The sequence below is a fragment of the Gouania willdenowi genome, chromosome 15 (assembly GCF_900634775.1).
Source record: "Gouania willdenowi chromosome 15, fGouWil2.1, whole genome shotgun sequence".
NCBI classification, from domain to species: Eukaryota; Metazoa; Chordata; class Actinopteri; order Blenniiformes; family Gobiesocidae; genus Gouania; species Gouania willdenowi.
The window spans coordinates 35,628,419-35,693,574 of NC_041058.1; the positions used below are offsets into that span (position 1 = coordinate 35,628,419).

The following is a 65,156-nucleotide window of genomic DNA, read 5'->3' on the forward strand; positions in this document are numbered from 1 at the left end:
TATAAACCCAGTATAAATCCAATATGAACCCAGTGTGAATCCAGTATGAATTCAGTACAAACCCAGTTTGAACCCAGTATGAAACCAGTATGAATCCAGTATAAACCCAGTATGAATCCAGTATGAACCCAGTATAAACCCAGTATAAACCCAGTAAAAACCCAGTATAAACCCAGTATGAATCCAGTATAAACCCAGTATAAACCCAGTATGAATCCAGTATAAACCCAGTATGAACCCAGTATAAACCCAGTATGAATCCAGTATAAACCCAGTATAAACCCAGTATGAATCCAGTATAAACCCAGTGTGAACCCAGTATAAACCCAGTATGAACCCAGTATAAACCCAGTATAAACCCAGTATAAACCCAGTATGAATCCAGTATGAACCCAGTATAAACCCAGTACAAACCCAGTATAAACCCAGTATGAACCCAGTATAAACCCAGTATGAACCCAGTATAAACCCAGTATAAATCCAGTATAAACCCAGTATGAATCCAGTATAAACCCAGTGTGAATCCAGTACGAACCCAGTATGAACCCAGTCTGATACCAGTATGAACCCAGTATGAATCTAGTACAAACCCAGTATGAACCCAGTATGAATCCAGTATAAACCCAGTGTTAATCCAGTATAAACCCAGTATGAACCCAGTGTGAATCCAGTATGAAACCATTATAAACCCAGTATGAATCCAGTATGAAACCAGTATAAACCCAGTATGAACCCAGTATGAAACCAGTATAAACCCAGTATAAACCCAATATGAACCCAGTAAGAACCCAGTCTGAAACCAGTATGAACCCAGTATGAATCTAGTACAAACCCAGTATGAATCCAGTTTAAACCCAGTATGAACCCAGTATGAAACCAGTATAAACCCACTATGAATCCAGTATAAACCCAGTGTGAACCCAGTTTAAACCCAGTGTGAACCGATTATAAACCCAGTATAAACCCATTATAAACCCAGTATAAACCCAGTATGAACCCAGTATAAACCCAGTATGAACCCAGTATGAATCCAGTATGAATCCAGTATAAACCCAGTATAAACCCAGTATGAACACCGTATAAATCCAGTATGAAACCAGTATAAACCCAGTGTGAAATCAGTATAAACCCAGTGTTAACCCAGTATAAACCCAGTATGAATCCAGTATAAACCCAGTATAAACTCAGTATGAAACCAGTATAAACCCAGTATGAATCCAGTATCAACCCAGTATAAACTCAGTATGAAACCAGTATAAACCCAGTATGAATCCAGTATAAACCCAGTATGGACCCAGTATGAAACCAGTATAAACCCACTATGAATCCAGTATAAACCCAGTGTGAACCCAGTATAAACCCAGTATGAACCCAGTATGAATCCAGTATGAATCCAGTATAAACCCAGTATAAACCCAGTATGAACCCCGTATAAATCCAGTATGAACCCAGTATGAACCCAGTATGAAACCAGTATGAAACCAGTATAAACCCACTATGAATCCAGTATAAACCCAGTATAAACCCAGTGTGAATCCAGTATGAATCCAGTATAAACCCAGTATAATCCCAGTATGAAACCAGTTTTAACCCAGTGTTAATCCAGTATAAACCCAGTATGAAACCAGTATAAACCCAGTGTTTATCCAGTATAAACCCAGTTTGAATCCAGTATAAACCCGGTATGAATCCAGTACAAACCCATTTGAAACCAGTATAAACCCAGTATTAATCCAGTATAAACCCAGCATGAAACCAGTTTAAACCCAGTATAAACCCAGTGTGAATCCAGTATGAATCCAGTATCAACCCAGTATAAACCCAGTATGAATCCAGTATGAAACCAGTATAAACCCAGTGTGAATCCATTATAAACCCAGTATGAATCCAGTATGAATCCAGTATGAATCTAATATAAACCCATTTGAACCCAGTATAAACCCAGTATTAATCCAGTATAAACCCAGCATGAAACCAGTATAAACCCAGTATTACTCCAGTATAAACCCAGCATGAAACCAGTTTAAACCCAGCATGAAACCAGTATGAATACAGTATAAACCCAGTATGAAACCAGTATCAACCCAGTATAAACCCAGTATGAATCTAGTATAAACCCATTTGAAACCAGTATAAACCCAGTATTAATCCAGTATAAACCCAGCATGAAACCAGTATAAACCCAGTGTGAATCCATTATAAACCCAGTATGAATCCAGTATGAATCCAGTATGAATCTAATATAAACCCATTTGAACCCAGTATAAACCCAGTATTAATCCAGTATAAACCCAGCATGAAACCAGTATAAACCCAGTATTACTCCAGTATAAACCCAGCATGAAACCAGTTTAAACCCAGCATGAAACCAGTATGAATACAGTATAAACCCAGTATGAAACCAGTATCAACCCAGTATAAACCCAGTATGAATCTAGTATAAACCCATTTGAAACCAGTATAAACCCAGTATTAATCCAGTATAAACCCAGCATGAAACCAGTATAAACCCAGTATGAATCCAGTATGAATCCTGTATGAAACCAGTATAAACCCAGTGTGAATCCAGTATAAACCCAGTATGAATCCAGTATGAATCCAGTATGAATCCAGTATAAACCCAGTGTGAATCCAGTATAAACCCAGTATCAATCCAGTATCAACCCAGTATGAATCCAGTATAAACCCAGTATGAATCTAGTATAAACCCAGTATGAATCCAGTATGAATCCAGTATGAATCTAGTATAAACCCATTTGAAACCAGTATAAACCCAGTATTAATCCAGTATAAACCCGGCATGAAACCAGTATAAACCCAGTATTATTACAGTATAAACCCAGCATGAAACCAGTTTAAACCCAGCATGAAACCAGTATAAACCCAGTATGAACCCAGTATGAATCCAGTATAAACCCAGTATCAATCCAGTATGAACCCAGTATGAACCCAGTATGAATCCATTATAAACCCAGCATGAATCTAGTATAAACCCAGTATGAATCCAGTATGAATCCAGTATGAATCTAGTATAAACCCATTTGAAACCAGTATAAACCCAGTATTAATCCAGTATAAACCCAGCATGAAACCAGTATAAACCCAGTATTATTACAGTATAAACCCAGCATGAAACCAGTTTAAACCCAGCATGAAACCAGTATAAACCCAGTATGAATCCAGTATAAACACAGTATGAATCCAGTATCAACCCAGTATAAACCCAGTATGAATCTAGTATAAACCCATTTGAAACCAGTATAAACCCAGTATTAATCCAGTATAAACCCAGTATTAATCCAGTATAAACCCAGCATGAAACCAGTATAAACCCAGTACTAATCCAGTATAAACCCAGCATGAAACCAGTTTAAACCCAGCATGAAACCAGTATAAAGCCAGTTTGAATCCAGTATAAACCCAGAATGAAACCAGTATAAACCCAGAATGAAACCAGTATGAACCCAGTACTAATCCAATATAAACCCAGCATGAAACCAGTTTAAACCCAGCATGAAACCAGTATAAACCCAGTATGAATCCAGTATAAACCCAGAATGAAACCAGTATAAACCCAGTATGAATCCAGTATAAACCCAGTATGAATCCAATATAAACCCAGCATGAATCCAGTATAAACCCAGTATGAATCCAGTATAAACCCAGAATGAAACCAGTATAAACCCAGTATGAATCTAGTATAAACCCATTTGAAACCAGTATAAACCCAGTATGAACCCAGTATAAACCCAGTATGAATCCAGTATAAACCCAGTATAAACCCAGTATGAATCAAGTATAAACCCAGTATGAACCCAGTATAAACCCAGTATGAACCCAGTATAAACCCAGTATAAACCCAGTATGAATCCAGTATGAACCCAGTATAAACCCAGTATAAACCCAGTATAAACCCAGTATGAACCCAGTATAAACCCAGTATGAACCCAGTATAAACCCAGTATAAATCCAGTATAAACCCAGTATGAATCCAGTATGAACCCAGTATAAACCAAGTATAAACCCAGTATGAATCCAGTATGAATCGAGAATGAATATAGTATGAACCAAGGATAAACCCATTATGAATCCAGTATAAACCCAGTGTGAATCCAGTACGAACCCAGTATGAACCCAGTCTGAAACCAGTATGAACCCAGTATGAATCTAGTACAAACCCAGTATGAACCCAGTATGAATCCAGTATAAACCCAGTGTTAATCCAGTATAAACCCAGTATGAACCCAGTGTGAATCCAGTATGAAACCATTATAAACCCAGTATGAATCCAGTATGAAACCAGTATAAACCCAGTATGAACCCAGTATGAAACCAGTATAAACCCAGTATAAACCCAATATGAACCCAGTATGAACCCAGTCTGAAACCAGTATGAACCCAGTATGAATCTAGTATAAACCCAGTATGAACCCAGTATGAATCCAGTATAAACCCAGTATGAACCCAGTATAAACCCAGTATGAATCCAGTATAAACCCAGTATAAACCCAGTATGAATCCAGTATAAACCCAGTATGAACCCAGTATAAACCCAGTATGAACCCAGTATAAACCCAGCATAAACCCAGTATGAATCCAGTATGAACCCAGTATAAACCCAGTATAAACCCAGTATAAACCCAGTATGAACCCAGTATAAACCCAGTATGAACCCAGTATAAACCCAGTATAAATCCAGTATAAACCCAATATGAATCCAATATGAACCCAGTATAAACCAAGTATAAACCCAGTATGAATCCAGTATGAATCGAGAATGAATATAGTATGAACCAAGGATAAACCCATTATGAATCCAGTATAAACCCAGTGTGAATCCAGTACGAACCCAGTATGAACCCAGTCTGAAACCAGTATGAACCCAGTATGAATCTAGTACAAACCCAGTATGAACCCAGTATGAATCCAGTATAAACCCAGTGTTAATCCAGTATAAACCCAGTATGAACCCAGTGTGAATCCAGTATGAAACCATTATAAACCCAGTATGAATCCAGTATGAAACCAGTATAAACCCAGTATGAACCCAATATGAAACCACTATAAACCCAGTATAAACCCAATATGAACCCAGTATGAACCCAGTCTGAAACCAGTATGAACCCAGTATGAATCTAGTACAAACCCAGTATGAACCCAGTATGAATCCAGTTTAAACCCAGTATGAACCCACTATGAATCCAGTATGAACCCAGTGTGAACCCAGTTTAAACCCAGTGTAAACCGATTATAAACCCAGTATAAACCCATTAGAAACCCAGTATAAACCCAGTATGAACCCAGTATAAACCCAGTATGAACCCAGTATGAATCCAGTATGAATCCAGTATAAACCCAGTATAAACCCAGTATGAACACCGTATAAATCCAGTATGAAACCAGTATAAACCCAGTGTGAAATCAGTATAAACCCAGTGTGAACCCAGTATAAACCCAGTATGAATCCAGTATAAACCCAGTATAAACTCAGTATGAAACCAGTATAAACCCAGTATGAATCCAGTATAAACCCAGTATGAACCCAGTATGAAACCAGTATAAACCCACTATAAATCCAGTATAAACCCAGTGTGAACCCAGTATAAACCCAGTATGAACCCAGTATGAATCCAGTATGAATCCAGTATAAACCCAGTATAAACCCAGTATGAACCTCGTATAAATCCAGTATGAACCCAGTTTAAACCCAGTATGAAACCAGTATGAAACCAGTATAAACCCAGTATGAACCTCGTATAAATCCAGTATGAACCCAGTTTAAACCCAGTATGAAACCAGTATGAAACCAGTATAAACCCACTATGAATCCAGTATAAACCCAGTATAAACCCAGTGTGAATCCAGTATGAATCCAGTATAAACCCAGTATAATCCCAGTATGAAACCAGTTTTAACCCAGTGTTAATCCAGTATAAACCCAGTATGAAACCAGTATAAACCCAATGTTTATCCAGTATAAACCCAGTTTGAATCCAGTATAAACCCGGTATGAATCCAGTACAAACCCATTTGAAACCAGTATAAACCCAGTATTAATCCAGTATAAACCCAGCATGAAACCAGTTTAAACCCAGTATAAACCCAGTGTGAATCCAGTATCAACCCAGTATAAACCCAGTATGAATCTAGTATAAACCCAGTATGAATCCAGTATGAAACCAGTATAAACCCAGTGTGAATCCATTATAAACCCAGTATGAATCCAGTATGAATCCAGTATGAATCTAGTATAAACCCATTTGAAACCAGTATAAACCCAGTATTAATCCAGTATAAACCCAGCATGAAACCAGTATAAACCCAGTATTACTCCAGTATAAACCCAGCATGAAACCAGTTTAAACCCAGCATGAAACCAGTATGAATCCAGTATCAACCCAGTATAAACCCAGTATGAATCTAGTACAAACCCATTTGAAACCAGTATAAACCCAGTATTAATCCAGTATAAACCCAGCATGAAACCAGTATAAACCCAGTATGAATCCAGTATGAATCCTGTATGAAACCAGTATAAACCCAGTGTGAATCCAGTATAAACCCAGTATGAATCCAGTATGAATCCAGTATGAATCCAGTATAAACCCAGCATGAAACCAGTTTAAACCCAGCATGAAACCAGTATAAACCCAGTATGAATCCAGTATAAACCCAGAATGAAACCAGTATAAACCCAGTATGAATCCAGTATAAACCCAGTATGAATCCAATATAAACCCAGCATGAATCCAGTATAAACCCAGTATGAATCCAGTATAAACCCAGAATGAAACCAGTATAAACCCAGTATGAATCTAGTATAAACCCATTTGAAACCAGTATAAACCCAGTACTAATCCAGTATAAACCCAGTATGAATCCAATATAAACCCAGCATGAATCCAGTATAAACACAGTATGAATCCAGTATCAACCCAGTATAAACCCAGTATGAATCTAGTATAAACCCATTTGAAACCAGTATAAACCCAGTATTAATCCAGTATAAACCCAGTATTAATCCAGTATAAACCCAGCATGAATCTAGTATAAACCCATTTGAAACCAGTATAAACCCAGTATTAATCCAGTATAAACCCAGCATGAAACCAGTTTAAACCCAGCATGAAACCAGTATAAACCCAGTATGAATCCAGTATAAACACAGTATGAATCCAGTATCAACCCAGTATAAACCCAGTATGAATCTAGTATAAACCCATTTGAAACCAGTATAAACCCAGTATTAATCCAGTATAAACCCAGTATTAATCCAGTATAAACCCAGCATGAAACCAGTATAAACCCAGAATGAAACCAGTATAAACCCAGTACTAATCCAATATAAACCCAGCATGAAACCAGTTTAAACCCAGCATGAAACCAGTATAAACCCAGTATGAATCCAGTATAAACCCAGAATGAAACCAGTATAAACCCAGTATCAATCCAGTATAAACCCAGTATTAATCCAGTATAAACCCAGCATGAAACCAGTATAAACCCAGTACTAATCCAGTATAAACCCAGTATGAATCCAATATAAACCCAGCATGAATCCAGTATAAATCCAGTATGAATCCAGTATAAACCCAGAATGAAACCAGTATAAACCCAGTATGAACCCAGTATAAACCCAGTATGAATCCAGTATGAACCATAGTCCTCCTGGTCCAGTTTGAAAACACAAGCAGGGGTTTAATTAGACACAATTAGAGATGGAGACCATGCAGAGCGTAGGGTGTGTGCCTCCGCCCGATCCCCCCCCCCCACCCTAAACAGAAGCAAGCTTGTTAATTAACCTTTTTTCCATCTGACCTTTAGAACCTTCTACAGGCTGTTTAACATCACCAAAGCACCAATTAACACTGGAACTCATTGGAATGAGCCACACACACACACACACGCACACACACACACACACACACACACCACACACACACACACAACACACACACCACACACACACACCCACAACACACACACACACACAACACACAACAACAACAGGTGATCACTATGTGTTTATTAAAGATGATATTTCTCATATATTCAAATGAACCACAGCTGATGTTTTCATTAAATAAAGTGATGTTGGAACTATGGAACATTCCAGAAATCCATTCAGTGATTCTACACACAGAGGCAGCATCGCTTCACACACATTCACCATGTGTCTGTGGACCAATCAGATTCTTCTTCTTCTTCTTCTTCTTCTTCTTCTTCTTCTTCTTCGTCTATATAATATAATAGAGATAAGTAGAAGAGAATACAAGAGAATAAAGATAAGATAGAGAATATAATATAATATAATATAATATAAGAGATAATATAATATAATATAATATAATATAATACAATATAATATAATATAATATCATGTAATGTAATATAATATAATATAATATAATATAATATCATGTAATGTAATATAATATAATATAATATGATATAATATCATGTAATGTAATATAATATAATATAATATACTATAATATAATATAATATAATATAATAATAGACACAGATGAATAATGACATTTTTTGTATTTCACTTCCCCTAAAGTCTGTTTTTAATGAACATTTGTAACTAATAAACTCTTTTAATTTGTGTGCTGTGCCAACAGACACACGTGCAAAGGGACGGACCGGAATCTGCGCACGGCGCGCGCACGGTGTCGCTCCGGTCCCTGAGTGCATGTGCTGCGAGCGGCTACGGCTCATAATAATAATAATTATTATGAATAATTATTATTATTCATAATAAATTGTTGTATTATTATCTGCTGATCGTGCTTGTTTTACATTAAATAATCTAAAATCAATCAGACTTCTAATAAAACAGAGATAGGCCTCATTATGAAACGGAATCCGTTGTGATTCATGGTAAGTGAAGAATGCACTATTTATTATTATTATTATTATTATTATTATTATTATTATTATTATTATTATTATTATTATTATTATTATTATTATTATTATATTCAAAGGTTTAAAACTCTCAAACTCATGTTTTTTTTTTAGAAAGAGAAACGTGGATTGGTTTAAATAATAAATATATATTTAGGATGTTATTCTCTGAATGTTCATCCATCCGCTGGTCGTCCAACCACTTTAATCACCCGTGTAATCAAATCGAATCAGCCTATCTACTGTTAATCTTGATTTGTTTTCACTTATTATTATATTATTAATAGCTGTATTTTTTATGGATATGTATCAGTGAAATAAAGGCTCGCGGGCTGTTTTTGGGTCTCCGTGAGAAATAAATGATTCCTCAATGATGGGTTTTTAAAATAGCACAAAACAACAAAGAATCAAAGGCACTTTTTAGTGTTGCTACAGCAGTGTTCTCTGAAATTAAGATTGTATGAATTCACCGTTTAGAGCTCAGTAAATGTGGATAATTAATGAGCAGTTAAAAAATATAGAATTATAATTAAAAGAATGTTTGGTCACAATCCACTTTATTTGTGCTCGAAAGGCCCTAAAATATTTAATAAATGTTCGTTTTTTGTATCAAATACGTCATCTTTTTAACAGTCCCACGTTGAAAAACACGCACACGCACGCGCACGCGCACGCGCACGCGCACACGCACACGCACACGCACGCCCCGCACACACACACACACACACACACACACACACACACACACACACACACACACACACACACACACACACTTATCATATAAATCACATATATAATTGTATTATTCATTATTATTTTATTATTATTGCACACTGTGTCCTATTATAAATGTTTATTGATGCTGTAGATTTTATTAAAATTAATAACTATTCAGTGTCTAATCACACACTTGTTTCATGTTTAGTTATTTTTAAACCAAAATATATTTTTAATTTAACCTTTTTTTTCTCAAGACAAGAAGTGGTGGGGCATGCTGTGATTTCCCAGGTTTCCACTGTCACTTAAACACAGCGTTTCCATGGCGACAGACAACACAAAAGGAGAGGAGACACTTGAGAGAACAATAAAAGACTTATCAAAGGTTCCTCAGCCACGCTCCCTCAGAACAACAGATTAGTAGTGGTCTAGATGGAGGTTAGCTTTAGCTAACATTAGCCTAGCGCTAGGCTAACCAACAAGGCCCTTTATACTGCTGAGCCAGCATTTGATCTAAAGAGGCTCATGTTATTGATGTCATGTGGGGACAAAGTGTTGATTGTGTTGGTGTGAACATATTCTCTCAGTGTCTGAACACTATAGATGGTCTTCACGGCGCATCATCAACCCGGAAGTCGCCATTTTGGCGATATTGCAGCAGCAAAACAAAGCGCACGCACACAAGCAAATCCATAATTTTTGCGAGGAACGGCTGAATTATTGCATTGTTTTTGGCTGTACTAATCAGTCAGACCGTGATAAACATTTGGAGTTTTATAAACTTCCAAAAGTTAGAACAAATCAGGGAGAACAATGTCAACAGTTATCAGAGGAAAGGAGGAGCTAGTGGTTAGCGAAGCTAAACCAGGATCTACGATGCAAACATCTGGACAACATCTGAATGTGTTTGTTTCATTTCTTATCAGGTTAGTGAATTGTTGATAACAGTGGCTCTGAACTCATTTTCTAGTGTGATAATAATAATATAATTCATTATTGATTGATTATAATCACATTTAATAACTGCTACAGTAGCAACACAGATGTTAAAATGTAGAGCTAAAATGTAGATCTGTATTTCTCATTGGTTTAAGGTCTGAACTTTTACCGTTATGGCATTTCTTACTTTGGCCTTCACGACACATCTGTCGTTGATGACTTGATCCACAACATCTGGTGATAGAACTCCACTGCTCAAATGGATCTTTGGATACATTGTCACCATAGGCTGAGTTTGAGATTGTTAGAACTTCCTTTGTCCCATTTTTGCCCTTTTTACCCCAAAAATGTACACTTTTTTGTTTTTTTTCAGATTTTAGCTCCTTTTGCCAATAAATATAAAATTTTCCTAATTTTTGTCTATTTTCGCAAGTTGTTTTTGACACTTTTATCCATTTTTTGTTGATTCCTAAACTTTTTTTTTTGACACTTTTCATCCAAATAAGCTTCTTTTTGCCCAATAAATAACACTTTTTTCTTTTTTTTTCTACATTTTGCCTCTTTTTGTTCAACATTTTTGCCCTTTTTCACTATTGTTTGCTACATTTTGCTAATTTTGCTACCCTTTTTGGCATTACAATTTTTGCCCTCTTTTTGCCACTCTTGAATGCTTTTGGTCCATTTTAGTCACTTTTTTCTTGCCACCTGTCAATCATTTTGTCACTTTAGTTATAATGAACTCATCGCTGTTAACTCTTTGTTTACCTTTGTTTACAGTTACAGGTCAACTACTGTCTGCATACACAATCAAATGACAAAGGAGTCTGACTGTTGATTTTTGCCACAGTGCTGCGCACGTGTGACCACTAGGGGCGCTTGACGTGAAAGTTACAGGTCTAGCGCCCCTAGTGGCCAAAAGTTACACAGCGTGCCTTAAAAATATTTGCATATTATCTACATGATAAGAATTTTATTTTTTTGAAAAAACTTTTGACCGCTGGGGGAGGCAATTCAATTTATTTCATTTTGTGGTTACTTTTTATTTAATTTGGGGAAATTTTGTAGAAAACTTTAAGAAAAAGTGCAAAACGTTATATTTGACCGCTGACATCCATCATGGACAACATCTCTCACCACTTCTCACCACTGTACGACTGGACAATAAAACAGTCTGAGTCACTGTACTGTCTGTAATTATGTATATATATATATATATATATATATATATATATATCTCCTAACCTCGCTTGTTAATATTAATGTATTTGTTTCCCTTTATTATTATTAGATTATTTTTTCTACTTTATGTATAGCTTCTATTATTATATTGTTTATTTAACTTTATCTTCATTACATTTTTTTCAGGTGTCTTTCGGGTTTTTCCATGTGTCGCCTTCTGTTGTTTTTTTTATTGTACTTTTTATTTGAGCTGATATGTCAGTAAATTTCCCCACTGTAGAATGAATAAAGAATCTATTTCAATATTTAGGGTTTTTCCAATGATTTATGGTTGAAGATGACTTCTGTCATGTGATATAATAATCATGGCAAAACTGTGAGTCCTGAAAATATTGTGAAGTTTTATTGAATTTGTGAATTTAAGAGACTGAGATCTCTATAACTAAATGAGTTACACTAGTTTTTCAACCTTGGGGTCACAAAACTCTGGGAGGGGGTCACCAGATGCCTACAAGAATATTAAAAAGAGATAAGAATATTCTTTGAACAATTTGAGTTCATTTTTGCTTATTTTTACCCTTTTTCTGCAACTACACCAAACTTGCCATATTTTAACACATTTTCACGATATTTCATGATTATTTTTTGCCAATTTAACGACATTCACCATTGTGTTTTTGTCCACTCTAATATGCTAATTTTAACTAATTTCTGTAGTTTTTAAAATCCCATTTCACCACCTTTTCCACCATTTTTGGTCACTTTGAACCATTTTATTAGTGATTAAAACCAGGATTTCCATCTTTAAGATGACTATAATAATAATAATAAACATTCCTGGATAACAGTGGATATTATTCAGATGAATAAATAAATGTGGTTATCACAGATTCATAGAACAATGGACCATCATTTTACTGACTTTATGGATGGACCCCAAAAATCTCTCCTTTATTCCCCCTTATAGATGGTCCTGTCTCCACATGACTGTTCTTCAATGTTCATGTCTGTGTTCAACCACCTTCAGATACAGTGGGGGTCCCTGCTCTATGCGACCTTTATTTTGGAGGGTCCCTGCTCTCTGGGACCTTTATTTTGGAGGGTCCCCGCTCTCTGGGACCTTTATTTTGGAGGGTCCCCGCTCTCTGGGATCTTTATTTTGGAGGGTCCCCGCTATCTGGGACCTTTATTTTGAAGGGTCTGGACCTGAACAGGTTGAGAACCATTGGTCTCCAGTCCAGTATTTGAAGCTCAAAGCTTTAATGAAGCGAGAACACAAAAGGTTAGAAACACTGGACAACGTCACAGCTCTAAGGTTTCCCTCCTGATGGTGTGGGAACATCAGCCAGGTGACAACACACACACACACACGCACGCGCACACACACACACACACGCACGTTTTCTTCTGTATTGTGAGAATCTATCATTTAATCTGATTGTTGTTAATTAATTTCTTTTCCTCATGCTATTTACTTACTTTTGTTCATTCCTGAGGAGATACTTTGATGTTAAAATATGTTATTAGTAAAAACTCAAAGCTTTATGAGCCTTGAGTTTTTGTTACTTTCACTTATTGTGATTTTTAGGCGGGGCTACCAGACTCCAAACACCCTCACTTTGCTCTTGTTGTTGTTGTTGTTGTTGTTGTTGTTGTTGTTGTGTACACTAGTTAAAATCACTACTACTCTGCTATTCGTGAACAGATCAAGCTGAAATTTGGTAGCTAGGGGGCCCAGGGGGTGGTGTTGGTGGCACCGAATCATTGACACGTACCAGTACATGAATGGGGCCCATTATTCCATATTTGAACACAGGGTCCACATTTTTCAAATAACCACTCCTCCGTTAATGCTCGTTGAATCAGAACAAGATCTGGCTCCTCCCACATTTTGACCGTCACTTATTTGATTGGATCCAGCATCTCATTTGCTTTTAGGTGATTTGATTAAATGTTTAAGTATTATATTTTGACAGCTGCATCTTTTATTGAGTTAATCACTGTAAATGTCATTGAACACACAAAACTAAATGTAAAAACTGAGCATGAGTGAGAAAGAGAGGGAAAAGTCAGGCCACGCCCATACACTATGTCTAAAGTGTGATTTTGGGCAAAAATTGTTAATCTGTCAGTTTGAAAGATGGTAGAAAATGGCTAAAAAAAGGCAGTTGGATTTAAAGATAATTTTAGGCCAATAAGTGAAGCAAAGCCTGAAGTAAAGGTTGTTTCTGTGGAAATCATGGAAAACTGCTGCGTTAGCATCGCTACTAGCAGCAGTTACCGTAGCCAATAGCAGCAGTTAGTATAGCTACTAGCAGCAGTTAGCATAGCTAGTAGCAGCAGTTAGCATAGCTAGTAGCAGCAGTTACCGTAGCCAGTAGCAGCAGTTAGTATAGCTACTAGCAGCAGTTAGCATCGCTAGTAGCAACAGTTAGCAAAGCTAGTAGCAGCAGTTACCGTAGCCAGTAGCAGCAGTTAGTATAGCTACTAGCAGCAGTTAGCATAGCTAGTAGCAACAGTTAGCATAGCTAGTAGCAGCAGTTACCGTAGCCAGTAGCAGCAGTTAGTATAGCTACTAGCAGCAGTTAGCGTAGCTAGTAGCAGCAGTTAGCATAGCTAGTAGCAGCAGTTAGCATAGCTAGTAGCAGCAGTTAGTGTAGCTACTAGCAGCAGTTAGCATAGCTAGTAGCAGCAGTTAGTGTAGCTACTAGCAGCAGTTAGCATAGCTAGTAGCAGCAGTTAGTGTAGCTAGCAGCAGCATTTAGCGTAGCTAGTAGCAGCAGTTAGCGTAGCTAGTATCAGCAGTTTGTGTAGCTGGTATCAGCAGTTAGTGTAGCTAGTATCAGCAGTTAGCGTAGCTAGTAACAGCAGTTAGCGTAGCTAGTATCAGCAGTTAGTGTAGCTAGTATCAGCAGTTAGTGTAGCTAGTATCAGCAGTTAGTGTAGCTAGTAGCAGCAGTTAGCGTAGCTAGTATCAGCAGTTACCGTAGCTAGTAGCAGCAGTTAGTGTAGCTAGTATCAGCAGTTAGCATAGCTAGTAGCAGCAGTTAGCATAGCTAGTATCAGCAGTTAGTGTAGCTAGTATCAGCAGTTAGTGTAGCTAGTATCAGCAGTTAGTGTAGCTAGTAGCAGCAGTTAGCGTAGCTAGTATCAGCAGTTAGCGTAGCTAGTATCAGCAGTTAGTGTAGCTAGTATCAGCAGTTAGCATAGCTAGTAGCAGCAGTTAGCATAGCTAGCAACAGCAGTTAGTGTAGCTAGTAGCAGCAGTGAGCATAGCTAGCAGCAGCAGTTAGCGTAGCTAGTAACAGCAGTTAGCGTAGCTAGTAGCAACACCTGTAGATGATGCTAATACAGGAGAACCTGTCTCCAACAACAGGACACAGGAGGAGAACTATCCAGAGGACATGAGGAGGACTCAGGGACAGAGAGAAGTTAAAGTTCTGTTATAGACATTAAGACAGAGGCTCAGTTCAAAGCTCAGATGATCTGCTGCTCTAGGTTTATAAAAGACAAGTCAGGCCTCAGCTGGAAATATGGAAAAAAAGTAGTGAGGATACAAAGCACTCTCTGTTTCTCCCTCCCTTCCTTTCTTATCTCTCTCCCAGCTGCTGCTTTGTCTGGTCCAGTGAGCCTAACAACAGTCTCTCTCTGTAACTCATCCAAAACCGGAATAATGGAATTAATTAGTTGGTCTCTCAGTGCTATCGATCAGATTTTTTCGACAAAAAGAACCGGGGGTGGTGAACCCGCATGTCCAAGCGGGACGTTTGCGGCTGGATACACCCTCGACCCTTGGAACAAGTGGCGAGTTGTGTGTCTGTCCATCCTTTCCGTGGAAGACGTGGAGGACATCTACATGATTGGAATAATGATAGTAGGCATGCTGCTGATCGGAGCTGGTGGCTTCCTCATCTATCGAAAAGTCCGTACTACGCTGGCGACTGTTTTGGAAAAGCTGCCAGTGATTTCTGAAGGATGTAGCAGAGCTCTGAACACTCAGACTCATGTGTTGATCGATATCAAAAGCAAGCAAGAGCTGCTTTTGGATCGTCTACGCGTTATGGATAACAACTGGGAGAAGTTGGAGACCTGGCTTGGAAGTGGAAACTAAGCCACTCATTGGATTACAGCAGAGAGACCCAGGACAGAAGCCTATTGGAAATTAACATAGCCTGTATCAAATCACATTGTTTATCTCCCTTTCGGCTCCCCAGCCAGCCAAGGCTAAAGCCAAGGTTGTCTCAACTCTTATCACCAGGAAGTTTCTGCAGACGGCGGCTCTTACCCCCACTCCCTCCCCCCGCTCCTTCCCTACATTCCCACCTGGAACTGTTGATGCTGAACTTTTCCACACGTCATCTGGTTGTCAGTAACGCAGCTACAGGTCTTCAACTTCAAATGCCTCGTCGGCCATCTTTCACCACCTCCCATCCACAGCTGCATGGAGGCGTGGTTGCAGCGCCCATTGGCAGCACGCCCATGTCCCCAAACAGCTGGAATCCTGCTGTTCTTCCCACCTGACCCCCTCCCCCAGCCAACCTCCCACCCAACCCTTCCTACATGCCTTGTCTCGAGTTGTTTGACTGTGTCATGCTTACATTTATGTTTGCAGAGGCGGTTTTTTTTCCTGGTTTCACACTGTTTTCTCTGTTTAGGGAAATCAGTTTCAAACTGGCAGTTTTTTTCCCCTCACCCCTCCTCTCCTCCTGTTGTTGATCCCTTTTTCACCTAAATATGTGGGCGCAGCAAATGGCTGCTCTGGTGTGTTGATGTGTCTTCTTTCACTGCAACTACCAAGTCAAATTCCTCGTATTGTTCTAAACTGTACCTGGTCAATAAAGCTGATTCTGATTCTGATTCTGATTCTGATTCTGATAATTAGAATCACTCTAAACACCTGCTAAAGACTTGGTGACAGCAAAATTTAGTCTTCAAATCTTTATTTTTTAACAGTTTTATTTCCAATTAAAATTTGACGTGTAATTTGGGAGCCACTGCTCTAGAACTTTAGAAAAAGGAACAAAATCCATGTTTTACCTTTTTTTTTTTAACTTTTCAAACACATGACCCTAACCTTAACCTGATTGTAATAACAGACATTATTTATATAATGTGTAATGGTTTAGTCCCGCCCTGCGATGGACTGGGCGCCCTGTCAAGGTGTAACCCCCCGCCCAGCGCCCAATGAGAGCCGGAAATTGGCACCCGGCAGACCCCCGTTGACCCTGATAAACGGAATTAGCGGGTTGAAGATGTATGGATGGATTTAGTCCTGTCCCTGTCACTGGTGCTGTGGTATCTGAGGGGAACACTGGGGACAAGACCACATCAACCTCAGTGTTCTGCAGTAAGTGCTCAGTGAGCAGCTCCCAACGTTAACTTTGGTTCAGCCTGTTAGAGCTCATCTATTGACACTGAAGGCTAAATACACTCACTACACTAAAAAATATACTCACACTCTAAATACTCACTACACTAAATACTCACTACTCACTACTCTAAATACTCACTACACTAAATACTCACTACACTAAATACTCACTATTCACTACTCTAAATACTCACTACTCTAAATACTCACTACTCTAAATACTCACTACACTAAATACTCACTACTCCCTACTCTAAATACTCCCTACTCTAAATACTCACTACTCTAAATACTCACTACTCTAAATACTCACTACTCTAAATACTCACTACTCACTACTCTAAATACTCACTACACTAAATACTCACTACTCACTACTCTAAATACTCACTACACTAAATACTCACGACTCACTACTCACTACTCTAAATACTCACTACAATAAATACTCACTACTCTAAATACTCACTACACTAAATACTCACCACTCACTACTCTAAATACTCACTACTCTAAATACTCCCTACTCTAAATATTCACTACTCACTGCTCTAACTACTCACTGCTCTAACTACTCACTACTCTAAATACTCACTACTCTAAATACTCACTACTCACTGCTCTAACTACTCACTACTCTAAATACTCACTACACTAAATACTCACCACTCACTACTCTAAATCCTCACTACTCTAAATCCTCACTACTCTAAAAACTCACTACTCACTGCTCTAACTACTCACTACTCTAAATACTCACTACTCTAAATACTCACTACTCTAACTAGTCTAAATACTCACTACTCTAACTACTCTAAATACTCACTACTCTAACTACTCTAAATACTCACTGCTCAAACTACTCACTACTCTAACTACTCTAAAAACTCACTACTCTAACTACTCTAAATACTCACTGCTCTAACTACTCACTACTCTAACTACTCTAACTACTCTAAATACTCACTATTCTAAATACTCACTACTCACTGCTCTAACTACTCACTACTCTAACTACTCACTACTCTAAATACTCACTACACTAAATACTCACTACTCTAACTACTCTAACTACTCTAAATACTCACTACTCTAAATACTCACTACTCTAACTACTCACTACTCTAAATACCCACTACTCTAACTACTCTAAATACTCACTACTCTAAATACTCACTACTCACTACTCTAACTACTCACTACTCTAAATACTCACTGCTCTAACTACTCTAACTACTCTAAATACTCACTACTCTAACTACTCTAAAAACTCACTACTCTAACTACTCACTACTCTAAATACTCACTACTCTAACTACTCACTACTCTAACTACTCTAACTACTCTAAATACTCACTACTCTAACTACTCTAAATACTCACTATTCACTTTTCTAAATACTCACTACTCTAACTACTCACTGCTCTAACTACTTACTACTCTAACTACTCACTACTCTAACTACTCACTACTCAAACTAACTACTCTAACTACTCTAAATACTCACTATTCTAACTACTCTAACTACTCACTACTCTAACTACTCACTACTCTAACTACTCACTACTCACTACTCTAACTACTCTAACTACTCTAAATACTCACTACTCTAACTACTCTAACTACTCTAAATACTCACTACTCTAACTACTCTAACTACTCACTACTCTAACTACTCACTACTCTAACTACTCTAACTACTCTAACTACTCACTACTCTAACTACTCACTACTCTAACTACTCTAACTACTCTAACTACTCTAACTACTCTAACTACTCTAACTACTCACTACTCTAACTACTCACTACTCTAACTACTCACTACTCTAACTACTCTAACTACTCTAACTACTCTAACTACTCACTACTCTAACTACTTACTACTCTAACTACTCTAACTACTCTAACTACTCACTACTCTAACTACTCTAACTACTCTAACTACTCACTACTCTAACTACTTACTACTCTAACTACTCTAAGTACTCACCACTCTAACTAGTCACTACTCTAACTACTCTAACTACTCTAACTACTCACTACTCTAACTACTCACTACTCTAACTACTTACTACTCTAACTACTCTAACTACTCACTACTCTAACTACTCACTACTCTAACTACTCTAACTACTTACTACTCTAACTACTCTAACTACTCACTACTCTAACTACTCTAACTACTCTAACTACTCACTACTCTAACTACTCTAACTACTCACTACTCTAACTACTCTAACTACTCACTACTCTAACTACTCTAACTATTCTAACTACTCTAACTACTCACTACTCTAACTACTCACTACTCTAATTACTCACTACTCTAACTACTCTAACTACTCACTACTCTAACTACTCACTACTCTAACTACTCTAACTACTCACTACTCTAACTACTCTAACTACTCACTACTCTAACTACTCTAACTACTCACTACTCTAACTACTCTAACTACTCTAACTATTCTAACTACTCTAACTACTCACTACTCTAACTACTCACTACTCTAACTACTCTAACTACTCACTACTCTAACTACTCTAACTACTCACTACTCTAACTACCTCGAACTCCTAACTTTCTAACTACTCTAACTACTCACTACTCTAAATACTCACTACTCTAACTACTCACTACTCTAACTACTCTAACTACTCACTACTCTAACTACTCTAACTACTCTAACAATTCTAACTACTCTAACTACTCACTACTCTAACTACTCACTACTCTAACTACTCTAACTACTCACTACTCTAACTACTCTAACTACTCACTACTCTAACTACTCTAACTACTCACTACTCTAACTACTCTAACTACTCTACTCCTCATAATGAGAACAATGAGTAGAACATGGTTCATTCAGTGAATATGAATCACTGCAGAACCTTTAACTGACTCAACAAGGGCTTCAATGTACACGTGAAAATGATTTGACTTTATTAGGAGATCAACACACACACACACACACACACACACACACACACACACACACACACACATGCACACACACACACACACACACACACACTGTTGCTTAGAACCAATGTATCCTGATGGATGGAGTCACAGCGCTGGGTTTGGACCTGCACACACACACACACACACACACACACACACACACACACACACACACACACACACACACACATTAAATATTCATGTACTAGTAAAAAGTAGCTGAATTAAATAGAACTTTCACCCCCATGTTTATTGTTGGTAATAAATCTTGGTACGGGTCCCTTACATACAGTAAACATCTCATGTAGAAAGACACAATTAGAACTTCATTTATTTTCCAAAAAGGCATCCGTAGAAAATAAAAAGTTTGTCAAAATGTAAAATTGTTTTTTAAATAAAATAATGACTGAAATTAAAAATAAAATAAATCTCCAGGCTCTAAATATAGATACATTTATGAACTGTAAAACTGAGACAATAACCTTTATTTGACTCATTGACTGTCAAAGACGTCTATGGATGTGAATTGTGTTTTTCAGCTGGGGTTGCTAGGTGACAGTAAATATCTAACTTGTACAATGATGTAGTGACCAACTGGTGACCTGTAGGTGGCAGCAGAGCACCAGAGCTCAGATGGAGAGGAAAGGAGTTTATGAGACAGAAAATGAAGCTACAGAGTTGATGCTGAAGTTCTCACCCATCTCACAGCAGCTCAAACTCAACCAGAGCATGTGTGGAACTAAGTGGACTATTGAGAGTGTCGTGATGGTGAAGAAAACCATCAAAAACTGAGGCAGCGGTGACACTCGGTCTTTAAATATCAGTCAAAATGCTCTATAAGGGCTTATTTTGGTGCCGTGCAATAAATTTAATCTGATTGGTCAGCTATGATGTGATACATTTGGTTTAATCTGATTGGTCAGCTATGATATGATACATTTGGTTTAATCTGATTGGTCGGCTATGATATGATACATTAGGTTTAATCTGATTGGTCAGCTATGATGTAATACATTAGCTTAATCTGATTGGTCAGCTATGATGTAATACATTAGCTTAATCTGATTGGTCAGCTATGATGTGATACATTTGGTTTAATCTGATTGGTCGGCTATGATGTGATACATTACGTTTAATCTGATTGGTCAGCTATGATATGATACATTAGGTTTAATCTGATTGGTTTAATAATAGCTTTACTCTGATGGTCAGTATGATGTAATACATTAGCTTTAATCTGATTGGTCAGCTATGATGTGATACATTTGGTTTTAATCTGATTGGTCAGCTTATGATGTGATGTATTTGATTGTTTTCTGGTCATCATATTTTTTGTCTGTTGATCATTTTAAAACTAAAAAATATAATTTACTCAGTAACTGTTCTGTGTAGAAATGCAATGAATTATTTTACTTCTTTTAAAACGTACTCAAGTACAAGTAAAATGACTGATTTAGAAATATACTCAAAAAAGTAGAAGTACTCATAAAAGCAACTGAATTACAGTAACGTAATCTGTTAGTTTCACCTCTGATGATGTCACACCTACACTATCTCTCCTCAGATTTGGAGCATGGAGGAGGTTTTCATGTTCTGAATCATCTTGTTTTATTTACAAATGATTGTCATTAATAAATGTACAGAAGTTGAAGTATTTTTCTTATTTAGCACAAAGAAATGATGGAAGTGTAGAAACAAACATACTGTGATGTGACTCCACAGCGTCTCGTCGTCTCAGGAGGATCTTCTGCAGCTCATCGTCATGGTTTGCAGGTCTGGGTTCAACCTTTGGCTGTGGAGTTGTTCTGCTGAAGTTCTCCTGAACAGACACACAACACGTGCACACACACACACACACACGCAGTGTAAAGTGGATAAACAGTGGAGTGTCAGAACACTTTGTGCGTGAAGAAGCCATTACCGTGATTCCTCGCAGCTCCTGAATGGCAGAATTACATGACAGCTTCTCCATCTAAACGGGCAAATAATGAGAGAAGAAGATGCTGAAAATAAACAACTGATGGACAGACACATTACGTTTTCCTTTTCACCATCGAAAAAAACCTCAAGATGACGCACAGTAGGACGTACGTTTTCCACAAGAAGCCAATGTGTGCACACACTCTCCTTTAGAGTCCATTTTCCCATCCTCATTATTTCTAATCACCTGGTCCAGGCGGCCCTAATGCTGCCTAATTTCACTGAGTTGTTGAGGTGGAGGAACAAGCAGAATAAAGACGTCTGGGCAATATGTCATGTTTTATCAAAACAAGAAGCTCTTAGATGATCCCACACACTGATGGATTTAAGAGGCCTGAACAATGTGTGATCAGCGGGAAAGAGAAAAGCCTGTGTGTGTGTGTGTGTGTGTGTGTGTGTGTGTGTGCGTGCGCGTGTTGGAGAGGAAAACAGTCGCACACCTCCATTGTACAGCCATTACACTTACACACACACGCACACACACACACACACACACACACACACGTGTTGGAGCTTCTGGTTCCATCCTTTATTCTTCTTCTCCTGTTCAAACTGCTCTATAATGTAACTGAGACCAGTTATTAACTCTTTATGTTTCATATTTATATAGAAGCAGGCTGGAAAATGGTTGGATGAATATATTATACTCAATATTTATTTTATTTGTGTATTTAACAAAATTCCATGGCAAAAATGGCAAAAAAAATGTAAAAGTTGCAAAAATACATGAAGATTGCTCCAAAACCACAAAATGAACAGAAAAATACACAAAAATGACTTGAAAGCTTCAAAATAAATAAAATAAAATAAAATTGCACAAAAATATTCAGAACATACAAAATGACAAAAGCAATTAATTCAAGAACACTCAAAATGACTCCAAAACCCCCAAAACAATAACAAAAAATCCACAAATCAACTCTCTGGTAAATAATGGGCATGATAAATGGAGAATGTGGTTAAATTGGCCAAAAATAATCATGAAATATGGTGAAAAGAGGTTAAAAGTGACAATAATGGGTCAATATATGTGACATTAGGTGTAAAAGTGGTGGATATGGTTTATAAGTGATGAACATGTCTGGAAAGTGGAAAAAATGTGCAGAATAGACATTTTGTCAGAAATGGGAATAATGTAGCAAAAATACATGAAAAGGAGCAAAAATATGGCAAGAAAGAGTGATGAAAAATAGCAAAAATGGGCTCAAAATGTTTAAAATATATTCTTAGTTTCTTCAGTGTATCAGTTAGAGGGGTCCTTACCCCAAGGTTGAGAACCACTGATTTAGATCAACTACAACATGTTCAGTCACAATAATAGGCACAAATGCTGACCTAGAGATCTCAGACTAACATTATCATTTATTCAGACTTTACTCCCCGTCCTGATTTAAAGTCAGTGATTACTGTACCTGTTCCCGCGCTGTGGGCGGAGTCTGTCTGACCGGTCGAAGCTGAACTCCTTTCTTGATCCTGAGCATCATTTCTTCTACCGCCTGCTGCCTCACGTCCACGTGCGCTACAGCAGAGGTCAGAGGTCAGACTGGTTCTACATTAGAACTGCATCATTATTTATTCTGCAGATGAATCCAAACGCTGTGTACAGCCTGGAACTGGCAGCATCCACGTGCTTTGTGCAGCTTTATTTGGCTGTAATTACGGAACGCTTCACATCTGTCACTCTGACCACCAATTTGTGTGTTTTCAAAGCCCATCTGCACACATCAAATATTCTGTTCTCATTCATTCACAAAACTGAGAAAAAAGCACTTTGCAATAATGTCGCTTAATTTGCAAAAAAATGTGAATGTTTCTTTTTTTTCAGGCATAAACGATTGATTTCTGTATAAAAGGAACGGCTGTTGCTTTGATGAAAAGGTCTCACAAAAGTGACTCTGTGTTGCAGTAATAGTGAAATATTTCATGTGCTCAGAAATATAATTATTGTGGAGGCAGAGAGGAAGATCCTTGGGGTTCAAAGGTCACGGCTTCTCCTCCGTTTCCTCCACAACCTCTGATTGTGCTGTTTATTATTCATGGTTTATGAATTCATAATCAGAGGAATTTTTGAGCTGCTCTCACACACATCAAACCCCACAAAGCACTTCTTCATGATCCACAGAAAAGCGTGAGTTAGAGGACTGCACAGAACGGATTACGTTCAAAGCATGTCCTGCAGGTTTCACATGTCTTATACACATGGCTTCTATGGAGAAGTGTAAACTAAAAAAATGGTTTGATATTAATAAATTATCAATAAACTTAAATAAAACTAATTCTATGTTATTTGGAAATCAGAGAAAAAATGTAGATGTAAAAGTAAATATAGACAATGTTAACAGAAATAGTGAACAAAGTGAAATCTGTGTAATCTTGGACCATCTACTGGAAGTCACAGTAAATACAGTATTTCTATTACTGTCCTGGACAAAGTAAAGCTCATTAAAAATCATTGCACACTCTTTATTGTGTTTTACCATATTTGATTTACTGTCTATAACTTTGGGGAAATACATACATGACGAACATCCAACCGTTATTCATAATGTATAAAAGATCCATCAGACTGATTCATAACGCAGGACACAGAGAACACACACATGGATTATTGTTAAAAACACCACATTTAAAACTCCAGATCTCATCAAACTCAAAACTGTTCAAATGATTTACGTATAAAGTAAATGTTGCAGAAACTATTTTTAGAGAGAGAAGGGGAATTTAATTTAGTACATTTTAAGATGAAATATGCTAGAACAACAGTGAAACAGATGAGTGTAACAATATCAGGGATTAAATTATGGAACTGTCTAAAGGATGAAATAAAACAACATAAACCAGTTTAAAAAGCTTTTTATATCATATATCATTAGTAAGAAGAGCAACAATTTCAATTAGGACAACATTATTATGTAATATGTATATAACGGTATAAAATATATTAATACATAATAAACATAATAAAATGTTTTTTATTAAATTATATATTGCCACTAAATGTATTTGATGAAATGTGTATCATAGATATTAAATAGTTTAATATTAATATCATGTACATGTCATATGCATTCATGTGTATGTTTGTACGTATGCATGTATGTATGTAAAAAAAAAAATAAAAAAAATAGCGCCACCGACGGACTACCATAGTAGTATATGTAGTATATGTGTTTGATGTGCATGTATAAACTGTATATATAAAACGTTCTAGGATCATTTGCTCTGATAGTCCTTCTCCTTTGGTCAGTGTGAACACGCAAACAAAGTCTAGAGCGGATCAAACAGGAGAACCATATGTCCGGGTTTCCCAGGGACCCTGAACGCATCTCGGCAACATGTTCATTTTTATTATCAAAGAAATTCCAGCAGTTTCTAAAAGCTAATGAGTTGCTCTTTATAGTGAGTATCATGTCATTACGGTAATTTACTCAAATGTGACCGAATCATTAAAGACGCCGCTTTTTGAGACCAAAAATCACCTTGAAGATCCTCCTGGATGATAAAACTTCCATGGATTTCAGAGAGGGGTTTGAAAAATGAAGGATCCACTGGGAGAAACTTAGAATGTACGAATTTAACGGTAAAATAAGTTCAACTTCTGGATAAATAAATGTTATTCTGCTTTTCTGTAGTTAGTCTTTATATGTGTACATCAATTTTATGCTTTTTAAACCTAATGAACAATCACAACTTATTTATATACTATGTTGTATTTTGCCGTTACAAGGTAGATTCAAGCAAAAGTTGAGCACTTTGAGTATGAAGAGGTCGGCCCAAGTGTACTCTATTTCGATCAAAATATGCTCACCCTAGAACGGCATTGTGGGTGATCAGGAAAACTGATGACGGCCCAAACCAGAGCTTTAAAACCAGGAAAAGCAGAACAACTTGTTGCTGAGATGAAGAATATCAGACCAAATAAAGAGGACTATCAGACCAAACGAGGAGGACTATCAGACCCAACGAGGAGGACTATCAGACCAAACGAGGAGGACTATCAGACCCAACGAGGAGGACTATCAGACCAAATGAGGAGGACCATCAGACCCAACATGGAGGACTATCAGACCCAACGAGGAGGACTATCAGACCCAACGAGGAGGACCATCAGACCAAACAGATCCTAGAGTGCAGGAGAATTCTAGAGTGATTGTTTTGCTTGGATTGGAAGCGTTTTTCATGGAAGTCAAGACAGATTCAACTGCATTAAGAACAAAATCTCTTTCTTCTCGGACCAAACACAGGAAGTGGGAAGGATACCGACAAAAGAAAACAGAAAAATCACAACAACTTGTTGCTGCTCCATCGTTAAATGTTGTGAAAGAACAAATGGCTCGAGCTTTAACCAATAGATGAGACTCGTCTTCTCTTTCTGTTCTGCTCAGACAAGTATCTACTACTGCGCTCTCAATAGAGTAACTGATGTAACTGCATCAGAGGCTGTTTGAAGCGGATCAAACAGTGTGAACACAAACCAAGACAAAGCAAGGAGATATCGTCCTGAGTCCTTTCTTTTCATGCTAATCTGTGTCATACTTCACCTGTAAACATGGAAGTGCACATCCTGTGTCCGTTCTACATAGTGGAAGTGGATGTATGTTCTTGTGAAGGGTTAATAATGAACACGTTGTTAGTTCAGCAGCTGTTACACACTCAGTGTGACTCACCCGTAGTCTTTGGAGGGTCTCTGTCCAGCAGTTGGAGGTCACCGTTGACCACTCTTTTCTTTCTAAGCAGCGCTAACAGAGAGCTACAGGAGAACATCAAACACCTCACATTCCTTCATCATGTCACTATCCCAACAACTGAATGTAAAGTGTGTGTTAGCAATGTCACAATTACACATTTTCTAGGTGCGATTATTGTCAGAGAATGAATTACGGTATTACAATTATTTATACATTATTTAATTTAACACTAATAAGAATAATTTAATTCATATGAACACTCCTTATAGGTCTCGGATTGTAATTTATGTCCATCCTTAGAAGCGCTAATAAAATCAAATTCATATTTCACAAAGTAAAAGTATAGAAATACAGTTGTTTACAATTGTGTGTTTTTAAAAAATTTGTTTTAAATTTTTCCGAAATTTCAGGCAACCCTATTTGAACTCCAAGATGATCCCACTTAGGGTCCCAACTTCAAGGTTGAAAAACACCGATTTAGTGGCTCCTGAATAGATTTCTTTCTATAGTATTTATATTTTCATATCATACCTGGGATAAGACCAAGAATCACACTTTATTTGTTCATTTTCCACTTTCTCTCTCTCTAATACCCCCTGTAATGCCATTGCGTAGCCTTAGGGGTACAGGTACCCCCATTTGAGAAACACTGAACTACATTATGTACTTCTCTCAGAAATAAAACATACATATAAAGGTTAAAGGAGATAATATAAAATATATAGATATATTTTACATTATATAATCACGCGGTGGTCGTGTAACTTTGTTTTTGTTCCAGGTGGGTTGCACTGATATTCCAATATAGTTCAAGCATAATATGTACTGTAAAATTGACGGTATTTAGGAAATGTTACGATTAACTAATTGTAATGTTTACAGTTCAGTCAGGACCGCTTTAGTCAAAATAAATGTGCATTAGGATTTATATATCGTATATTTGGTGGTATAGGTCTGTTTTGGGACCTCCTTGCCCTTTCCACAAGCTTACGTGGAAAGCCGAAGGTAGGGAGAGCACTCCTCCCTGACCTTCCCTGAGCCCTGGCTAAAGGCTAAAGCGAGGAGAGCGGTTAGCGAAAACCCCCAAGACACCATACAACGCCAGGCTAGAGCAATACGAGTTTGCTATGGGTTCTCCTAAAGCAAGGAGACGAGTCCTCCTTGCTTTTCCACGTGCCTGCGTGGAAAAGCCCAGCGCGGGGAAGAGCACTCTTCCCTTTCCCTCCATGAGCCCTCAAAGAATGCCTGCAGCAGGGAGAGCGGTCAGCTAGACCCCCCCAAACACTAGTTGGCTGGCAGCTGAGCAACATGAAATATGGACTTGTTATGGGTACTCCTTGCTTTTCCACGCACCCGTGTGGAAAAGCCCATGGCGGGGAGAGCACCCCTCCCTTTCCTTCCACGAGCCCTGATAGAATGCCTGCAGCAAGGAGCGCGGTCAGCCAGACCCACCAAGACCATATCATGCCGGGTTAGCAGTTAAGCAGCATGGATCAAGATTAGAGCCAGGCGCCACGGAGCCAATAGATTTAATTCATTTCTGAGCAGTTTACATACCGAATGCCAGCATTTACGGAGCATCTTGGATAATTGGCCGCCCGTGTGCACGTGTCGCCACTGTCCTGTTCAGTTAGCAAAGCCTTGTTTCATTATTATATATATATACACATATCTATATTTTTTTAATTATTTCTATAATTTATTTATTTATTATTTATTCTGTGACATTGTCTCTTACTGCCGGACGACACACAGCTGTGTTCTTGGACTTGGTGGTTAACAAATTGAGCACTGAGCATAACTGAAATGTCTCCACAGTCCAAAACACATCTGAAGCAGGATTTTTTAACTAAATAAATGTCATTACCTGCAAGATTCTGATATCTCAGATTCTGAGAGATGGCAGTAGCTTCAGGGAAGAACAACCCGGTGAGATTAGGACTACGCTTCCCAAAAGACTTTGCAGGATAGCGACGTCATCACGGAGCGCCGGAGAGACGTCATCATGTTTTGCGCCGTGGGGGCTTCCACGTTGTGCGTGGAATAGCAAACAAGCCAACAACTACCCCCGCTTGCCCACGGGGGAAGTTGTTGGAGGGAGTTGAAGCGGTTCTAAGGTTTAAATGGGAGAGCTGATGCTGGACAGATCTGACTGAATGTTACCCAGGTGACGGCCAGCTGCTGTGCACCGGCCACCGTGCACCTCGAGTTGGGGCTTGTGCTGCACGGTGGAAAGATGTTTCCTTTCCTGTGGAGATTTGTGTTAGATTTGGCGATGATTGAGCAAATACTTGCCTGCCGCGCGCCGTCTTTTTCAGGGGAATACGGAGTATGTTTGCAGATGGCTTCATCTGCTTCAGAGTCCTTGATTCAATCTGCTTTGGAACTCATCATGGTGTGGGTCTTTTGATGAGCAGCAAGGTAAGCCAAATGAGGCATCTGCTGATCTGAGCGATATCATTTTAAATGCCTGCGAGATGCTTGCTGTTGCTGAGGAGGTAAAAGGCAGCAGTCGTTGTTTAAGAAGTGCTTCCTGTATGCTTTGACCAATAGGGAGCCAATCTTGGCTGTTGGTCGATTGGAGGTTTGGCTGGCTTGATGTCCGCGGCCTGCCTGAACTCACGCTATGCTCAATTTGTTTTCAGTTGCTTTGGTACATTTTTCAGATCAGAAATGAAATTGTCAAAACTATCTGTTCAATCTTCACATCATTGTGTCACTTGTGCACATCACAGAAGCTGTTTCTCATTTGTGGCCATACCAGCCTGTCATTGCCCGATCCCGTTAGATCTCGGAAGCAAAGCAGGTTAATAGCTGGATGGGAGACCACTGAGAATTCCAGGTGCCACAGTGGGTGACAGTCACCCCAGTGGTATCTGTCATTGTGCCCTTGGGCAAGGCACTTCACCTACATTGCCTAGTATGAATGTAGTGTGTGAGTGAGTGTTGGTGATGGTCGGAGGGGGCCGATGGCGCACTATGGCAGCCTCGCTTCCATCAGTCTGCCCCAGGGCAGCTGTGGCTACAATAGTAGTTTACCACCACTAAGTGTGGAGTGAAAGAATAATGCCCTAATTCTGTAAAGCGACTTTGAGTGTCTATGATAAAGCGCTATATAAAACTGATGCATTATTATTATTAATATTTCTTTGAACAAGTTACAAATGCTTTGGTACATCCATGCAAATAATTATGTTCCTACAATACATAATGCTTATGTCATCTTGATCAAAACATATTGTAATGAGTCTCTGTTGAATAGTCTGACCCCCACAACATTTAGACATTAGTTCATAGCATCAGTCTTTACATGCAAATTAGTTGAACATATTGTCATAATATGTCAAGAATATTTCTATACTTTTCTAATAGACTTTTTTTCTAAATCTGTCCTGACTTGGTAAATTGCTCCCAGGTGAATCTTGACTTTCTCTAACGAAACAATCAATTGGCAAGTATATATCTATGGGCGGGGTCAACAGTCAGAGAGAAGAGGAAGAGTTTGGAGGTAAAATAGAGGAAGAAACTGAGGGAGATTGTCCTATATTTACATTTCTACTTTTCTTTGTACTATGCAGTGCTGTATTTTCCTTTCTGTATCACAGTGACTATGACAATAAAAGCATGAATGTGAATTTTGTCCAGTCTCTTGAAATCACACTCCCACATACACTACGGTGTAACCTCCAATTTAACTGTCTTATTCATACACAATGACACAATGATGGCAGTGACATGTTCACTGACATGTTCACTGACATGTTCACTGACATGTTCACTGACATGTTCACTGACACAGATATTTACTTTTGAAAGATGAACTCAGGATTTTGAGCAAGAGAATGACGTTTGAAAGTAATCCATGGTGTTTTGCTATTTGTACGAATTGTTTTGAGAAATGCACTTATTGTTTTGCAAATGTCGAGGATGATTTGAGAAATGTACCAAAGTGACTGAGAAACACTGTAATACAACAATTAATCGTGAAAAAGGGTAATTGTGACATCCCTACTGAGTGTGAGATTAAGAAGTCGTATAACACACCTGAGGGGGTTTGTGATCGTAGCCATGGCTGGAGGAGGAGGGGGAGGAGGAGGCGGAGCCAGAGGAGGAGGAGGCGGAGCCAGCCGTGGGTTACGAGCAGCCTGTAGCTGGTCCTTCAGCTCACTGACTGGTCAATCAGAGAAACGACTCTATGAGGAACACCTCATGGTTGTAAACATGTGGGAACATTCATCGCTCTGTCTCACCTAAGGCCTGCAGGTCCTTCACCTCCATGTTGGTCTTCAAACACTGGTTCCCGTGTTCTTTTCTCTCCTCCTCTAAGAGCTCCAGCTTTAGCCTCAGAGCTGTGAGCTCAGCCTGATCCTCACAGCTCCTCATGGTCGCCTCCATCTGCTTCATCTGAGACACAAACATTTAGCAAAGCACCCACAGACATCACCTTTAGGTGCTAACGTGTCCTTAATATATAGAACAGCAGCTGTTTGGATGATGATTAAAACTGACGTTCACCATAATCATAATTGAGTTGTTATTCAACACTGAACATCGATAACTGAAGACGTAATTGTAATTTAAAAATGTAATTAACCCTAACTCTGACACATTGACATCTTGTTACTTTTTTGTTAATGGAAGCAAAGGTGATTTTTCTGACAGACCTTCAGTCAAACTATAGAGGTAGACATGTGAATACAGTTTTACATTAAAGTCTATTTAGCTAGAAAAGATAGAAAAGGACAAAACTTAGACGAAAAGTAAGATTGAAGGTCATAGATTAAATATTTAACAGAATACACTCAAACCTAATGTAGTCATTTATGATGAATCTGTTTTTCATATTGAATTGAAAGGATTAGAGATGAGCAGAAAAATCTATAGCTTAGAATAATGACAGATGTTCTGTTTCAGCTGAGCTTTGATTCTCTGCTGATGATGGACTCTAACAGCTACTCGTGCTACTGTAGATGATGTAGTTTAATTAGTCAGTACCAGTACAGTATCAAACAGGGGATCATTTCTAGACATTATGCTATGTATTGGGTTATTATAACTCTTCAACTTTCACTTTTTCATTTTCCATCCATTTCATGAGGATCTTTTCATGTTTGTCACCAGCCAATCAGGAGCCAGCAGAGGGAAATGCTACCCTTTGATGTTCCTCATCACAGTTACTTAGTTACAGTTACTTAGTTACACTTAGTTACAGTTGCAGGCTGGTTCCTTTGATGTTTTTCACAATCAGCTACCTCGTTAGTTACTTGGTTACAGTTACCTAGTGACAGTTACAGGTAACTTTTTTTAACCATTATTTAACCAGGAAAGTCTTGTTGAGATTAATAATCTGTTTCGTGGAAGCAATCAGGTCTCCCACAGTGGATATGAACATGCAACACTTCTGTAAGCACGAGGCCATCACTGCCTACTTAATAACTGTAACCATGGCAACATGAATAGCTGCTGGTTCCTTTGATGTTTGACACAGTCACTTAGTTAAGTTACTTTTTTACAGTTATTTAGTTAAAGTTACAGGTATATAACTGTAACTATGGCAACAAGAATATCTGCTGGTTCTTTTGATGTTTGTCACCTGTGAGCAGGAGCCAGCAGATGGATCTTTTTTCCCAGCAGCCTAATAGAGATATGCTTCAACTATGAATCCTCACTGGCATTTTGTTAAGGAAAAAGCAGTTTTTTAATGGAACACGCATTTGTTAACAAATCTGTTCAAACCTAACATACAGTATGTGCTTAGATTCCTTCTACACAGGGTTGATTATTGTGTTTCTATGGTTACCATGACTTCAGACACCTTTGATCTATGAATCTTTCCTTCTTCTCTTTTTAATCTATACATCGGTTTGTTGAGTGAACACCTGCTCTTGGTGCTCCATCTTCTGCGTCTCCAGACTGTGTGTGAGTTCAGTGATCTGTCTGAAGGCCTCCTGTAAAGCTTGACATGGGGCGGAGCTCTGCATTAAGATCTGACTCTGTCTTTTGAGCTTCTTCTGCTCCACCAACATCTAGATGGACCAAAAGAACAAACGTCACATTACAGCGTGAAGATGAGAAACAGGGATGGAGAAGATCAAACATCCTCAATGTACAGCTTGATGAAGTCATTTTCCAAGCTGCTGTTCTTTGGTTTAATCCTTTAAAGCATTTCTCTGGATGAGAAGGTTGGGGAAGTGCTAACAAAGAACCAACGAGGAAGAGGAAGAGGAAGAAACTCAACAGCTCTAGCAAAGTTCTCTGCCTCTGTCCTCATGTCTCGCTCCAGGTTTAAAGAGTCCTGTAACGTCTCAAACTCCTCCACAGCAAACAGAGAGACTGAAAGAAAGCAGCACAGACACTTTAGAAGGTCTTAGAATGTGACTCACATTCTAAGAAAAGGAAACACATCCTACTCTCATCATCATCTGTGAGCACAAAGAAAACCTGCAGTGTTCAGAAACTGGTGTGAGATGGAGACGTTTAGAGCTGATGGTGGATTGAGAGCTTCTGATTTTATGTTCAAAATGTTTCAAATTCTGTTTCAGAGAACACATCATGTTCCACTTCTCTGTTAGTTCAGAGGCCAAATATGGACTAGTTCAGTGGTTCTCAAACCTTTTTGGCTCAAGTCCCCCATTCTCTTACTTCTGAGTTTAAGTTCCCCCTTGTGTCTGACGATAACATTTTGCTTAGAATTCTGTGAAAAACTAGCGATAGATCAGGGGTCCCCAATCCTGGTCCTCAAGGGTTACTATCCATCATGTTTTAGATGTTTCCTCTTCCAACACACCTAATTGAAATGACCAGGATGGTCATCAGGATCATTTGAATCAGGTGTGTTGGAAGAGGAAACATCTAAAACATGCTGGATAGGGGCCCATGAGGACCAGGATTGGGGACCCCTGCTATAGATTATAATGATGGAATGAATGAGTGATAACACTCATTTTGTAAATAAGTGAATAAAATAACATTTAGTGCCTCGTGAATAGATTAATTTCTATAGCTTTTATCATTTACAGTCATCTCCTGGTGTCTGAAGTCTGATTCCTTTGATTTTCAGTTCATGTTCTAATCAAAATAATTTCTATCATCATTTTGTGTGTGTTGTTGGTCTTATTCAAATTATTCTCTCTCAGTGTGTGTGTTTTTGGTGTCATTTGGTTGTTTCTTTTGTCGTTTTGTCCGTTTCGCTGTTATTTTTGTGTATTTTGTAGTGATCTTGTGTGTTTTTCTGTTATTTAGTGTGTCTTTGTTGGTGTTTTGAGTCTCTTTGGGGCAGAGTCGCTAACATCTGACATAAAGGGTGGTAAACCAGGTGCTTCCCTAAACCCTTTGGTGATGCAGTCTCCTCACCTGCTGCACGGAATTCACTAAGATTGTAGCAATGATTAGTGCACGTGCAGAAGTGGTAGAGACCGCCCCTTTTTAAATGAGCATTTTATACGTGTTATGTTGAACATGGAGCAGAATTGGAGGTGTTAGTAGAGGAAGCTAATAAAAACATGCAACAACAAAACGGCCTGTTCTTTAACAAGCGTACGGGAGTGAAGCAAGCCCCCGGCCAATGGAGAGTGCAGATCTCGCTGTGCCCCCCCCAGCCACGGTGGGGAGACGAAACAGGAAAGGTTTACACACATTCTTAATTGTGAATTCATTCATCCCAAATATATTAACTGGAGGTCTGAAAATGCCATGTCGTCTGTCCTCTCCCCTGCCCCGCCTCCTCACAAACATCACTGCTGTCATCACTGCTCAAAAAGCTGTGACAGTTACCACCTGGTTGTGGGCTGTACTGAATTTATACGTAAAAACAGAGGCAGCAATGACGTCCAGATTTGATTGATTGCATTGTGACCCCTGCATTAATTATTTGGATGTCCTCCTCCCCATTTTTTCGCTCACCTTGTAAGCTCCGCCTACTATGCCTATTCATCAGGGGGAAACATGCTAAATGGATTGACGGCACATTGCAACACGCAGCAGCAGAACACTCCTGATTCCCTGGGGTTTGTACAGTTTATTAGTATGTGGAGTCACCTTTGCAACACATTCTAATACCCCTAAACCTTTAGTGACTCCGCCCCTTAGTGTATGGGTTTTTGGTGTCATTTTTTGTAATGTTTGTTTGTCTGTTTTATTATTCTGTAGATTTTTATCTTATTTGTGTTTTTTTGTTGTCGTTTTTTGAGTTGCTGGTAATATTTAGTATTATTATCATTATAAAACTAAAGATAAACATTATAAAACCCAGTATTTTTAATGCTTTTATTTGTAAATTTTTCTTTCTATCTCTGTTAAGTACCCTCTGTAGTGCCATCGTTGCCCCCAATAGAGAAACACTGGACTAGTTTGATCTGAAGACTTTTGGCTGAGAACACGAGTCATTTCAATGTGATTGTGTCCCAGTTTGCAGTTCAATGTATGAATAATATGTAAGTATGTTAATCACCAACAATATCAACAATAAATGACAGATATCAGTCCCTGCAAGATCTTACTTTATATTTCCTGGATATTTGACCAATTTTAATTTAATTTGGGGAAATTTTGTTGAACAGTGCACAGTGTGCTATAAGTGTGGACCTTGAATATTGTTGAGTTTTAATTGAATTTTGTGTATTTGGAGGGACTGAGATATTTACACTTTAATTAACTGGTAGTTTACACAAAGATTCATGGTTTCTTTCTCCGTCATTTTTAATTTCTCCTGTGGGGCCAAATTGGATGCTCAAAATGGACGGATTTGGCCCCCAGGCCATGTGCTTTACCGCTATCACACTTCCTGAAATTGAACATTTTAATGCTTCAAATGATTTACAAAAATGAGTTAGTTACGCTGAAATTACACCGTGAGAGTGACATTAGCATCAGTGCTAACTCTTAGCCACTCGTTTAACAGGAAAACCCCAATAGAAATAGTGAATGTAGTTAAATTGGCCAAATAATCATGAAATAATGTGAAAAGAGGTTAAAAATGACAATAATGGATCAACATATGTGACATTAGATAGAAAATTGGTATAAATGGTTTATAAGTGCTGAACATGTTGGAAAGTGGAAAAAAAAAATGTGCAGAAAACTCATTCAAATGTGATGTAGAAGTGTCAGAAATGGGAGAAATGTAGCAAAAATACATTAAAAGAAGCAGAAATATGGCAAGAAAAAGTGATGAAAATAGGTTAAAATGAATTTGATGTAGTTCAGTGTTTTTCAACCTTGGGGTTGTGAACCTATATGGGGTCACCCGGAATTCAAATGGGGTCGGCTGAAATGTCTAGTAAATGATCAAAAACAAAATTATGAATTAAAAATATTTACTTGTAATTTAAAAAAAATATTATTCTTTTTCAAATTAAAACACCACATACAATCTCTAGCAACTATACATTCACTCCCTCAAATACAAATCTAATTAAAAAATACAGTATAAAATTATCTGAGCTGGTGCATCTACAACACTATGTCACAAACATGACGAAAAAATAATACAAAAAAAGAAGTCTCTGGGGTCACCCTTAAATTAGTGGTATCAAAATGGGGTCAGGACCCCTTAAAGGTTGGGAAACACTGGTGTAGCTGCGAGTCAAAATCCCTGAGCTGTTTTTTTAATAAACTTTTGTAATTCTGATTCTGTAAAAGGGTAAAAATAAGCAAAAACTGGCTCAAATTGTTCTGAAAATATTCTTAGTTTCCTGAAGGTATCTGAGGACCCCCTCCCAGAGTCTCACAACCCCAAATGGGGTCCTGACCCCAAGTTGTGTTCTAACCTCTGTTAAACTTTCCCAGGAGCTTCTTCTGATGAACAGTCTCAGTGATTAAAATCATGTTGTCGTGTTTCTCCTTCAGCAGCTGAAAACAAAGAACTATATAATAAATAATGTCTATATTTAATGTTGGTTATCATCCATCTCCAGTGTACCCAATCAGATCTCTGACTCCTCCCATCATCACTTACTGCCTCCTGGGCTTCCATCAGCTGTTTTCTCACGGTTTCCAGCTCCACCACAGTTTCACCCTTTGTCTTCAGCGTCACGTCCAACTTTTTCTGTAATTCTGAATTAAAAACACAATTAATCGTTTTATTAGTGCTGCACACACACACACACACACACACACACACACACACACACACACACACACACACACACACACACACACACACACACACACATACACACACACACACACACGCACACACACACACACACACACACACACATACACACGCACACACACACCACACACACATACACACACACACACACACACACACACACCTACACACGCACACTCACACACACACACACACACACACCTACACACACACACATGCACACAGACACAGACACACACACACACACACACCACACACACACACACGCACACACACGCACACAGACACACACACACACACACACACGCACACCCACACACACACACGCACACGCACACGCACGCACACACACCTACACACACACACGCACACACGCACACGCACACGCACGCACACACACCTACACACACACACACACCTACACACACGCACACACACACACACACACGCATACACACACGCACGCACACACACGCACACAGACACAGACACAGACACACACACACGCACACACACACCCACGCACACACACGCACACAGACACAGACACACACACACACACACACGCACACACACACACACGCACACAGACACAGACACACAGACACAGACACACACACACACACACACGCACACACACACACACCACACAGAATGTAATCAGATCACAACAGAATGTAATACAGTGTAGTCAGCCCACCAGGGTTGGGGTCAATTACATTTTTTAATTACAATTACATCTTCAATTATCCATGTTTAATTATGTTCTGATTACAGTTTTTCTCGATTGTTTACACACAAAAACTGTTAGTTGAGACACAACGACCACAACATGTAACTCGTGCACCAACCCGCTGAACTAATTCTGCTAAACAAGCATAATTCCTGCTTTACACTCAAATTAAAATTCTAAAACACATTTTTTTACAACACTACCACACAATTCTCTGCATTTGGCACAATTTTCATGACGTAAATCTCTTGTTGTCACAAGGAACACACTACCATTCAAATTGTAAAGTGAAGTTGTCCTACTATGCACACTGACTCATCACATGGGGAAACACCTGTCACACAGGTTACAGTAACAGTTAATAATCAGAGCTTTAGCATCAAAAGGGCAACAGGTGAGCTCTGTTTTGGATGCCAACATTAGAAACAGAGGTAGAGGAGTGAGAGTAAGAGAGGGAGGACGAGGAAGGCCAAGGACTTTAATCTCTGATGAGATCAGAGCCACTTTGGTTGACCATGTGATCAACCATGTGATCAACCATGGTCTAACAATGAGGGAGGCGGGGCAAAGAGTACAGCCACATTTCAGCAGCTACACTGTAGCATCCATTATCCAGACCTTCAAAATGAGAATAGGTAAGAAATCTACTCTCAATAGAAAACTGCAATACTGTATATCAATACAGTACTCAATGAGTACAGTAGTACAGGAAAGCCTGTGAACTGTTCTATAAAAATAAAGTATGTTTCAAGTATTTGAGAAATGTATTCCTACTTTGCATTCCTACAGTATTTACAGTATTTTACTATTTGTTTGGCAGAACTGAAAGATTACCAACACAAGGTGGTCGGGAACGTCTTCTATCTCCTGAACAGGAAACTGAAATAATCAACACGGTCCTAGAAAATAATGCCATAATATTACAGCAAATACAAAGAAAAATAATAGAAAACAATGACATATTTATAAATATTGATAGGGTCAGTTTATCAACACTGGACCGTGTCTTAAACAGAAATAATGTGAGGATGAAGCAGGTCTACAGGTGACATTTGAACACAATTCAGAGAGAGTCAAAGAATTGTGATACAACTATGTGTAAGTGAGTCCTATACAATCACACAATTAATGCATACTCTCAACACTGTATAAATGACTGTATACATATTTCAGTATTGTAATCACAATGATTGTGTTTTACAATAGTGACCACGCCCATGTCTATTTCTGATATTGTCATGTGTGTTTCAGAGAGTCGTTGAGCTAGAGGCTGCAGTGGACCACCAGTTCATCTTCATTGATGAGGTTGGATTCAACCTCACAAAAAGACGAAGGAGGGGAAGGAATATGATCGGTGCTATTGTTGAAGTCCCTGGTCAGCGCGGAGGGAACATCACAATGTGTGCAGCGATTACGCACCACAGTGTCATGCATCACCATGGTACCCTTGGCCCTACAACACTGCCCATCTGATCAATTTCCTGGACACAATACTCATTCCACCAGACCAGATAGATGGCCCACAGCAGCTCAGGTACGTTGTATTTGGGACAATGTAAGTTTCCACCAGGCTGCTCTGGTTCATAACTGGTTCATTGCCCACCCACGTTTTTTAGTTGTTTATCTCCCTCCATACTCCTTATTCATAAATCCTATTGAGGAATTTTTTTCTGCCTGGAGATGGAAAGTGTATGACTGAAATCCACAAATGCGTATATCCCTTCTCCAAGCTATGCTAGGCCATATTTCCCACGCTGCTTGGCCAGGGAAAACATTGCTTGTGATGTGGATGAGGTGCTGTGGTCAGACCCAAACAGAAGACATAGTTTGTTTTTGTTTTTTTACAGTAACTATACAGTAAATTCTTCCGTTTTGTATGTAGACCACTGTACAATTGTGCCAGAGAATTGTGTGTAGTGTTGTGAAAAAAATGTGTTTTAGAATTTCAATTTGAGTGTAAAGCAGGAATTGTGCTTGTTTAGCAGAATTGATTCAGGGAGTTACATGTTGTGGTCATTGTGTCTCAAGTACCAGTAAAAAATGTAATCAGTGTAGGCGTGTGTGTTCACCTGAGATGAGGGCGTGGCACTGAGGGGAGGAGCAAACTGTGACTTCATCACTCCCCTCCTCCTCTTCTTCTTCATCTTCATCCTCCAGGTTAACCTCAGCGATGGTCAGTGGGCTGAGGTGAGACAGTAGCATCACACTCTTCCTCTTCAGAGAGCGGTTCTCACGCTGCAGCTGCACGAAGGAAGAGAAGAAGAAGAAGAAGAAGAAGAAGAAGAAGAAGAAGAAGAAGAAGAAGAAGAAGAAGAAGAAGAAGAAGAAGAAGAAGAAGAAGAAGAAGAAGAAGAAGAAGAAGAAGAAGAAGAACCTTCAGTAACTGTTGAGGTTTCATTTAGTCGCACAGGACTTCAGGAAATTTACTTTCATCTCCTGACATGTTTCGACAGCAAACTGTCAGTCTTCCTTAGAGGCATCTGCTGATCGCTTTGATGTGTCCGTATGAGTATTTAATGGGCGTGACCAAACAGTGGTTTCTTTATGCTAACTACCCAGAGACACTAACTGTACACACTGGGGTTGGGGTCAATTATAATTGCAATGATTATTAATAACAATTATATTTGTAATTGAATAAATATTTTGCTGTTGTTATCATAATGGAATTGTAATTGAGTTCAGATAATTGACTTTGTAATAGTAATTGTCATGAAAATTCTATAAAAACTGTCAATTACAATGTAATTAAAGACAAACCTGGTGAACCACATTACAGTTCTATGTCTCACACATACATAGTTCATAATCATTTAAATATTTTCCCACTTTCACTTCTCTTCAGGATCATTTTAATATTTGAAATTGTAATTGAACTTTAGTATTTGTATTTAACTTTCAGGAGAAAATAATGATTTTTAATTGAAAAAATATGCTGGTCATCGTAATTATAATTGAGTTGTAATTGAACATTGAGAATTGAAGATGTAATTGTAGCTGAAAAATGTAATTGACTCCAACTTTATGATTGGGTGGGCAGTGTAAAGCCCGCCTCCAAAATTAGCCAACCCTCATCACGAATCCAACGTGACCCCGCCCTCTTCAGTCTGTGATTGGTTGTCGTGGTTTTGAGTTTTCTCGACTTCACACACACTGCTGTGTGTGTCCAACGTCTCTGAGTCACAGGAAATACATCCTACATTTCTAATCTGTTGCTAATCAGCGCCGCGCTTTGCCCAGCACAGAGGTCACCAACACGGTGCCCACATGGACCATGTGAGGTGCCACCGGGAGCTCTACGCTACTAAAAACTGATTCACTTTCCATGATTCAAACTCACAAATTCATATGACAGTTGTAGTTAATAGAGTTAAATACTGCTGCAGGTCATAGAGTTTTAGTGTTGAATTAACATCTTTAAATGTTTTTTTAAATATTCTCACTGAAACATTTCAATGTTTTCAAGTGTTGAGATTTGGTGTATGGGTTGTGGTATGTTATGTATAATATGACGTTGTTGCATTTTAAAAATGTTGTGTGTTATTCGCTTAGTTAAAGTTGATTGTTGATAGCTAGTAAAATAGGATCATTTTCTATTAAATGCAATGAAAATTAACCTCCATAAATTAGTGTTGCATGTTGAAACTTACATTTCCTATTTTTGTAAGTTACTGCTAGCCTTCCTTATTATCTAAGCCTCTAATTAAAGTGAAACCATGAACATCATTAACAAGAGCTTTTCTAAGTAGTCGCCTTTCAGATGAATCAGTACATGTGAAATAGCTCATAGTTTCAGAACGGTTGGAGACCACTGGTCTAGCCCGAACTTGCATTTTCGACATCTTGATTTTATAAGCAAAAAAATAAATAAATATGGGAGTGATCAGTGTTGGTATGAAATAAACCTGTTTACTGAGACTCTGCTATAGTCTCTCATAGTTCTCCAGCCAATGACGTGGGACGGCGTTGCCGTAGAAATAACCTCAAGAGTTCGTTAGCCGAGCCAGATCGCAGATGTTCATGGAAGTAAGGGAAAGGTCAGAGCTTCGAATCAACATCCATCCATGGAGAGTGTAGAGAAAAAAACAGACGTTGACAGGCTGTTCTCAGGGGGCCGAATGAGATAAGAGAAGATGTTTTCAGATGGGCTAGCCATAACATGACTGCCAGCCATAATGTTCCTGGTCATTCGATCAATAATCAAATAATGTGGCCATTTCTTTTGAGATGAACTCTCCACTCTTAAAGTTCATCACGGTGGAATCTATTAGAGTTCTGAGAGTTCGGCCTCTTCCATCGATGATAAGCAGCTTCCAATATTGCTGCCAACGCAATGCAAATTTTGCGATAAATCAGGAAAATGTCAGATCCAGTCAGCAGAAGACCGTTATCATAATTCCAATCTGGTGGTGGACGTCTTCCACGTCCTCAAGATTTACGCACTCTCCCACTGCCCGTCCAAAAAGCGAAGAAAGACCAGCTGATCAATTCCATGATTTAGATTTTGGATTGGGATACAGATAGAGGCTCTTCAGAATCAGAATCAGCTTTATTGGCCAGTTACAGTTTAGATCAATACAAGGAATTTGACTTGGTAGCCACACATCAACACATCAGAGCAGCCGTTTGCAGCGCTGTTAGATTAAAACAAGACAAAGAGAGCAAGTAGGAAAAATAAATAAATAAAATAAAAAATAAATGTGACCCAACCAAACTAAATAAGCAGTGGACCTAATCTATGGTAGAGAAACACATAACCGACTTATCATTATACCCAGCCCACCCTTATAAACATCAGTGATCTGTTTGTTAGGTCTGAACCCAGCAGGTCTCTCACATTTATGGTCACAGGTCAGATAGTGGAGCCCAGAGTTCACAGCAAATATTTTAGTTGTTATGCTGCAAAGAAGAAGTGGAACAAACTGCAGCAGAGCTGAAGATGAACATTTTTAAACCACAGTCTCTACTGATTATGTCTGTGGGAGATTTAACATCATTTTATTGTTGAGTTAATGTTTTTACTGCTGATTTTAATATTGTTATTAATATTAAAACAGTTAAATGCTTTCTGTTGCACTTTTTAATCATGTAAAGTACACTGAATTGCCTTGTGTGGGAAATGCACTATACAAATAAATTGTATATAAAGCATGTCCATAATTAGACAAGTTGATCAGAATGAAAGGATCAAAGCAAATCTAACTCTGAAAGATTCCATATCAGTTGATAAATGTGCTATTTGACTTCCCTGTAAGAAGATGGAACCTGTTTACGCTCTGATCACATTTAATCCAAAAGGCTGATCTGCTTTATTCATGTCATTTATGCCCAAACCCAATCCCTCCCTTATCTGTGCATGATTGGCTCTTAAAGCAGGTCGTTGGTGTGTGAGGCAGAACCAAAGCCACAGAAACACCAGCTCTGTTCCTCAGCTCCAGCAATCACACATAATAACAGCACATTTACTAAGGAAATGATACGGCAGGAAAAATGTTAGGAAAGCCAGAGCAGCTCAGTGTAATCACAGCTCTATGAAAACACTTGGATTTACATTCCACTCTTCTCTGTTTTCATCCTTTTCCTGGTTTTTATGCAGAATTCTTACAAATAAAGAATCTTTTCAACATGAAACATGATGTAGTGCCACATCTTTGTAAAGTTCATCCTCCTGATAGATTAACAGGACCAACTGTAATTATCCACGGCTGCTGAGGAAGGAAACGTGTGTGACAGGAAGAGGAAAAGGTTGAACATGTGATAATGGCTGAGAGCAGATTGCTGTAATTCCATCTCTGATGAAACGCAATCAACAAAAACCAGATGACATTCTCCTCTAACGCTGTGCAAACGGAGGTGGTTCTGATGTGAAGGGACTCAGGTTGACCTTGGACTGACCTTCACCTCTCTGAAGGTCACAGCTTTAATTACCACGCACACACTTTACGTTCCTTTACTTTAAACGTTGCTTTTATTTCACACTGTGGATGATGACGAGCTGTCAGGCGCTGAATAGTTGGGTTTTTAACTGTTAGATGTAATTCCAGGGTTGGGTCAATTACATTTTTCAATTACAATTATGCCCTGTTAAAGAACAACTCGATTACAATGACCTGCAGTTTTCTAATCACATTTAAAAATACAATGATAATTTTCCCCCTGAAAGTCAATTACAATTACATTCTTAATTACTAAAGCTCAATTACAACTAATCCCAATTACCGAGCCTTTAATAAATAACCCTTATTAAACATAGCCTTCCTCTTGTGTTAGCTTTCTGTTAGCATCTGTAATAATTAAATCAGCTGTAAAATACACTAAAATATATTATCTCTATCATCAATTCATTACAATTATGACATGTGACATGTTGTAATAATATCATGTCATAATCATGTTATTTGAGTTCAGATAATTGACTTTTGTTGAGAATGTATTTGTAATTGAGTTTCAGAGGAAAAATAATAGTTGCTGTTTTAATTGTAATTGAAAAAATGCAGGTCACAGAAATTGTAATTGAGTTGTAATTGAACTCGGATAATTGAAGACGTAATTGTAATTGAAAAATGTAATTGATCCCAACCCAGATACATCTTCAATTATTCAAGTTCAATGAAAACATTTTTCCAATTACAATTATATAATGTTCCTCCCAAAAGTCAATTACAATTACGTTCTCAATTACTGAAGTTCAGTAACAAATATTCCCAATTACTGATCCTTTAATAAACAACCTAACCTTCCTCTTGTGTTAGCTTTCTGTTAGCATCTCTAATGCTAACGGGTCAGTTTGACCTATGTCTATAATCAGCTGTAAAATACACTAATAAATATTATCTATCATTAGTTGATCACCTATTGATTTCCTTGTTAGGATTCATAATCAATAAATATAATGATATTAATATTTATAGTATGGGTGTCTGAACCTTTTTTAATGTCACTATATCTATAGATTTATATTTATTTAAACATGTTGAAATGATGGTGACGCAAAGTGACAAATAGTGGGAAACATTGATCTGAAACATAATCTAATAATTGTTAACTATGTATGATTTTCTATAATGTCCATGCTGATTACAATTACAAAGTCAATTATCTGAACTCAATTAGAAATAAATTGATTACAACAGCAACAGATTTATTTAAATTACAATTAAAAATATAATCACATCATTAATGTAATTAGTTGTGAATTACGCATTTACAATACTAATTGAACACAACCCTGGATGTGTGTGATACATATATATACATATATATATACAGTATATATATATATAAATCATATATATTACAACTAATCCCAATTACCGAGCCTTTAATAAATAACCTTTATTAAACGTAGCCTTCCTATTCAAGTATATGATTAGTTGTAATATATATAGTATAAACAGGATGTTTCCTGTTAACAGCTTTATTTAAAGGAAGAGGCTCAAACACTTTTATAACATCAAGTTCTTCTCACCACAAACTCAAATGTAACAATACGTGGGTGAACTCTACTGTCATTTCCACTGCTGCTCCAAAAGTCCATAACGTTCCTTCATTAGTTTGTAATGTTGCACGTAGGAGTAACAACTGAGCTGGACTTCTCTAGACTTTTAAAAGAAGAAAAAAGACCCTAAATATGCAAAGACAATAAAACTTAATGTTTAATCTGCTGAGTCACATTAGGAGAACCTGTAAACCATGAATCCAGGTTTGATCTGCAGGTATTTCTCATGACATGTCAAATAATGAAGAATGTAAGGACATTTGGGTATAGGGAAAAAAAAACTTAATTCCCAAAGAATTACAGAAATATACACAAAAATTACTAAAAAGCTTTAAAATAACATCAAATATTCACAAAATGACTCCAAAAGCACAACCTCCTCCAGAAAAGGGGCAACAAAAACAGCACAAAATGACTCACAAAATACAAAACAACAACAGAAATGACTTCAACAACAGAAAAAAATTACATAAAAATACATGAAAATGACTCCAAAACCACCCAAAGCAATCACAAAAATACACAAATCAACTCCAAAATCAAAATAACCGTGTGTAAACGTACCAACGCGTACGTGGAACGGTCGTATTCCAAGACGTGACACTAAGGCTTGTTCTAAGCAGAGGTTAAGACGGATCATGGAGTGAAAACAGTGATGTAGAAAGAGCAGGGAGGAGAGATTCAAGGTAGAAATGGTGAGAGTGAGTATATTGTGTTAATTATGTTGTGTAATCAATCCAGTCTGGTGACCAGTGTAAAGCTTAGCTATAATGGTGGTGTCTGTGGACAGAGGGAAGGAGTGAGTGGTAAAACCTAAAACAGGTATTTCGGATCAACGTGTCTAAAGTTAAGCCCAGTACCAGTTTTATCCACACTCTAAGACATGTCAGTGCATCGTACACCAATGTATGTGTAACTGAGGGTTTCCACTGGATACGTCTCCGCTGTCCGCCGTCCGGTAATCCACACCGGTTGCGTTTTGAGTGCGCCACGGTGCACTCTGATTGAACGACTGTGACGTCACGAGACAGAGCAGTTCTCACGATATTTATATAATCACGTGAGAATGCAGTTAAATGTATGTGTTATAAATGCAACAATAAACAGATAAACAGGTCAGTGTTCCTAACGAAGGAGAACAAGAAGGTTGGACTCTCTGGATTTGTCATTTTTATCAACAACCAACAGAGAAGAGATAAAACTGTAAAACCAGTAAAACATGAACTAAATCAAAGTTGCTGCAGTTTACAGTGAGTTACAGTATGAGAGGAATCAATATAGTGGATGTGATTTTGTATTTACACATTATGACGTTTTGGTGATGTAGTTACTTGAAATATATATGAAGTGTTTATTTTGAAAAGTAACCCGATATTTTATTGTGGAATACGTGCTTAATTTCCTGTTTAGCTTCAAATGCTCTGTGCTGTTTGATGGGTCGTGCTCCAGTGTCCACCAGAAATAGAAGTCCTGTGTATATCTGGTGGAGGGCACCGGACTACCACATCTGGGAAGGAGCAGACACGCAGCACAGCAGACCCAGTGGAAATTAACACCTAGAATAAAGTAAAGACCTATCAGCTCCGGTGACGCAGCGGTGACGTAACGTAGCGGAGCCGCATCCAGCGGAAATTGGGGGTAAGAACCGCTACTGCAAACCCAGGCGCTGCCCCGGACCCGAAGATGCAGCCAGGCTAGCAGAAAGAGCAGGGGCCAGGGAGCCCAGGCCACCCCCCCCCCACGGCCGAGCAGCCCCCCAGACGCCAAGCCGAGAGGCAGCCACCACTCTCCACACACACACCCGAGAAAGCACCAAGGAGCCGAGGACACAGCGCACCCTGCCACCGACCTTAACCCCTAACCCCAACGCCCCTCACCAACATACACCCGCACCACCCCCATCCCTGCACCCAACCCCCAAGGTGAGGGCCCAGAGAGCCCCCCACCCGAGACCACAGCAGAGGAGCCAAGGCCCACGCCCAGCAGACGGCCAGAGCTGCGCCGAACGAGGAGCCGGCGGGCCCAGAGCCAGCAGGGACCGGACCTCAAGCCAGAAGTACCCGGAATAGAAGCAGCACCGGGAGCAGCCTGCCCAGGGACGACGACCACACCCCCGGCCTTCTAAGGCAAGAAGGGACACTGCATGACACTCCACCGGGCCCCAGGCGCACTGACCGAGCCCCCCAGAGCGCCCCAGGTCACCTTTTTTCAATGCCGTCAGCGCGGTCCAGCCAGGACTCAAGGCTATTGAAAATGACCTGAATCAAAAACCACTTGTCAATCATCACTGGCTCCCACAGCCAGTCGTTCAAGGCTATGTCATCTATTTCTATAATACTGCCTCTTTAAAGGTTTGTCTCAGATTGAAGGCGGAGCTTAGAAACAATGTGTAAAGTAGGAGCAGAGGAAGGTGATGTTTTAAATGCATCATAAGCATTAGAAACATTAGAAACACTGAACAAAGTGTGTATACCTTGGAGGCCAGAGCTTCAGCACTTTCTCTACACATTCTCTCTCCACCTCCAGGTTTTCCTGCATCACATCGATCTCTTCAATCAACCATCTGAGAGACTTGTTCAGAAACACACAAAAACAACACAATAACTCACATTTAGAAACATTTTCATACTTAATAATCTTTCCTATGTTTAGTATTTAAAAGTTCTCTCCAATGTCACCATGGCTGGATACAATATTTAACTATGATAGTTAACAAAGAACACATCTAATCAAGTGATCTGATCCTATCTATCTAATATCTAGAACACACATGTGCAGAGTCCGGCCCCAGGGCCAATTGTGGACCATGAAATCAATAATATGACCGCAGCAAAAAAGTACATATTAAAATAACTGTTAGTGTTAACATGTTATTAAATTGTAGCACATGAATCTAGACATGTTTAATATTCCAGAAAGTTTTTTTTCTTCCAGACAGATGTGGTTTTTACATATGAAAAGAAGAGTGATTTTAATATTATTATTATCATTATTATGATTAATAATAATTAAAACTTGTTTAGATTTATTAGTGTCCTGCGTGAATAATGAGAAGTGTGTCATTGGCAATAAGAAATTAATAAAATAGTTTATTTGCATTTGATGTTAATGGTTCAAACATTCCCTGTACCCAGGACCCAAAATGTGGTGCTACGGCCCTGGTCCAGAGCCCTCCACCACATACTCAGACCTTCTATTTATGACGGAACAACGAGCAGTGAAATAAACATGAATCAGAACCAGATAAAATTTAAAGGAACAAAAGCAACAGAGGTGAACCTTTAAAGCAGACATAGGCAACTGGTGGTCCGGGGGCCACATGTGGCCCTCAGTCTAATTTTTTGCAGTGTCCAAAAAAATTCCCCAAAAATTGCAACTTAAGAAAAGTACACATATGCAAAAAAAGTACACAAAAACACACAGAAATGTTCAAAAATACACAAAATGACTCGTAAAACATAAAATGACAACAAAGACAACAACCACTTAAACAAAATGACTACAAAAATATACAACAGAATAGCTCCAAAGACACCCAAACTGTTAACAAAATTACACAAAATGACAGAAAAACACAAAAAACAACAACAAAAATACAGAAAGTGACAGAAAATTACACAAAAGTACACTAAAAACACAAAAACACACAAAATGACATCAAACATCAAATCCAAAGACAACAAAAAGACATTGTCATTATTATAATGCTGTCATGATTGTTGATCATGTTTTATAAAATAAGAAAACAAAGATCCTGGACTCATTTATCAACCGTGAAAACATTCCCACAAACCATTTATTAGACCAAACGGACTCATGACTCAGCAAAACCTCCGTCAGATGAAACGGTCTCAGGCCGATAAACACAGCATGCCGTTTTATTTTGAAGGAACCGGAAGTACACATGGCAAAATAAGTTGAAAAGCTCTTTTATCCTCTTATTTTTTTAAAGTTAAGATACATCAACATATTGTTTAATTAAAAGATACATAGTTAAATGAAACAATATATCATAACTGTCACAATTTGTAGTTGCGTTGTGCAGGACCCAAACACAGAGACAAGTAGGGGAAGCAGGCAAGGATAACTTTTATAATACTAGTCCATTTTTAATTCTCAAGGCAACAAAACAAAACCAAAAATGGCCCAAGGAGGCACGAGGAACCCACGGAGCAGGAGACCAAAACATAGAAGCACACGAGAGTAACTTTAACAACGAACCAGCAGCCATTCTCTGTCCCAACACTCAGATATATGGAACGGGTCACACCTGGGTGGAGACATGAGGGAGCTTTTTTTTTTCTAAATTATTAACATGAGGGAGCTAATCACTGACAATCCAAACACACTGACATCACTGGGAGGTGGAGCCACGAGCAGGAATACCAGGAAACACAAAGGCAAGAGTTGACACAAAAGGCCTATAGTACAGAGCTAGATAATCATATCCTGGATTTATCTCCGTTAGCTTCACCTAAACAAACGTTCTCCTTCAGACAGACGCTGTCCTACCAATATAGATTACAACTCTCTAAATTACCAGGTGATTCCAGTCTGGCTACGAGCGCACTCTAGTGACAAGCGGAGGAGATTACAGTGTCAGACCAATCACAATCACACGGAGAATAATTTATGTCACAATTGAGAAATAATTCTTTAAAATATGAAGAATTGAAATTCATAATTCAGACCAAAAACAAACTGTTGCTGCAGTAAAATCAGGAAGTAATTAATGCAGGAATTGATGAGTGTTAATGAATAAATTAGTGAGATTATAAACAGAGAATAAACAGACACTCTTTTATGTTGTCTGTCTCTGATGCTGCGTTCATACAGGTCAGTCTACATCAGAATATATTTATATTTATATTTATTTTATATATGGGGGGTATTTGATCAAAGTGTTCTCAGTAGAACCAGGCTTATGGTTTAAACCTGGTTCAGCTAAGTCCATGACCATGCTGGCTTTAACCATTCCATCAAACTCTCTTCAGCTTGGAGCTCCCCAGATCAGCCAATCAGCTGACAGTGTTTAGATTAAGTGAACGTCCTCATCAGACCCACGAGATCGATCACAGATTTAATGATTAGAGAGTGACGGCGCATGCGCTACAGTTTTTACAAGGAATGAGAAGCCAATAAGAACCAATGCTGAGACCAACAGGATGTGACATCATCTGTTACTGAGCAGTGGAAATAAATGTACACATTAAAAAAAAAGGACCGACTGTGGCTTGAACATTTTAAAAGTAATAAATGGTTAAAGAAGGTGTTATTTAGTCAACTTATCATAGAAAATAACTGATCATTCATTCTCAGGCTCTGCTGCACAAAAACGCATGTGGGTCAGACTCACGCCACAAAGCGTTCACACTGGAGTCTGATACAGGTCACATTTTAAATGGTCATGTGAACGGACAAACAAAAAATCAGATCTGAGCATTAAGGCTTTCAGTGTGAACACAGTGTGTGTCACCCGGGGCGGGGGAAGGGGGGAGGTCTATGCTTGTTTTTACAGGGTATTAAATCTCTTCTGTTGCTTAATTCATGTTATGTTTTGACCAAACACAAGCACAGATATGTCATTTAGTCTGGGGGTCCCCAACCCTCGGGCTCCGGACTGGTACCGGTCCGTGAGGCATTTGTTATCGGGCTGAACAGAAAGAAAAAATAATTTATAGAATTTCCAATGTATCAATTGTTAGAGTTTCATTTTGAAAAACGACTGGATTCTCTCCAACTTAACTTCACCTGTGCCCCTTGCCACATATCACGTATGACGTAATGATGTAACGACGTAACACGTACTAGATACAAATTGCGGCTGCAGCTGGACCTTTTATTCAGAGTATCAGACACGCCAAAGCCCAGAAACTAGTAAAAATTAGCAAAAAACAACAAAAGGCCAACTGAGGAACCAGAAGAGGAACCTACAACCACCAGAAAACCGACAACACCAGGAGTCCTACTTAAAATATGGGTTTATCGCAACAAGTGACTCTCACGCACCAAGTCGCTGTGTATAATATGTGGCGACAAGCTGGCAAACGAGGCAATGAAGCCTTCAAGCTGTTTCGGCTCATGGAGACTCGACACCCCAGATTAAAAGATAAGCCTTTGGAGTTTTTGAAAGTAAAAAACAAGAGCAAGAAAAACAGAAGCAGTTACTGAGGGCCACCACATCATTAAATGTGAGTGCACTGAGAGCATCATACTTAGCGGCTAGCCGCATTGCTAAGGCAAAGAAACCTTTCACGACTGAGTTTGAGCACTTCCCAGCCACAAAACACCCACGAATTGCAAAGGAATGGATCCGTGAACGTTCGTCTGTGTAACAAGAGGATCAGCTGCTGAAGATCACAAATGATGGCGACCTTAAACGTACGTTTGAGAAAACAACTCTACTGATCCTCTGGATGAAAATCAAGCCAGAATATTCTGACATCGCCATAAGAGCACTGAAAAGATGCAGCAGATTACGGTACTAGGGAAAATGTAACAATACATAATCAGGAAATGTTCCTCGTTCTTATTTAGGCTATTTTTTTTGGACAAATTCACCACAAACTAACAACACTATTGCTCAATAAAATACTATATTTTCTTGTAATTTATTGAAAGGATTATTTTATGCTGTAGAGGACATTTTAACACACTTATGACAGTAGGAGACAATAATTAGCTACATTTCACAAAGTTGACTGTATTACTTCCTAATGAAGTAATTACATAAAAGTTTTACTTAATTCCACTCATTGTTTTCACCTTGAAGATTAAAGGAACCAATATTTGAGACACGTTTAGGGATTTATGGGAAGTCCACTGTTCCACAAATAAAAAAGCATCTGAAATTATTAAGAAAGTACTTATGATATAAAGAGGGGGTACATTATTTGATTTTTAAAAAAATGAAAGAGGTACACAGGATAAAAAAGATTGAGAAGCACTGTCCTAACATGTACATTCTGCCCGTACCATTTTTATTCACTGAAACACGTATAGCGTCGCTTAGTTTTCAAAAAGCCACACGCATAAAACCTGTAGCTAGCTAGCGGGCACACGCTAACGGTCCCTCTATGAGGTGAAGTGGCTACTCTCACACACGTGTCCATCGCTTTCTAGTCTCGGTTCTCGGTATCGCCCACGTGCTCGACATCACTTTCTGGGAGCTCCAATGTATTGAAGAGGGCGGGTGTTTCAGGAACCAATAGACAATCACAGATATTTCTTTTCTTTTTCATTGGTCAACTTAAACATCAACATTTTCCAGGCCAGAACCAATCAGAGGCCATGGTGGGCGGGTCATCCTGCGGTAACTTTGGATGCATAAAGATATCTGAAAAAGAGGTAAATTGAAGAATAGACATATATTGAGTTTGGACATGTATTGATCAGCCTCATTGTGCCACATGGGTTAGCTAACAAGGACTGCATGTGCATAGTTACGAGTGCTATACCCCTTTTGTTTATATTGCTATTTTAAAGTTGACCAATCAAAAAGAAGAGTAGCAGCAACTGTCTATTGGCTCCCGAAACACCCGCCCTTTGACACAGGGGGCCCGCCCTTTTCAAATTAAATCAAAGCTAATCAATCTTTATTTATAAAAAGTGCTTTTCATACAAAGAAATGCAGCTCAAAGTGTTTTTACAAAGTAAACCGCAGTTCAAACCACACACGTGCTTACACGTGCGTAAGAGTAGCCACTTTATAAAGCGCGTTCCTGCTCGCTAACTACGGGTTTTATGTTTTCATGAGTGAAACTAATGCAACGCCATAAACACGCTCATTCTCGCACATGCGCAATTCTGTTGTGTTTCCTTGTCCCACGAGGTTTACGTTTGAACGTCACTTCCTATCTGTGGTCCCACTTCCTGTTTTTGGTCGAGGTTTTCTTTCTCACGTCATAAAAACCGCTCCAGGTGAACAGAGACCCAAACTATACAGAGGACCAGACCAGAGCTTTAACACCACCACAAACAGACCAACTATCAGAGGAAACCAAGCCTAGTGAGGACCAAAGAGGACTATGTGAAAGAACCTTGGTCACTGTAGAAAAATGGAGTCAGACTTTGAGAGGAAGAAATGAATGTGCTGTGGTATCTGGTGAAGTTTTGTGAGGCTTCCCTTCAGTAGCTGGGTTTCCATTACAGATTTTTGCAAAATAAAAACAATATTTTTAAATGTCGACAAGGTATAATTGCAATTTGAACATGTTTGCACATTTCCAAAGGTAACGCAGCTCGTGACTCCAAGCAGCAGCTCAATGAACACGTGCACACACACACACACACACACACACACGTGCACGTTGATCCGTTTGCTCCACACCACGTCAGTCATCCAATAGCACTTGGCTGCCATGTTTCATCTTCAACCTCTCGTCTGTTCATATCCATTATGTTGTGTCTACACTCAGGACGTGACCAAGGACGCCTTGAACTAAATGGCATGTTAATTATAATTAGTAAATAAACAGAGCCAGAGTGTCAGAGAGTGTCACAGAGTGAGAGCAGCAGTGACGGCTCACTGATTGCAGCCCCCCATCTATCTGCAGCCCCCCCCCCCCCCCCCCCCCCACTCACACAGACAGTGATTAGCAGTGTGCCGACGGGCTGCATAATGCTATCAGCGCTGAATTAAAGCGCATGTGAAGCCTTGATGAGGGGGGCCGATGCCTTTGTGGTGTTATCATTAGAACACAATGGTCATGTTGTCATCAACCTTGCCATCGCCAATTGAAAAGGCATGATTGTGTGTCTCCCTCCCACGCCCCCACCCCCACCTCCACCCAGCGGCCCCGCCCCCACACGGTCGCCTCTGAATAGAAGCAATTTCTAAGAGTGATGAAATCACCTAACAGGTCCTAATATGCAGCTGCTTGGCACTACGTTAATGCACCACACACACACACACACACACACACACACGCACACACACACACACACACACACACACACACAAAGCCTGACAACTGCTGCCATCACAGAGATGAACTGTTTACCTCCGTCGTTTGACACCAGCTTCACATCCTGACGTTTCCAACGAGGCCAGAACCAAGATGAAAATTTAGAAAAAAATACTGTGAACGCTGGGAAACCTGGACCAGCTTCATCACATCTAACACAAACACACAGAGGCATGTTTCATTCTTTCACTGTGAAAAGGCCATTAAAGCGTCTTTACCTTAACCCAGGGTTAGGGTCAATTACATTATTAAATTACAATTAAGTCTTAACCTCTTAACATCCAGCCACTTTTCTCTGAAAATCACATACCAATGACAAATAATGTTTTTCTAAGCTTCTACATGACCTACATGGCTGATTATTGTTTAGACTGAAGTAGGACCCTTAGTGGTTACAGATGACAATAAATCATGTTTTAAATTAAAAAGAGATTTACATCAAGTATAAAGCCAATTCTCATCATCGAAGGCTATAAAAGCAGAAACAATTGAACTAATGTATGAACATCAACTGCAGCAAGTTTGGTGATAATAATAAACATTAGGCCAAAGATAAACATGTTTTTGTACAAAAAAGATCAGGCTGAAGCTCATTTTGCCACAACTGTGCCAAAGTTTTCCACAAGTTTGGAAACAAGTGTGTAACTGTAATATGTCAGTCAAATTGATTCCAATCATTATTAGTCTTATGTTGACCACTAGGTGTTTCAATTTGGCTTGAAATAAACATATCCATTTTTATTCAGGTTTCTGCTGTGTCATGCATAATGCTATTTTTGGTTCCACTCTTTGATGCCGTTACGCATGGCTCTTATTCAGCAATGCTTTGACCAATCAGAATGCTTGTAAAGATCAAGAACCTGTAGAAATTGGTGATATCAAACACTATGGGAGTGGCTTTAGCCCTGGCCAATCCGAGCTGGATAGCATGAGCACTATGCACCTCATTGGACAGAATTCTTGACTGAGAAATGGCTGGTTATCTGTAATGGCGGTATCTGACTACACCATTTAGATTCATCAAAATATGGAGTTTTATGCACATGGGAGCAATGTTTGATCAGAAACAACAAAGGTAAGACACCATTGGTCATCATTGCTGACTTTTTCACTGTGTATTTTGATTTTGATTTTGTGGCGTTGTTTTGGTACGTAACATACCCGACCTGTATATCAGTGGATTCAGCTCAGCCTGTAGTTTCATGTAGTCACTTATTATAGAGATCTGTGTTTATTATGTGACTCACAACAGTGGAAAAGGCAGAGTTTGCAGAGTTGTTGACTTTTCCCTTTTTGAACATAATGTCCTGGTGTGTGTGCTGTGGTCTTTGATTCTGAATGTGGGTACATTGTTAGGCTTCCTAATCAATAAATATATTGGTATTAATAATTCCTCAAGTGACTAACGGCTAAACTTGATATGAAACGTATTTTAATAATGTTTTACTACATAGGTCTATGTGTAAGATATAGAACAATAACATGGATTTACAGTTTTTATAAAATGTTCAATTCCAATTACAAAGTCAATTATCTGAACTCAATTACAATTTCAATTCTGATTATGTGATAAATGTAATTAATCACCAATTGCGTGATTACAATCATAATAGACCCAACCCTATAACATAACTCCAGCTGAAATAACGATGACACACAGGTTTCTATTTTTAAGGTCAAACTTTTTTCTATATCTTCTTTGTTCACTTAACCAACATTACATCGGTCACAGAATTCATCACTACACCTGTCAGTGTTTCATTACCAATGAAAATGTGCTAAATATAAACAGTTCAATAAAAGCATGTAATGGAAACACCCAAATTAATTATTTAAAATATGAATCAAAAGTTTTTACGCTTTCATGAGAAGGTTTTTCAGATGATCAAGTAGTGCTGGGATTTTAACGCATTAATTGTGATTGATTAATTACCAAAAACTTTAATGGCCTTTATTAAATATCACCTTTCTCACCAACTTCCTGTTTCTTGTGACCCTCCCTGCACCCACTCAGCATCAGAATTAGCCTAATGGGCTAACAGAGCTTAACAGCAGAAACGAGTCATGGCTGAGTAGTTAGGTGTTGGAACACAAGGCAAATTTATTTGTATAGCGCATTTCCTTCACAAGGCAACTCAATGTGCTTTACATGATAAAACATTCAACAGTTTAAAATCAATAAGAACATTTAAAATCATCAGTAAAATCAATTAAAATCATCAACAAACACATGATATCATCAACATGACCATAAATCTCTCTCAATCATATACAGTAGAGAAAAAAGTTCCTTTAACTTTGATTTAAAAATGTTCATGTGATGCTGACTTCAGCTCTGCTGCAGTTTGTTCCACTTCTTTGCAGCATAACAACTAAACACAGCATCACCATGGTTACTGTGAGCTCTGGGCTCCACTATCTGACCTGTGTCCATAGATCTCAGAGACCTGCTGGGTTCATACCTGACTAACATCTCACTGATGTATTCTGGACCAAACCCATTCACACATTTATAACCAGCAGCAGAACTTTACAGTCTCCTCTGAGGCTGACTGGGAGCCAGTGTAAAGACTTTAAAACTGGACTAATGTGTTCTGACCTCTTTGTTCTGGTTCAGACCTGAGCTGCAGCGTTCTGAACCAGCTGTAGATGTTTGATGAAGACCATTACAATAGTCCAGTCTGCTGGAGATAAAGCATGGACCAGTTTCTCCTGATCTTTCTGAGTCATTAAACCTTTCACTCTGGAGATGTTCTTTAGGTGGTAGAAGATGTTTTTGTGATAGATTTGATCTGATGCTGAATGTCAGATCTGAGTCAATCAGAACATCAAGGTTTTTGACTTGGTCTTTATCTTCTAAAGATCCAGACTCAGATAATTGCTGACAGCAGTCCTCTTTTCATTGTTACCAAAGACAATCACCTCCATCTTTTCATGGTTTAGTTGAAGGAAGTTTTCACTCATCCAGCAGTTTACTTTTTCTAAGCAGTCACACAACACCTCAATGGGACCATAGTCATCTGGGTTCAGTGATAGATATAGTTGTGTATCATCTGCGTAGCTCTGATAATCAACCTTACAGTTGTGTAAAATGTGTCCTAAAGGAAGCATATAAAGGCTAAACAGAAGAGGTCCAAGAACAGATCCCTGAGGAACCCCACAGGACATTGGTAATCTGTCAGATTCAAAGTTTACAATGTTTACAAAATAACTTTGATCCTCCAAGTAGAACTTATACCATTGCATTACTTTAACATTTAGTCCAACCCATGTTTACAATCTGTGCAACAAAATTGTATGATCTACAGTGTCAAATGCAGACTTAGATCCAACAGAATGAGAACAGATACTTTTCCTGAATCAGTGTTCAACCTTATGTCATTGATCACTTTGAACAGATCAGTTTCTGTGTGTGATGAGAACCAAAACCTGACTGAAATGTATCAAATATTTTGTTGAATGTTAAGAATTGACTCAGTTGGTTGAAGACCACCTTCTCAATGATCTTGGCCATGAATGGAAGGTTCTGATTGGTCTATAGTTAGCCAGTATAGAGGCATCCAGTGTTCTCTTTTTAACAGAGGTTTAACAGCAGCTACTTTCAGGGATTTTGGTACGGTGCCTGATTGGAATGATCAGTTAATTATCTGACACTAATCAGTGATAATTGACTTTACAACAGTTTTAAAAAAGTTTGAGGGTATTGTGTCAAGGCAACACGTTGATGGATTCAGCTGCTGAACAGTTTCCTCTATTGTTTTTGGGTTCACTGTAATAAACTCTAACATTGTAGTTGACTCCTCCCTCAGCGGTTGAAGCTGTCCAACCTTTTTGTTATTTTGCTGGTTTGTTCTGATGTTTGACCTTATTGATTGTATTTTTTCATTGTAATATACAGTAAATTGTGAGCTTTTCAATTACAGAAAACAACGTGCGAGAGTTGTTGACATTTTTAGCCATAAGTTCAGAAAAGTATTGCTGCCTCCCTTTGAACAAGCCATCTTTGAATTTATGTAGACATACAGTTCTAGATGAATTTGGAGTTTTGTTGATCTCCATTTACGCTCAGCTCTTCTACAGTCAGATTTCAGATTCTGCATTATCTCAGTTCTCCTCCAAGGTGTTTTTCTGTGTGTTTGGTTTTCTCTTAGTTTTGATTGGAGCCACCACATCTATGACATTACAGACTTTTGTATTTAGTTTATGCCTCCAAGGTATAACATAGTTATGAAAAGTGCTTTCAATGTGTTTTTTTTTAAAATAAAAAGGTACATATATTTTAATACATTAAACACATTTTTTGTGATATACATTTAAACTACAGGTACCCTTTAAATAGTTCTGCTTTGTTCCACTTTTAGGAGCGTCATTCTTTTCACTCATGAATTCACATCAGAAACTGTGTGTTTTTATATCATTACATCACACAGAGTTCATGTTTACTTCCTGGTTAGTGACACTAATGAATGCTGTGATGTGATTGGCTGGTTAGTGAGGATCACCTACCATGTTGGAACTGGTTCAACTTCCTCATGGCCTCGTCTCTCTCCTCCTCCACTCTTTTATGCTTTCACAAAAAAAAAAGAGCGGAAAGCTGCAATTAACACATGAATCAGCCCTAAAACACATTTTTTGGCATTTTTCAATATATAAAGTTTTGTCCTTTTTTTGCAAATTATTTTTAACAATTTCATTAAATGTTTGTCTTTTTCTTCAATTTTGGCCACTTGTCATCCCAAAGGTTAACTTTTGCCCAATGAATAACACTTGTTTCCCACATTTAAGCTACTCTTTGCCATTAAATACCACCTGTTTCCTCTATATTTACCCATTTTTTGTCCACTCTTGACTGCTTTTTTTTGTCTATCTGTTACCATGTCTCTCTCTCCACTCGTAGATGGCCAGTCCACGCCGTCTCTAACTTTACATTTTGTTGATTATTCTCACAACAGAATCGTGTGAAAACATTTAGAATCAATCTTTAGAACCAATCCACTGGATGAACAATCAGCTCTAATCCAATGTGCTCAGATAGTTTTTACACGTGCACACTAGACACGAGCGTGCACAAGGAGTGTGTGTGTGTGTGTGTGTGTGATGTTGTTGTGAACACTTACCTCCATAGTTTGTGTTTTCCTGCTCCTTCTCTTGCTCTGTGAGGATCAGACGATTCCATGAGGCCATGTTCAACATGTGATGAATGAGTGGATAAATGACTGAGTGCGTGTGTGTGCGACTCACTCAGCGTGGCCGTCATGTGACTCTGAGTGAGGCATCCAATAATAAAGTGACAGATCTCTAACCATGAGTTTCTTCTTCAGCCGTGGATTAGAACAATGGTTCTCAACTGTTCTTACCCTGGGACCCATATTTTGCCACGGTCATTAAATCGTAAACCACTTTTTTTTAGAATTCAACCAACCAAAACATATTTATAATTTTTTTTTTTTTAACAAATCTATAAATGTTCCTGTGCAACATGCATTTCAAGCCTGTCCAAAGTTTTTTTTCAAAATAAAATAATATTTACTTTGACCAGCTGACCCACCCAGTACAGGTCTGCGACCTACTTTAGGGTACCGACCCACCAGTTGAGAATCACTGGATTAGAACACATTTACAGCCAATCAGGAGCTTTATTCTCCTGTTAGCATCCTGTTAGCATCCATAACCTTTAGCATAGAAATATACAAACTGGACTTTCCCCAGTATGTCACAATGCCCACAGACACACACACTAAGGTTGATTTATTCCACGTGTTCCTTGTTCAAACTAAACTTCTGCTGCAGCTTTAATGTTGTCTTCTAGTCTAGACCAGAGTATACGAGACCAAGTCGGTGTAGTAAATGTCCCACTAACGTACTATACAGTCCAGGCTCAATGACTATATACTTACTATACTATCTACTATATACTACAGTATGATTATGATGGTGAGCGTTCCCACTGAAGTATAATTCCAAGTTTCCCAAGATGCATCTGGAACCTCCAGCATTAAAAACCTTGTTCACACTGAGGCTAAATAACTGTTGATTCTCCACCTTTACTTTGAAAGTTCTGAAAACATATGAAGTAAGAAAATGACCAAGTAGAATATCAACATGTGCTCATTTCATCCATAAAACTCACGTAGACACATTTCATTCACACATTTCACACATTTTCAGAGACCCTCCATTGGTCTACTGACTACACTTCCTGTTAACTTCAAAATAAGAGCCCTATTTACATGAGAGTTTAAAAATAAAACTAATGAAAGACAAGAAGAGATGCTTTTATTTTGAAAGGGGATGTTTGATTTTTATTGTCCTCATATAGTATACATCCTGGTATACTATTTTTAATTGTATCTAAACTCTTTAAACACGCTGTAAAACCAACTCAGTAACAATATTAACATGAGTCATGACGAGTTAAAGTAAAGAACTTTACCTGGGTCAGAGAACATGGTGCTCCATGGTGAGACGTTCCCTGTCCAAAGTTCAACAGGAAGTCATGTTGACGCTCCTTCAAAGTCAGAGTTTACAACCTTCCAACATCATTAGGAAATACGAGTGTGAACTTAAGTTATCACTTTTCTATACGTTAATGGTTTATGTAGGGTGTCTGAAACACTTAAACATTTTATTTGCTGATGACACTGACATTTTTTTGTTCTAGAGATGATGTCAGCTAGAAACACATAATTTAGAAATGTGCAAATTAAATATATGGTCATCAGGTTATTATCTATAGATCTGTTTAACAGTGGATTCACAGAACTTTGAATCCCTAAACCTCTTTAATGAAACTGAAACAACAAAAATACTAATGTAACTACAAAATTTGCATTTCCTGAAAAAAATGCAAGTGAGGATGCATGTGTTGGCCCGTGTTGCACTGGATTAGCTTAACATTAGCATTAACCTAGTGTTAGCATTAGACTAAGGTTAACATTAGCCTAACATTAGCTCTAGCTTAATGTTAGCATTAACATTAGCCTAATGTTATCATTAGCCTAGCATTAGTATTAAGCTAATGTTAGCATTAGCCGAACAATCGCATTAGCCTAGCAATAGCATTAGCCTAGCATTAACATTAACCTAGCATTAGCAATAGCTTAATCACATTAGCCTAGCGTTAGCATTAACCTAGCATTAGCATTACTCAAGCGTTAACATTTACTTAACATTAGTATCAACCTAGTGTTATCATTAGCTTAACATTAGTATTAGCTTTACGTTAGCATTAGCCTAGCATTAACACTACCCAAACAATTGAATCAGCCTAACGTTAGCATTAGCTTAGCGTTAGTATTAGCCTAACATTAACATTAACCTAGCATTAACCTAGCAACCGCATCAGCTTAGCAATAGCATTAGCATTAACCTAGTGTTAGAATTACCCTAGAGTTAACATTCATCTAGCACTAGCAACCAAGAAACAGCTTAATATTAGCAATTAGGTTGAAAAAAGTTGAAATTGGTTGAAAAAGAAGAAAAGTTGAAATCGGTTGAAAAAAGTTGTAAAAGTTGAAATAAGTAGAAAAAGTAGAAAAAAGCTGAAATATGTTGAGAATGTTGAAATTGGTTGAAAAAGTTGAAATTCGTTTCAAAAAGTTGAAATTGGTTGAAAAAGTTGAAATCGGTTGAAAAAGTTGAAAATCGGTTGACCCCAAGTTGCCATTTGTTGAACCGTTGGACCCCGTTGCACGCCGTTGCAATTGGTTGCCCCGTTGCCCTCGTTTGCCCCCCGTTGCCCTCGGTTGCCCCCGTTGCACTTTGTTGCCCCCCTGCCCTTGCGTGCCAGTTGCACTTCGTTGGCACCAGCTGAAAACAGTTGAAAAGGTTGAAAACATTGAATGGTTGGAGGTAGTAGCTGAACATTTTAAAGGTTTGAATCAGTTGAAGAATGTCAAGTGATGAAGGGGTTAAAAGTTCCAATGTTAGTGGATGGGAACAAAATGTTGGAACTTTCAATGTAAAATGTAAAAGTTTGATACCTGAAAATTGTTGAAATAGGTTGAAAATTGTGGGACGAGTTAGAGGATATGGAAGAAAAATAATAACATAATAAAGTACGACGATTACAATAGAGAGATTGTCTATGCATCCTCACAAACTAAAATAAATAAACCCCTCGGAGTCAGTATAATCTCACAGAACAATCATTCAATGGATGCCAGGATGTAGCAGGGGCGTCTTTGGTGTTCTGTACATTCAGTATTACATGTGGAGGAGGATGTATATTATTATCATCATAGGATATGATTATCTGATATAACGTTCTACAACTATAACTACATTATTTGCAGAAAATACAAGTGCAGAGGCAGGTGCTGACCTGCGTCATTGAATACTGCAATGGTATCAACCTAGCATTAACTTAGCATTAGCATAGCTAGCATTAACAACACTTGCTAGCATTAACATTAGCCTAACATCAGAGCTGCCAAGTTTGAGAAAATAACAATAGTGAGACTTTAGTGACCTGATGTTAAAAAAAGTCCTTTTTTAACATGACTTTGTTTTAACATTGATTTCTACCTTCAGAATGATGTCATCACCTCCATACCAGCAGCTCTCCCTGCACTGTGTCCTCCTAATGCTAGTTTTAATCAACCACAAATTACAAATAAAAACTAACAAGAATTAATACATTTATTTGTCAGTAAATCATTATAACCAACTGTCCATCATTTATCTGGGGACATGTCTCATGTTGTAGGTGTTTATCACAGATGTTGATGATGACAGAGGCTCCCACTTAAAACACTGTGGCCCAAGGCAGTGCTACCTTTACCTCAGCTCTCCTTGTCTGCAACAGAAAGACGTCATTAAAAAGATCATCATGTAAAACATTCAAACATCAAGTCATTTTTCATTGAATCAATGTCTATAGAAATACACTATTACATACAATAATAATCATAAGAACAGTTCAAATGAACATTAGATTAGACATTTGTTTCATTTACTATGTATTTATGATGATATAACCTACAAGTGTAATTCAGCTACTAGCAGTGATCATAACACTGCTAGTAGCTGAATAAGAGTTTTAATTCATTTAGTTCATGTCTAACATAGACATACACATGTAGGAGTGGGTGATATGGGAAAATCATATCACACAATTTATTCTTTGTAAAATCACAATCACAATATGATTTTTTTCATTCAAATTATTTTAACTATTTTAAAGTTATTCACCAATAAAACAAACCAATTAACTTACTTAAAACAATCGCCCTAAATGGAAAAAAGTAATAAAAGATCATTTAAGGTCATTATCAAATATTTTTTAAATTATATGTAAGTAATTTATCAAACTGGTTTTAAGTATAATTAACATCAAACTAAAGGTCTGACATGTTTTTATAGTCACATTGTCTTTTTACTTACTTACCTACTAAAGTAGTGTAGCATTAGCATTAGCATCACATGCTACATAACAAGGCATCATATCAGTCTAGTGATTTCTATTAGTTATTGAGGTAACACACTCATATTAATAAAATCATACTTTAAACAGTGTTTGAACGCCTCATTTCACACAGTTTATACAATCATATCGTTTATAAGATAAAACATTACTGCTTTGGTTACATTAGGCCTGGGATATGGACCAATATTCATATCTATATATTTTTACTCAAAGGTGTACTTCTGCCCTGTTTAAACGCTTAATAATTCTTTGGTGTCTGACTAGTAAATGGTGTGATTTGGCAGAGATAAAAACCTGTGGATGTGCTGTGTATGAATCACAGACATATGACAGACACGGCACCACAACAGACGCTTCTACAATCTCATGCTTTAATCCTTAACGTTCTAATATCGTCAGCAATATAACCAGTGAACAGTAGTTACATACAGTACCATCTCAGACAGAGTCAGAATCACAATCAACTTTATTGGCCAAGTAATGTATTGAATACACACAAGGAATTTGTCTTGGTGAACTGTGTCTACTAGAGACTTTCTTTCTGAAAGCATGTTGATGAGTCGGTGTGTGTTGTGTGAAGTGTGATGGCTCGTCAAGACCCGCCTTACGTTGCTTCTGATTGGTTTATTATTGTGTGATACTTGCCGTGGTTGGTTAGATTTAGGCACAAGGAGACATGGCTTGGTTATCTCGGTCAGTCAATCAGATTTACTAGAGCTACGGCAAGCCGTGAGGAGCAATGTTTATTATCATAAAAAAATAGAGTATTGAATGGGGAAATATAAGCGTGATAAATGTAAAGTGTGGCGTGAGAATGCGTCAAATTGCGTGACTGTCACACTTAAAGGGTGAGGCTTGGCAGCTCTGCTAACATCAGTTTAGCATTAACATCAGCCTAGCACTGGATTAGCATTTACCTATTATTAGCCTAGTCAATGAACCGTCAGTGAAATAATGCAGAAGGTAAGATGAAGTGTTTAAAAAGATTGAAAGATCTGAGAAAATCTAAATAAAAATGAAAAAAAGCTCAAGAAAGTTATAAAAGTTTGAAGGTTTGAGCTGAACATGTTGAAATCAGTTCAAGTAAATTATGTTGAAAATAGTAAATGTGGATGAAAAAATTAAAAATTTGAAAAAGTTTGTGTATATATATATAAAATCCAAACATATCAAATCCAAAACTTATCTCAGGTTTTGATCACAAACTTGTTGAAATCAGTTAAAAATGTGGGAGTAGTTATAGAATTAGAAGGTAGAGTAGAGTAGGCTAGGCAATTTTATCCAGATACACTTTTAAAGTTTTTGGTCTTTATGTTCTGACAGAAATTAAGATCTTGTGTTCTCTGAAAAGAAACAAACAAAATCCATCATCTGTAGCAGCTGTAAATCTGTAATAACTTCAACCAATGGAAAAAAAAAAACAAAGCATTTTTTAAAATAATCACGTCTCCCTGCTCGTTCTCGACCCCTCACATGCACAAGCTCACACTGAAAGTGCGTCATCGCTGACAGAGTTAAAACAGAGTTTTTGGTCACGTTTCTTAACATATATAATGATAAAGTTTGTTGTTTACTTACTGCTGAATGAGACATGAGACAACGATGTTTCTACACTATACATCAATGAGCTGAGCTCCTCTTCTGCAGCAGCTGTGAGCA

General features: G+C 38.3%; 1 protein-coding gene across 1 annotated transcript; it reads right to left on the bottom strand.

Annotated features, from left to right (window-relative positions):
- Window positions 1-19,902: 19,902 nt before the first annotated feature.
- On the bottom strand, window positions 19,903-60,558 carry shtn1 (shootin 1). Its single transcript, XM_028469270.1, is given in 17 exon segments — window positions 19,903-20,216; window positions 21,796-21,910; window positions 22,013-22,063; window positions 23,484-23,590; window positions 26,739-26,821; window positions 30,804-30,930; window positions 31,010-31,163; window positions 32,639-32,785; window positions 32,998-33,092; window positions 36,527-36,608; window positions 36,715-36,812; window positions 39,676-39,847; window positions 47,578-47,619; window positions 47,622-47,675; window positions 58,577-58,637; window positions 59,188-59,223; window positions 60,504-60,558. Coding segments are annotated over 15 exon segments (1,350 nt in total). The 5' UTR covers window positions 58,580-58,637; window positions 59,188-59,223; window positions 60,504-60,558; the 3' UTR covers window positions 19,903-20,196.
- Between the last annotated feature and the right edge of the window lie 4,598 nt (window positions 60,559-65,156).